Source organism: Schistocerca americana, chromosome 9 (genome assembly GCF_021461395.2).
Source record: "Schistocerca americana isolate TAMUIC-IGC-003095 chromosome 9, iqSchAmer2.1, whole genome shotgun sequence".
NCBI lineage: Eukaryota > Metazoa > Arthropoda > Insecta > Orthoptera > Acrididae > Schistocerca > Schistocerca americana.
In genome coordinates this window covers 101,709,338-101,781,426 of record NC_060127.1, presented here as the reverse complement: position 1 = coordinate 101,781,426, position 72,089 = coordinate 101,709,338, and the positions used below count along the sequence as shown (strand labels likewise).

The following is a 72,089-nucleotide window of genomic DNA, read 5'->3' as shown; positions in this document are numbered from 1 at the left end:
TTCTGCTCAGAAACGGAGAGGAAAGGAATATGTAGAAAACACTGATAAGGTGAAGGGACAGGATGATAGGACATCTGTTAAAGACATCAGGGAATGACTTCCATGGTACTAGAGGGAGCTGTAGAGGGAAAAAAACTGTAGAGAAAGACAGAGATTGGAATACGTCCAGCAACTAATTGAGGACGTTGGTTGCAAGTACTGCTCTGAGACGAAGAGGTTAGCACAGGAGAGGAATTCGTGGCGGGCCGCATCAAAGAAGTCAGAAGACTTACGACTAAAAGAAAAAAAGATACACCTGTTTAAAATGTTCTGCGAATGATGAGACATCTGTAGTGCATTTCCATGCCCTGGCGTGCTCTTCATAGCTTGTGTCAGAAGCTGTACCACTTTCAGCTCTTTACGTTGCGTAAGATGTTTCTCTCTTTCCGTTCTCATTGCGCCAGTTATTTTTAAAAAGATTTAGCATGACTCCTGCTGTTGATACCGCAGAAAGTTGGACTCGATTTATGTCCAGAGCCGCTGCAACATGCTTGGCGCGGTTTCTCCAGCTGCGGCTCGCAGTCTTGTTTTGAGCCAACAGGTCCATCCGGTCAGGGCAGGGCAAGAAATCTGTATTTGTAAATCGCCAGCCATGCAAATCAGGAGGTGTCAGGGAATGTGTGTTTCGCTATCTTGTGGCGTCCGCGCTGTTCTGCGAAATAGCGGCGGATTAAAATGTTGGCAGGGTCGCCACTCGAACCCCGCACCTTGGTCTCTACAGGCAACGCGCTTACCGATTGCGCTGTCCACGCGCGACTCGCTGTCATAGGCGTCCGTAAAGCCGTCGGCACACCGTGCAGTGGAACGTCAGCGTTGAGCGTGCTAAGTTGAAAAAAATGGTTCAAATAGCTCTGAGCACTATGGGACTTAACATCTGAGGTCATCAGTCCCCTAGAACTTAGAACTACTTAAACCTAACTAAGCTAAGGACATCACACACATCCACATTCGAACCTGCTACCGTAGCGCTCATGCGGCTCCAGACTGAAGCGCCTAGAACCGCTCGACCACACCGGCCGCCTGCTAAGTTCAACGTGATGCTGAACGATCAGGAACGATGCGACTCGTGCACACGGTACGTCGGCCCCAGCGTGGTATACGCGATCACAACGCACTCCAGCGGCAGTTGAGGGATGTTTCTAGTTCGTAAATCACACTGTTTACTAAACGGGAGCGCGTAAAATTCCCACGTTAACTCTATTAAAACGCACATTTCCTCCATCGTCCACGAAAAGGAAAGTACCATGTCCAATCGATAAGGAAACAGGCGTATAAAAGTTCCATTACAAACAGTGCGTTACAAATTTGGAATACTTCTCTGCATAAGATAAACATTATTTCATCATTACAAGATTTTAGTAAAACCCCACGGTCAGCCTTACTTGATTACTGTTTCTACCCAGTAGCAGAATCTTTGCAACATGTGAATTACGAAGCGCAACAGAAAAAGGAGCAAATTATCTTTATACAAGTAGCGCAAGGTGTCCTATAGATTAAGCCAATCGAACAAAGTAACCCATCAAAAAAAGGTGAACTTATATTTACATAACATCACATATTATAGTCTATACTTATATTAAACTAATAATAATGTATCAGAACCTAATAAAAACGCAAATGTTAGGAAAAAAATTTGGAATTGTCCTTTCGCGAACCACCGCCCAAATATGCTACTTCATACGGATCAGTTGTAAGTAGGCTGTTTAGGTTTTTTTATTGGTAACGCCACCTCTGTATGAAAATCACTGGCTGTGCTGTGTGCAGTCTGTGGCTGCTTTGCATTGTTGTAATACTCGCCATTGTAGTGTTAGGCAGCTGGCTGTAAACAGCGCGTAGCGTTGCGCAGTTGGAGGTGAGCCGCCAGCAGTGGTGGATGTGGGGAGAGAGATGGCGGAGTTTTGTAATTTGTCATGAACTGCTATATATATTATGACTATAAAGGTAAATACATTGTTTGTTCTCTATTAATATCTTTAATTTGCTAACTATCCCTATCAGTAGTTAGTGCCTTCCGTAGTTTGAATCTTTTATTTAGCTGGCAGTAGTGGCGCTCGCTGTACTGCAGTAGTTCGAGCAGGCGCGGCTCGTAATTAAAGGCTCTGAGGCGGAGCCGCCCCAAAATATATGTTAAAGTAAATTTCGCAAGAACGTATTACATAATTTAAATTATCAGGGCGAATTTCGCATATTTCCCGTTCCGATTAAAATAACGACGGTCAACATTTTTGGAACTGTTTGTATCGATAGATGTTTTCCGAATGGTTAGTAGTGTTTAGGCTGCGCCTTGAAACGTCCGTAAGCTGCATGTAGTAGCGGTTTGGGGGCGTGGCTTCTACAAAGTACTGCTCTTTATGGGCGACCCGAAGGCTCAGAGCTTGCAGCCTAAGGGTGTCGTACCAACCACCACATATTTTTCAGGTTCCACTATCTATGTAATAAAGGAATGCAGAGTGGCCGAAACTTCGCTATCCAATCTCTGTCTCTGCATATCTCTACTACGCTTCGATGCGTCATTAATCGACATTTAGTATTATTGTTTTGATAATGTTTTACATAGTTGTTTTGTTTCTGCTATTGGCTATTTTATCCACATTTAGAATAAGTTTGCAAATATCCCGCCAGAGTGCACTACACTACAGTAACGTACCAGTACTGCCATCTAGCGAGAGTTTCATAAGTGGTTAGAGGACAAAACGCGCGAAATTTGTCCCGTTACTTTACCTTCCTTGCTTGCTGATGCTGACTGCTTTTGTTGATACCGTGTGATATTAGCAAGTTTCTTTTTCGGAGTATATTTTGCAGGATTTTAGTGAGTTTTACTTGCTGGTGAATACCTGCAACATACCGCGAGTGTGAAACAAGCGCAATATGAATTCAGTGTGCAAATTAATAGGTAAAAACTTGGAACACGGCCATAGGATGAAAGTGAAAGAACTTGGTGCTTCCAGACCCGCATTAAAGATCTCTCCGAAACGCGTCTTTTCATATGATTTGCTGCAAAGTGTCAGAAAATGCAATAATGACGTATAAAAACACTAACCAAAGATTTTAACACGAAGTTAGCTTCTAATGATATTTAATACCTGATTATAGAAGATACAGTACGTAAAATTATGGGTAGAGCGTGATCTGCCCACCCCCTCCCCCTGAATTCTTAGTTGTTTACGTCAGACTAATCTGTAGCGTAACCCGAGGTCTATGTTGGCTCTGATCAATAAATGCCACAGCCTTCCCCCGTATAGAAACCACGAGCCGCGCCTGAGTTCGAGTAATGAAGATTTTTGTGAGGTAAGTGATTTCTGAAAGGTATAGGTTAATGTTAGTCAGGGCCATTCTTTTGTAGGGATTTTTTTGAAAGTCAGATTGCGTTGCGCTAAAAATATTGTATGTCAGGTTAAGCACAGTCATGTATAAATTTTTCTAAGGGGACGTTTCACAGTGACACTACTCACTTCGCTAAACCAACAACACGCTATTCACACTCAATCATAGTATGTTAGCATTTGCTGAAAATCTTAATCGTAGATATGTTACTAACTGAAATTTAGTTATTTAGTTATTTGTACCAAGAACAATGCGTTTTAGGTGGATCTTCAGTGTGTCGCTGCCTCCAAATAGCATACTCTCATAATATGCAAGTTACAATAATTCTTTTGCCACGAATATGATGTTTCTCATTATTTTATTGGAACGAATCACACAGTTAATCAAGGGGTTTTCCAGTGATTCTCAATTTTCTGGTGCCCAGAAACGGCGTATTTACGTATAGGCTTGAAACGAATGCCAATATGGCGCCTCACAACTCTGTACTGAAGGGAGACGGCGTGTGTGTGACGTAGGTGGCGTTATGCCATCTCATTGGTCAACGCTCAGACTCACGCTCGGAATATTTGACATGCTAGACATTGCTCTGCACGTTCGGAAAGACTCCCGAACGTGCTGTTCCACGGTATGACGGCAGAAGCTCGGCACGCTTACTGCTCAACGTTCGGTTGCACCCGAACGTTGAGCGTGCCGAGTTTCTGACGTCATACCGTGGAACAGCACGTTCGGGAGTCTTTCCGAACGTGCAGAGCAATGTCTAGCATGTCAAATATTCTGAGCGTGAGTCTGAGCGTTGACTAATGAGATGGCACAACGCCACCTACGTCACACACACGCCGTCTCCCGTCAGTACAGAGTTGTGAGGCGCCATATTGGCTAACAGGTGAAGCCCGTATGTATGCCGTTTCTGAGCACCGGCAAACTGGGGAGTTCTCCAAAACCCTCCGTTAATTGCATGATTCATTGTAATAAAATGACAAGAAACGTCATATTTGTGGTAAAAGAATTATTGTAACTTGCGTATTATGAGAGCCAGCCATTTTAAATCAGCGGCAGGCTGAGGATCCCTTAAAAAAGCGTTGTTCTTGATACAATTTGTTGCAATTAAATTTAAATTAGTAATATAGCTACAATTAAAGCATTCAGGATATGGTAACAAGCTGGATATGGTCTCCAACCCCTAGTGGTCCCGGTAGTGCAGTGGGTAGCGTTGTAGTTTCGTGGCGAAATTTTCAAGTGTTGGTAATTTGCAACTAAATATTTTTTCTTCTAATCTTCGCTTTTTTAATAGGTTCTGATACTTTCTTATTAGTTTAATATAAGTATATACTATAATATTCGATGTTATGTAAATATAAGGGTGCTCATTTTGAAGGGGGAGTGTGTTTGATTGGCTTAATCTATAGGGCAACTTGCACTACTTGCTGTACCGAGCGAGGTGGCACAATGGTTAGCACACTAGACTCGCATGCGGGAGGACAACGGTTCAATTCCGCGTACGGCCATCTTGATTTAGCTTTTCTGTGGTTTCCCTAAATCGCTTCAGGCAAATGCCGGGATGGTTCCTTTGAAAGGGTACGGCCCACTTCCTTCCCCTAATCCGATGAGGCCGATGATCTCGTGTGATAATGGAAAATTGCACTGAAATGCAGGAGGATCTACAACGAATTGACGCATGGTGCAGGGAATGGCAACTGAATCTCAGTGTAGACAAGTGTAATGTGCTGCGAATACATAGAAAGAAAGATCCTTTTTCATTCAGCTACAATATAGAAGGTCAGCAACTGGAAGAAGTTAATTCCATAAATTATCTGGGAGTAGGCATTAGGAGTGATCTAAAATGGAATGACCATATAAAATTAATCATCGGTAAAGCAGATGCCAGACTGAGATTCATTGGAAGAATCCTAAGGAAATACAGTCCGAAAACAAAGGAAGTAGGTTACAGTACACTTGTTCGCCCACTGCTTGAATACTGCTCACCGGTATGGGATCCGTACCAGATAGGTTTGATAGAAGAGACAGAGAAGCACCCTTCGTTACAGGATCATTTAGTAATCGTGAAAGTGTTACAGAGATTTAGTTGAGTGACTTATACTCGGTCATGGTGCCACATGCAGGATGTAAGAATGCAACTTCGTAAACTGTATTTAAAGTTCGCTCTTTTCCTACAAGTATTTTAACTCTACATTAATTTGGTATCACTGTATTTAATTTTCAGTCTATACCTAGTTACTACATCCTTACTGAAATTCTTTTGCACGCGAAGCCATCTCCCGTCTGCTAATCGAAGATGATTCTCGTATGATCGGATTATCCGTGTTCCTTCTCCATCACATTTTAATGATTTGGAGACATTAACCAAGTCTGTAGAACTACTTTTGCCTCACTGCTTTCTCAGTTCTGAACTTTTTCACTCTCTTGAGGTAATGGAATGGAATCTGCAGCTTTGTTGTATACATTCTTCAACAAAGTGATGCAGGTAGATACTTCCCTTGTTTTCTCTCGTGCCGTCGGTACACATTTAATTGTGACAGAGTCAAAGATTTCCCATAGTGTATACAGGGTGGTGAAAAATGCAGCTCTTGGCGGACGGAATGCGATTCTTCACCCCAATTCAAAACAAAAGTGTATTTAGCAAAACCTAGTTGCACTAGTAAGTTTAATAGAAACGCAATTTTAAAATAACCAGACTCTGGTAGCGCTGTAACTGCGTGCAGCGTGGCCAGGAACAGCTGGCATAAACTCTGCGCCCTGTCCCATTAGCGCGAGAGACAGACGGAAAGGCTGATTATACAATGTAGGCTATCACGGTCGGTATTGTCTTCACTTAAAACTTCTGGGCTGATAGGCCGTGGTCGAAGTATAAAACTGTCTCCTGACGTTTCGTCTCCGACTGCGGGAGACATCGTCGGAGGTACAGCGGCGAACTGCGAAGAGAACTCGAGGAAGCGCTGATTATATAGGCAGTACAGAGGGCGCCACTGTCGATAAAAATGTAGTTGATTAAGATGAGCTTGGAGGCCAGAACATTGGACCTCCACGACTAATCTGTTTCCCTGGAAACGTGTCATTAAATAGTTACATTCATTCCAAAGTGTGACGGTGCGCGGTCATGCTGAAACCGCAGCCACAGCTGTACACCTTGTCGGACGTCTTTTAATGCGTCAGGAAAAGTATTGCAGCCCGCATACGTGGTCGTGCGGTAGCGTTCTCGCTTCCCACGCCCGGGTTCGATTCCCGGCGGGGTCAGGGATTTTCTCTGCCTCGTGATGGCTGGGTGTTGTGTGCTGTCCTTAGGTTAGTTAGGTTTAAGTAGTTCTAAGTTCTAGGGGACTGATGACCATAGATGTTAAGTCCCATAGTGCTCAGAGCCATTTGAACCATTTGAAAAGTATTGCAAAGAAATATACAGCAGAGGGGCGCGTTTGGCAAGTCCTGCAATAGGTAAGGGCCAAAGAGCACTCCTCCAATGACTCCATCTCACAGGCTGATGCCGTGCTCGAGAGAACAGACACCACACGTAAGGCGAGAACGGCCAAAGATCTCCTCAGTGCAGACGCGCTCCTATGCGAATCGTCAAAATGAGACGAATAATGAGGATAGTACGCAAGGAGCAGTATATTACTATCGCGTGGATAAATTGAGAATTCGTGTCTGGCAGGAGACATGCTGGCCTAGTCCCGTGTAGTTGCGATGACCACTGTGTCTAGATGGCGCATTTCTTGTGGACGGAGATTACCGGTTGCCCCAGGCGACGAAAAACATTCTCGTTGGGATGGCGCCTTTGACGTGACCACGAGCAGCAGCAGCTTGGTTATCGGATGCATCCAGTACCAGGAGTATGCCGACGTATTCGTCGTTTGTGTCGTCCATCGGGAAGCAGTCATGCATGAACCTAGCAGGACCGGTTATGACTGTGCACCACGCGGTTCGTAAACACGTGCGTGCACTTTACCGGATCCCACTATCGTCATGTGACAAAATGAAGTACTCCAGAATGAGATTTTCGCTCTGCAGCGGAGTGTGCGCTGATATGAAACTTCCTGGCAGATTAAAACTGTGTGCCCGACCGAGACTCGAACTCGGGACCTTTGCCTTTCGCGGGCAAGTGCTCTACCGTCTGAGCTACCGAAGCACGACTCACGCCCGGTACTCACAGCTTTACTTCTGCCAGTATATCGTCTCCTACCTTCCAAACTTTACAGAAGCTCTCCTGCGAACCTTGCAGAGCTAGCACTCCTGAAAGAAAGGATACTGCGGAGACATGGCTTAGCCACAGCCTGGGGGATGTTTCCAGAATGAGATTTTCACTCTGCAGCGGAGTGTGCGTTGATAGGAAACTTCCTGGCAGATTAAAACTGTATGCCAGGCCGAGACTCGAACATGGGACCTTTGCCTTTCGCGGGCAAGTGCTCTACCGTCTGAGCTACCGAAGCACGACTCACGCCCGGTCCTCACAGCTTCTGCCAGTATCTCGTCTCCTACCTTCCAAACTTTACAGAAGCTCTCCTGCGAGCCTTGCAGAACTAGCACTCCTGAAAGAAAGGATACTGCGGAGACATGGCTTAGCCACAGCCTGGGGGATGTTTCCAGAATGAGATTTTCACTCTGCAGCGCAAATGAAGTACTGCTTATAAACGACGAGAACTAGGGAACGGGTACCCAAAAAATAAAAGAAAAGAAACACGACGAGGATTCTACACATAAGACCACGGTGGATGTGTGTTTGATATCCGAAACGTCTTCGCAGTGGGCTACGGTGGCTGGTATTGTAAGACAGCGTAGGACACTTTCCTCTGTTAATCCGATGCATTGCACAATGTAACAGTGTTGCAAGATCCTCGTTTTCATACATGTGTTTTCAGAACGCACCCGATCTGAATTTGCTAGATAAGCTATACGCCTTGAAAAAATGTTCAAATGTGTGTGAATTCCTAAGGTACCAAACTGTTGAGGTCATGGGTCCCTAGACTTACACACTACGTAAACTAACTTATGCTAAGGACAACACACACACACACACATGCCAGAGGGAGGACTCGAACCTCCGGCGGGAGGGGCCACGCAGTCCATGACATGGCACCTAGAACCAGGCGGTCACTTCACGTGGCTATTCGTCTTGAATCTGGATGAGGAAATGGATGCCGACCGCCAGGTCTGGCATTTTTTCTTATCCCTGTGTAATTGCCTTTACAAAATGGTTACTAATATTTGTAACTTGTTTCTTTAGCTTCTTTGACAACCACGTATTCTTCTTCCTTTGACAGATTAGGCGTATCCTCCTGTTATGCCTTCACTTCCATCGTTGAACTGGCTGTACTACATCTCTGTTCCTTCTGGATTTGTATCATAAGGCCATCGTTGGAATCCTAGTTTTTTCCAGTCGTTCCGGATGTTCATTCAAGTTTTGTTTGTGTTCTTGTGTTCTGTCATTTACTGCGAAAATATTCAGTTCTTCTGTAATCTACATCTACATCTACATGGGTACTCTGCAAATCCCAGTCAAGTGCCTGGCAGAGGGTACATCGAACCACCTTCACAATTCTCTATTATTCCAATGTCGTATAGCGCGCGGAAAGAATGAACACCTGTATCTTTCCGTACGAGCTCTCATTTCCCTTATTTTATCGTGGTGATCGTTCCTCCTTATGTAGGTCGGTGTCAATAAAATATTTTCGCATTCGGAGGAGAAAGTTGGTGATTGGAGTTTCGTGACAAGATCCCGTCGCAACGAAAATCGATTTTCTTGTAATGATTTCCATCCGAAATCCTGGATCATTTCTGTGACACTCTCTCCCATATTTCGCCATAATACAAAACGTGGTGCCCGTCTTTGAACTTTTTCGATGTACTCCGTCAGTCCTATCTGGTAAGGATCCGACACAGCGCAGCAGTATTCTAAAAGAGGACGGACAAGCGTAGTGTAGGCAGTCTCCTTAGTAGGTCTGTTACATTTTCTAAGTTTCCTGCCAATAAAATGCAGTCTTTGGTTAGCCTTCTCCACAACATTTTCTATGTATTCTTTCCAATTTAAGTTGTTTGCAATTGTAATACCTAGGTATTTAGTTGAATTTAGATTAGACTGATTTATTGTGTAACCGAAGTTTAACGAGTTCGTTTTAGCACTCATGTGGATGACCTCACACTTTTCGTTATTTAGGGTCAACTGCCACTTTTCGCACCATTCCGATATTTCTTCTAAATGGTTTTGCAATTTGTTTTGTTCTTCTGATGACTTTATTAGTCGACAAGCGACAGCCTCTTCTGCAGACGACCTAGACGGCTGCTCAGATTGTCTCCCAAATCGTTTATAAAGATAAGGAACAGCAAAGGGCGTATGGGAACGCCAGAAATAATTTGTTTTACTCGATGACTTTACGTCAGTTACTACGGATTGTGACCTCTCTGTCAGGAAATCGCAAATCCAGTCACATAACTGAGACGATATTACATAAGCACGCAATTTCACTACGAGCCGATTGTGTGGTACACTGTCATAAGCCTTCCGGAAATCCAGAAATCGGATTCCTGTCCAACGCACTGCAACATTTGGCTATTCCAGAAGTTGATTTAAGCCGATTGGCCATGGGTAGAATCTTTTCTCCACATAATCCACGAATCTCCACCGCACAGTATACAGATACGGCTATCTCTCTACAGAATTCCATTTTTTAATATTCTGCATACAGTGTCACGTTTCTGTAACTGTAAAAATCTTCTGAAACTTATTTTGAGAGGAAATAGCTCTCCTTGTACACATCTTTAATTAACTGAAAGCTGCTCTGAGTTTGTTAACCTCGCTGCCAGAGCCGTATTTCTATATCCCCACCAAGATATTTAAATTAAATACTTAAAATATTTGTTTGATTGTTGGAAGAGATGTTGATACGAAACCACTGGCTAGCTGGTCCTACCGTGGAGCTTTGCGAGATTATATTGTTTGGCACTAGATGGTCAGTGCCTGAGCCGCATTTCATCACGTCAGTATGGTTTAAGGTTTACCCGCCAATACTTGGGTGGCTGATTGCAGAGGTAACATGCTTCAGATAACTAGAAAGTATGCTGACCAGGAAAGGAAACATCAAGGACGAACTTTCGGAGAACACAAAAAATTGCTAAAAATTTTATTATTGTGTATACATGGGAAAATCCTGGAGATACTAGAAGGTATCAGATAGATTATATAATGATAAGACAGAGATTTAGGAACCAGGTTTTAAATTGTAAGACGTTTCCAGGGGCAGATGTGGAATCTGACCACAATCTATTGGTTATGAACTGTAAATTAAAACTGAAGAAACTGCAAAAAGGTGGGAATTTAAGGAGATAGGACCTGGATAAACTGACTAAACCAGAGGTTGTACAGAGTTTCAGGGAGAGCTTAAGGGAACAATTGACGGGAATAGGATGGATGAAGTAGTGAAGGCAGCAGAGGATCAAGTAGGTAAAAGGACGAGGGCTAGTAGAAATCCATGGGAAACAGAAGAAATATTGAATTTAATTGATGAAAGGAAAAATATAAAAATGCAGTAAATGAAGCAGGCAAAAAGGAATACAAACGTCTCAAAACAGGAAGTGCAAAATGGCTAAGGATGGCTAGAGGACAAATGTAAGGCTGTAGAGGCTTATCTCACTAGGGGTAAGTTAGATACTGCCTGCATAAAAATTAAAGAGACGTTTGGAGAAAAGAGAACCACTTGTATGAATACCAAGAGCTCAGATGGAAACCCAATTCTAAGCAAAGAAGGGGAAGCAGAAAGGTGGAAGGAGTATATAGAGGGTCTATATACAGGGGCGATGTTCTTGAGGACAATATTACGGAAATGGAAGAGGATATAGATGAAGATGAAATGGGAGATGCGATACTGCATGAAGAGTTTGACAGAGCACTGAAAGACCTAAGTCGAAACGAGGCCTCGGGAGTAGACAACATTCCATTAGAACTACTGACAGCCTTGGGAGAGCCAGTCCTGACAAAGCTCTACCATCTGGTGAGCAAGATGTATGAGACAGGCGAAATTCCCTCAGACTTCAAGAAGAATATAATAATTCCAATCCCAAAGAAAGCAGGTGCTGACAGATGTGAAAATTACCGAACAATCAGTTTAATAAGTCAGGGATGCAAAATACTAACGCAAATTCTCTACAGACGAATGGAAAAACTAGTAGAGGCCGACCTTGGGGAAGATCAGTTTGGATTCGGTAGAAATATTGAAACACGTGAGGTAATACAGACCTTACGACTTATCTTAGAAGAAAGATTAAGGACAGGCAAACCTACGTTTCTAGTATTTGTAGACTTAGAGAAAGCTTTTTACAATGTTGACTGGAATACTCTCTTTCACATTCTAAAGTATTTGTATGGAGTGTAGCCATGTATGGAAGTGAAACATGGACGATAAATAGTCTGGACAAGAAGAGAATAGAAGCTTTCGAATGTGGTACTACAGAAGAATGCTGAAAAAAAATGGTTCAAATGGGTCTGAGCACTATGGGACTTACCTTCTGAGCTCATCAGTCCCCTAGAACTTTCTTTTTTTTTCTTGGTCATCAGTCTACTGACTCGTTTGATGCGGCCCGCCACGAATTCCTTTCCTGTGCTAACCTCTTCATCTCAGAGTAGCACTTGCAACCTACGTCCTCAATTATTTGCTTGACGTATTACAATCTCTGTCTTCCTCTACAATTTTTGCCCTCTACAGCTCCCTCTAGTACCATGGAAGTCATTCCCTCATGTCTTAGCAGATGTCCTATCATCCTGTCCCTTCTCCTTATCAGTGTTTTCCACATATTCCTTTCTTCTCCGATTCTGCGTAGAACACCCTCATTCCTTACCTTATCAGTCCACCTAATTCTCAACATTCGTCCATAGCACCACATCTCAAATGCTTCGATTCTCTTCTGTTCCGGTTTTCCCACAGTCCATGTTTCACTACCATACAATGCTGTACTCCAGACGTACATCCTCAGAAATTTCTTCCTCGAATTAAGGCGGTTTTTGATATGAGTAGACGTCTCTTGGCCAGAAATGCCTTTTTTGCCATAGCGAGTCTGCTTTTGATGTCCTCCTTGCTCCGTCCGTCATTGCTTATTTTACTGCCTAGGTAGCAGAATTCCTTAACTTCATTGACTTCGTGACCATCAATTCTGATGTTAAGTTTTTCGCTGTTCTCATTTCTACTACTTCTCATTACCTTCGTCTTTCTCCGATTTACTCTCAAACCATACTGTGTACTCATAGACTGTTCAGTCCGTTCAGCAGATCATTTACTTCTTCTTCACTTTCACTCAGGATAGCAATGTCATCTGCGAATCGTATCATTCATATCCTTTCACCTTGTATTTTAATTCCACTCCTGAACCTTTCTTTTATTTCCATCATTGCTTCCTCGATGTACAGATTGAAGAGTAGGGGCGAAAGGCTACAGCCTTGTCTTACACCCTTCTTAATACGAGCACTTCGTTCTTGATCGTCCACTCTTATTATTCCCTCTTGGTTGTTGTACATATTGTATATGACCCGTCTCTCCCTATAGCTTACCCCTACTTTTTTCAGAATCTCGAACAGCTTGCACCATTTTATATTGTCGAACGCTTTTTCCAGGTCGACAAATCCTATGAAAGTGTCTTGATTTTTCTTTAGCTTTGCTTCAATTATTAGCCGTAACGTCAGAATTGCCTCTCTCGTCCCTTTACTTTTCCTAAAGCCAAACTGATCGTCACCTAGCGCATTCTCAATTTTCTTTTCCATTCTTCTGTATATTATTCTTGTAAGCAGCTTCGATGCATGAGCTGTTAAGCTGATTGTGCGATAATTCTCGCACTTGTCAGCTCTTGCCGTCTTCGGAAGTGTGTGGATGATGCTTTTCCGAAAGTCAGATGGTATGTCGCCAGACTCATGTATTCTACACACCAACGTGAATAGTCGTTTTGTTGCCACTTCCCCCAATGATTTTAGAAATTCTGATGGAATGTTATCTATCCCTTCTGCCTTATTTGACCGTAAGTCCTCCAAAGCTCTTTTAAATTCCGATTCTAATACTGGATCCCCTATCTCTTCTAAATCGACTCCAGTTTCTTCTTCTATCACATCAGACAAATCTTCACCCTCATAGAGGCTTTCTATGTATTCTTTCCACCTATCTGCTCTCTCCTCTGCATTTAACAGTGGAATCCCCGTTGCACTCTTAATGTTACGACCGTTGCTTTTAATGACACCAAAGGTTGTTTTGACTTTCCTGTATGCTGAGTCTGTCCTTCCGACAATCATATCTTTTTCGATGTCTTCACATTTATCCTGCAGCCATTTCGTCTTAGCTTCCCTGCACTTCCTATTTATTTCATTCCTCAGCGACTTGTATTTCTGTATTCCTGATTTTCCCGGAACATGTTTGTACTTCCTCCTTTCATCAATCAACTGAAGTATTTCTTCTGTTACCCATGATTTCTTCGCAGCTACCTTCTTTGTACCTATGTTTTCCTTCCCAACTTCTGTGATGGCCCGTTTTGGGGATGTCCATTCCTCTTCAACTGTACTGCCTACTGCGCTATTCCTCATTGCTGTATCTATAGCGTTAGAGAACTTCAAACGTATCTCGTCATTCCTTAGTACTTCCGTATCCCACTTCCTTGCGTATTGTTTCTTCCTGACTAATGTCTTCAGCCTACTCTTCATCACTACTGTATTGTGATCTGAGTCTATATCTGCTCCTGGGTACGCCTTACAGTCCAGTATCTGATTTCGGAATCTCTGTCTGACCATGATGTAATCTAATTGAAATCTTCCCGTATCTCCCGGCCTTTTCCAAGTATACCTCCTCCTCTTGTGATTCTTGAACAGGGTATTCGCTATTACTAGCTGAAACTTGTTACAGAACTCAATTAGTCTTTCTCCTCTTTCATTCGTTGTCCCAAGCCCATATTCTCCTGTACCCTTTTCTTCTATTCCTTCCCCTACAACCGTATTCCAGTCGCCCATGACTACTAGATTTTCGTCCCCATTTACATACTGCATTACCCTTTCAATATCCTCATACACTTTCTCTATCTGTTCATCTTCAGCTTGCGACGTCGGTATGTATACCTGAACTATCGTTGTCGGTGTTGGTCTGCTGTCGATTCTGATTAGAACAACCCGGTCACTGAACTGTTCACAGTAACACACCCTCTGCCCTACCTTCCTATCCATAACGAATCCTACACCTGTTATACCATTTTCTGCTGCTGTTGATATTACCCGATACTCATCTGACCAGAAATCCTTGTCTTCCTTCCACTTCACTTCACTGACCCCTACTATATCTAGATTGAGCCTTTGCATTTCCCTTTTCGTATTTTATAGTTTCCCTACCAGGTTCAAGCTTCTGACATTCCACGCCCCGACTCGTAGAACGTTATCCTTTCGTTGATTATTCAATCTTTTTCTCATGGTAACCTCCCCCTTGGCAGTCCCCTCCCGGAGATCCGAATGGGGGACTATTCCGGAATCTTTTGCCAATGGAGAGATCATCATGACACTTCTTCAATTACAGGCCACATGTCCTGTGGATACGCGTTATGTGTCTTTAATGCAGTGGTTTCCAGTGCCTTCTGCATCCGCATGTCGTTGATCATTGCTGATTCTTCCGCCTTTAGGGGCAATTTCCCACCCATAGGACAACAGAGTGCCCTGAACCTCTATCCGCTCCTCCGCCCTCTTTGACAAGGCCGTTGGCAGAATGAGGCTGACTTCTTATGCCGGAAGTCTTCGGCCGCCAATGCTGATTATTTATCAAAGTTTAGGCAGTGGCGGGGATCGAACCCGGGACCGAAGACGTTTTGATTATGAATCAAACACGCTACCCCTAGACCACGGGTAAACCTAGAACTAAGAACTACTTAAACCTAACTAATCTAAGGACATCACACACATCCATGCCCGAGGCAGGATTCAAACCTGCGACCGCAGCGGTCGCGCGGTTCCAGACTGAAGCGCCTAGAGCCGCATGGCCACTGCGGCCGGCAAGAATGCTGAAGATTAGATGGGTAGATCACATGACTAACGAGGAGGTATCGAATAGAATTGGGGAGAAGAGGAGCTTGTGGCACAACTTGACTAGAAGAAGGGATCGGTTGGTAGGACATCTTCTGAGGCATCAACGGATCACCAATTTAGTACTGGAGGGCAGCGTGGAGGGTAAAAATCGTAGAGGGAGACCAAGAGATGAAAACACTAAGCAGTTCCATGAAGGATGTAGGCTGCAGTACGTACTGGGAGATGAAGCAGCTTGCACAGGATAGGAGATCTGCATCAAACCAGTCTCAGGTCTGAAGACCGCAACAACAACAACAACAACAACAATACTCTGAGCTTACAAATGTTATGGGACAGCGATATCCACAGACACAGATGGCTGTAGTATCGGGTGTGCTGGGTATAAAAGGGCAGTGCTTTGGCGGAGCCGTGACTTGTACTCAGCTGATTCGTGTGAAACGGTTCCCGAAGTGATTATGGCCAGACGATGTGAGTTAAAAGACTTTGAACGCGGAACGGTAGTCGGAGCTAGACGCATGGAACATTCCATTTAGGAAATTGTTAGCGAATTCAAAGTTCCGAGATCCACAGTGTGAAGAGGGTGCCGAGAATGCCACATTTCGGGCATAACCTCTCACAATGGCCGGCGGCCTTCATTTAACGAGCGATAGAAGCGGCGTTTGCGTAGGGTTGTCAGTGCTAGTAGACAAGCAACACTGCGCGAAATAACCGCAGAAATCAATGTGGGACATACGAACGTATCCGTTCAGACAGTGCAGTGAAACTTGGCGTTATTTATTTACTGTATGGCATCACATATCAACAGCGACTAGCAATTGTGGATTACATGGTTTTACAAAATTTTACAAAAATGTCTTAATTTCATAATTTATAATTTAAAAAATTAAGTCGAAACAAGGCCCCGGGAGTAGACAACATTCCATTAGAACTACTGATGGCCTTGGGAGAGCCAGTCATGACAAAACTCTACCATCTGGTGAGCAAGATGTATGAGACAAGCGAAATACCCTCAGACTTTAAGAAGAATATAATAATTCCAATCCCAAAGAAAGCAGGTGTTGACAGATGTGAAAATTACCGTTTTATCAGTTTAACAAGTCACAGTTGCAAAATACTAACGCGAATTCTTTACAGACGAATGGAAAAACTGGTAGAAGCGGACCTCGGGGAAGATCAGTTTGGATTCCGTAGAAATGTTGGAACACTCGAGGCAATACTAACTTTACGACTATCTTAGAAGAAAGATTAAGAAAAGGCAAACCTACTTTTCTAGCATTTGTGGACTTACAGAAAGCTTTTGACAATGTTAACTGGAATACTCTCTTTCAAATTCTGAAGGTGGCAGGGGTAAAGTACAGGGAGCGGAAGGCTATTTACAATTTGTACAGAAACCAGATGGCAGTTATAAGAGTCGAGGGGCATGAAAGGGAAGCAGTGGTTGGGAAAGGAGTGAGACAGGGTTGTAGCCTCTCCCCGATGTTATTCAATCTGTATATTGAGCAAGCAGTAAAGGAAACAAAAGAAAAATTCGGAGTAGGTATTAAAATTCATGGAGAAGAAGTAAAAATTTTGAGGTTTGCCGATGACATTGTAATTCTATCAGAGACAGCAAAGGACTTGGAAGAGCAGTTGAACGGAATGGACAGTGTCTTGAAAGGAGGATATAAGATGAACATCAACAAAAGCAAAACGAGGATAATGGAATGTAGTCAAATTAAATCTGGTGATGCTGAGGGAATTAGATTAGGAAATGAGACACTTAAAGTAGTAAAGGAGTTTTGCTATTTAGGGAGTAAAATAACTGATGATGGTCGAAGTAGAGAGGATATAAAATGTAGACTGGCAATGGCCAGGAAATCGTTTCTGAAGAAGAGAAATTTGTTAACATCGAATATAGATTTTGGTGTCAGGAAGTCGTTTCTGAAAGTATTTGTATGGAGTGTAGCCATGTATGGAAGTGAAACATGGACGATAACTAGTTTGGACAAGAAGAGAATAGAAGCTTTCGAAATGTGGTGCTACAGAAGAATGCTGAAGATAAGGTGGGTAGATCACGTAACTAATGAGGAGGTACTGAATAGGATTGGGGAGAAGAGAAGTTTGTGGCACAACTTGACTACAAGAAGGGATCGGTTGGTACGACATGTTTTGAGGCATCAAGGGATCACAACTTTAGCATTGGAGGGCAGCGTGGAGGGTAAAAATCGTAGAGGGAGACCAAGAGATGAATACACTAAGCAGATTCAGAAGGATGTAGGTTGCAGTAGGTACTGGGGGATGAAGAAGCTTGCACAGGATAGAGTAGCATGGAGAGCTGCATCAAACCAGTCTCAGGACTGAAGACCACAACAACAACAACAACAATTTAAAAAATAAGTCTGTAGATTAATATCTAATTTGTCGATCCATTCAAGGGGTGCCTCTGTCACTTCAAAGAAATCTTTCAAGTTCCCATGGTGGGCTCTTCTGCTACAGCTTGTTGCAATGTGATGGACCGTCTGGTGTTCATTTCCACAGTGACACTGAGGAGATGAAGCCCTTCCCCATCGGTAGAGGTTTTCAGCACAGATGCCGTGGCCTCCGCGTCGCGATAATTCCGTGCCGGCTGGTCTTGTGTCAGGTCTTTGGAGGGTCTGATGTACCTCATGGGCCATAGTGTTCCACATTTCTGTCCACTTTTTGTTGATACTGAAAGCAGCTGCCTGTAGCGATTCTGCCAGATGGCTGCCTGGAAATAATCGGTTCATTCGGAGTGCAGGAACGTCAAAGTGCATTGGAAGCTCGGGGATTTTAAGTAATTTTTGGTATTCCTTGCGGAGGGCATTCTGTCTTCGGAGGTCTGGTGTCGCATTGTTGCTTAGAGGTGGTAACCAGTATAGAGGAGTAGATTTGATGCAGTGTGTTATTTCCCTCATTGCTGCGTTTAGCTCCACGTCAGTTTTTCTCACATGTGTGCTGTTGAGCCACGCTGGGACACAGTATTCGGCAACAGAATAGACCAGCCCTAAGGCTGTGCATCGCAGTGTCGTAGCTCCTGCGGCCCATGAGGTACCACTCAGCTCCTGTATGATGTTATTGCGTGATCTCAGCTTTGCTGCGGTGTTTTCTATGTGCTTCCTGTAAGAGAGGGTTCTTCTTCTTCTTCTTCTGCTTTTACGGCCTCATTGGACCACGTCAGTCAATCATTTCGGGTCCTCTTCTTTGGTATTTTCCGCTTCCGAGTGGCCCAGTATCTCTTCATTCGTTCCGATGCTTTTCGTCGTTCCTTATCTGTAAATACCCTTTTCATTGTATGTCGTTTGTCAATTTTTGGTTTAAATCTTATTTCTGTGTCCCTCAACTTCTTTAAATTTGGCGTTTTGTTCTGCAAATCATCCAGAGTTATTTCCAGTTCTTCCATATCCTCTCTTATTTCCTTAAGCCATCCTCCTTGTTGTTTCAAATTCCAGAGTTTCTCAATAATTTTCCTTGATAATCTGGTTTCTGGTGTCCTCAGAATGTGACCACAAAAGGAGATCCTTTTCTTTCGTATAGTATAACAGTGATGGGCTCCAGTTCTCTGTATACCACTTCATTTGGAACTATCCACCATTGCCCAGCTTTTTGATATTTCTTATTTATGCATGTTCTAGCAGTTCTTCTCTCTACTTTTAAAATTTTGTCAATTCTGTTTTTCTGGGTGACTTTAAAAAGAGTTTCACTTCCGTATGTAACCTCTGGTTGAACCACCGTCTTGTAATGTTTTAATTTTGTTTTAATTGATAGACATTTTTTATTGTACGTAGACCATGTTAGTTTTTGAGCTTTTATCATTTTATTAGTTCTTGCTCGCCATGCAGGTTTCTCGTCCAATTTATGTGTTATAATTTCACCCAGGTATTTAAATTGTTTCGCTATTTTAATTTCCCTATTGTTCACTGTGATGTGATCTATTACAAGTGGATCCGTTACCATTATTTCAGTCTTTTCAAATGATATCTGGAGTCCTAATTTTTGTGCTATATTTTGTAAGCTTGTTATTTGTTTCGTGGCTTCCTGAATATTATTAGCTAGTGATGCTAGGTCATCAGCAAATCCCAAGCAATTTAGGTTTATTTTATCTTTCTTAGTTCCAATTTTAATATTCATAGGATTTTCCTTGTGCCATTCTCTCATTACATATTCAAGAGCACAATTGAATAGCAGTGGTGATAAACAATCTCCCTGTCTCAACCCTGTTTTAATCGTAAATGGTTCAGATATTTCTCCTCTAAATTTTACTTTGGATTTGGTGTTTGTTAAGGTTAACTGTATCATTTTTATTAATTTAGGATGAAGTCCAAAATTCCTTAATATTTTCATCATTGAAGATCTATGGATGCAATCATACGCCTTTTTGAAATCTACAAAGAGAGGGTTCTATCAAGAGTCACTCCTTGATATTTTCGAGAGTCTTGGTGGGGAGGGCACTGACCATTAAAGGTGACATTCAACTTCGCATAGGTCATTCTGTTGTTAAGGTACCGTGACAGCAGACGACCGACGCGAGTGCCTTTACTAACAGCACGATATCGCCTGCAGCACCTCTCCAGAGCTCGTGACCGTATCGGTTCGATCCTAGACGGCTGAAAAACTGTGATCTACTCCGATGACTCCCGATTTCGGTTGGTAAATGCTGATAGTAGGGTTCAAGTGTGGTACAGCCCCCACGAAGCCGTGGACCCAAGTTGTCAACAAGGCTCTGTGCAAGCAGGTGGTGGATGTGTTTAAATGAAATGAACTGGGTTCTCTGGTCCAACTGAACCGATCATTGTCTGGAAGTGGTTAGGTTCGGCTACCTACAGGCCATTTGCAGCCATTCATGAACGGAACTTTTATGGATCACAACGGTCCATGTCACGAGACCTCAGTTGTTCGCGTCTGGACAATTCGACTGAATAAGTTCGCCAAACAGATCGCCAGACATGAATCCAATGGAACATCATGAATCCAATGCAACATTTATGAGACATAATAGGGAGGTCCGTTCGTCCAGAAAATCTTGTACAGACGACACTTTCTATTTATGGAAGGCTGTAAAGGCAACATGGCTACATTTTTCTGCAGTGGACTTCCAACGACTTGAGTTCATTCCACGCCCAGTTGGTGCTCTACGCCGGGTAACGGGAGCTCCAACACGATATAAGGAGGAATGGCAGGGCTTTTGTGACCTCAGTGTAAGAGGTCCCGCACTTCAGCAATAAAAGGGAGACATGTTTTTTAGGTTGTAGAAAAATTTCCGCTACCAGTCACAATGAAAGGTTATTTATTTGTCACACGACCGGTTTCGGGCTTTGGCCCATCCTCAGTTGAGAATCATAATAAGTGTGTAACTAAGTGGAAGGACTGTCACCACAGCGTAACTACACAACTGGCTATTAAAATTGCTACACCACGAAGATGACGTGCTACAGATGCGAAATTTAACCGACTGGAAGAAGATGCTGTGATATGCAAATGATTAGCTTTTCAGAGCATTCACACAAGGATGGCGCCGGTGGCGACACCTACAACGTACTGGCATGAGGAAAGTTTCCAACCGACTTCTCATACACAAACAGCAGTTGACCGGAGCTGCCTGGTGAAACGTTGTTGTGATGCCTCGTGTAAGGAGAAGAAATGCGTACCATCACGTTTCCGACTTTGATAAAGGTCGCATTGTAGCCTATCGCGATTGCGGTTTATCGTATCGCGACATTGCTGCTCGCGTTGGTCGATACCCAATGACTGTTAGCAGAATATAGAATCGGTGGCTTCAGGAGGGTAATACGGAACGCCGTGCTGGATCCCAACGGCCTCGTATCACTAGCAGTCGAGATGACAGGCATCTTATCCGCATGGCTATAACGGATCCTGCAGCCACGTCTCGATCCCTGAGTCAACAGATAGAGACGTTTGCAAGACAACAACCATCTGCACGAACAGTTCGACGACGTTTGTAGCAGCATGGAGTATCAGCTCGGAGATCGTGCCTGCGGTTACCCTTGATGCTGCATCACAGACCGGAGCGCCTGCGATGGTGTACTCAACGACGAACCTGGCAGCACGAATGGCAAAACGTCATTTTTTCGGATGAATCCAGGTCCTGTCTACAGCATCATGATGGTCGCATCCGTGTTTGGCGACATCGCGGTGAACGCACGTTGGAAACGTGTATTCGTCATCGCCATACTGGCGTATCACCCGACGTGATGGTATGGGGTGCCATTGGTTACACGTCTCAGTCACCCCTTGTTCGGATTGACGGCACTCTGAACAGAGGACGTTACATTTCAGATGTGTTACGACCGGGGCTCTACCCTTCATTCGATCCCTGCGAAACCCTACATTTCAGCAGGATAATGCACGACCGCATGTTGCAGGTCCTGTACAGGCCTTTCTGGAAACAGAAAATGTTCGACTGCTGCCCTGGCCAGCACATTCTTCAGATCTCTCACTAATTGAAAACGTCTGGTCAATGGTGGCCGAGCAACTGGCTCATCACAATACGCCAGTCACTACTCTTGATGAACTGTGGTATCGTGTTGAAGCTGCATGGGCAGCTGTACCTGTACACGCCATTCAAGCTCTGTTTGACTCAATGCCCAGGAGTAACGAGGTCGTTATTACGGCCAGAGGTACTGATTTCTCAGGATCTATGCACCCAAATTGCGTGAAAATTTAATCACATGCCAGTTGTAGTATAATATTTTTGTCCATGAATACTCGTTTATCATCTCCATTTCTTCTTTGTGTAGCAATTTCAATGGCCAGTAGAGTATAATAATGATGTTTCATCTTTATGTAAGTACAGATATACGAGGCGTGTTTTTTAAGTAAGTACCGTTTTGAAATTAAAAAAACGTGCTAAGATATCTCAATAATTTTATTTTTACATGAAAGCCTGTACCTTAATCTACGCACTGATGCCATTACAGTCTGATTCTTCCTTGTTTACGTTGTTTACTGAGTGTTTAAGATGCCCCCGATAACCTGAGTTCTGCCGACTGTGAATTACGGGCTGTTATAAGATTTCTTAGTGCTGAAGGCCTAAAAGCGATCGATGTCATCGTGAGATCTGTGCACTTTACGGAGAAAACATTATGAGTGATGGAATGGTAAGAAAGTGGGTGAGAGCATTTATAGATGGCAGCACAAATGTGCATGATGAATAACGGAGTGGGCGTCCTTCGGTCGTTAATGAAAGTTTGATGCAGGAAGTGGACAATAAGATGATAAGAGAAAACAGACGCTTTACGATTTCCTCCTTGCGGGATGACTTTCCTAATGTTTCTCGTAGTGTTTTGTATGGCACTGTGACCGAGCACTTGAATTACCGAAAATTTTACACACGTTGGGTACCGAGAATATTGACGGATGTGCACAAAACCAAAGGTTCAGACAGAGCATTGACTTTCCTTGAGCGGTACCACAACGACGGTGATGATTTCTTCAGCCAAATTGTTACCGGCGATAAAACATGGTTGGTCTTCGTCACACCAGAATCAAAGCAACAGTCGACGGAAGTTGAGCAAGGGCATCTTTTTGCTGCAAGACAATGCCTGTCCGCATGTGGCGCATCAGACCAAAGATCTCATCACATCTTTTCGATGGGAAACTCTAGATCATCCTCCGTACAGCCCCGATCTTGCGCCCAGTGACTACCATCTGTTCCTGCACTTGAAGAAACACCTGGGCGGTCAGCGTCTTCAAGACGATGAAGTCAAAACAGTGGTTAAATGGCTCTGAGCACTATGCGACTTAACTTCTGAGGTCATCAGTCGCCTAGAACTTAGAACTAATTAAACCTAACTAACCTAAGGACATCACACACATCCATGCCCGAGGCAGGATTCGAACCTGTGACCGTAGCGTCACGCGGTTCCAGACTGAAGCGCCTTTAACCGCACGGCCACACCGGCCGGCCAAAACAGTGGTGAAGCAGTGGTTAACAAGTCAGGTGGCAGACCTCTATGAGGAGGGTATTCTAAAACTGGTACAACGTTATGACAAGTGCCTCAATATTGACGGAAATTATGTAGAAATGTTGATTAAGGTACAGGCTTTCATGTAAAATTAAAATTATTGAGATACCTTAGCACGCGTTTTTTTTAGTTTCAAAACGGTACGTACTTAAAAAACACGCCTCGTATTTTCGACAAATGCTGCCTTGTTACTTACAATTGTCCCACTTGTATCTCTTTAGTCACCAGCAAATAATTTTTTGTATTTATGCAGTGATCTCCAGCAATATAATCTTGTACATGAATGTAAAAACACCTGAAGACGGGTGCAAGTCCGAAACCGGTCGTGTGACAAATAAATAACCTTTCATTTTCTACAACCTAAAGAGGAACAGTCACGGAGGTCAACAGTATCCATTATGGATAAAATTCATGTTTTTTTTTATTATAGATTTTTACGTTGCGAGGTCCCTAGATAGCCCTCAGCCTAGATAGCGGCCTTGCTCGTTAGTGGAGATGACGGGGACTTTCCCGCCGTTCGCCGCCTCTCGCAGATTCGTCGCACGCGCAGTCGCGCCGCTCTGCTGTACCCCGTGCTGCCAGGGTAGGCGCAGTCAGAGCGCATAGCTCGCGCGCCGGCGCGTTGGGCAACAGCCCGCTGCTCCAGTTGGACGCTGCGGACTGCCCGTACCGAGTCTGTCGCCAGCGAGAGGAAAAGGGAAGGGCGAGGAATGCGACCGGCCGGACCGCGGCGCTGCACGGCCGCTGTTTTGTCGCGCGGAATACCTGCCTGGTCACTCCTAAAGGCGAGCGGCGGCTGCCCGGCTCGCGAGCGGCAAGGCAGCGCCTGTCCAAGCCGTCGCCAGTGCGTCTGCAGTCTACAGTCAAATCAGCTTCCTACTCTCGGCTTCGTCGGCGTATGCTTGATTGATTGATTGATTGATTTCCACAGGAGATCTAAAACAGCTTAGGTCTAACCCGCCACTGCCTGCACCGAAACTAGGTTTATTGTGCGGTATCGTTTCCTGTATTTGTAGTAAAGCCAAGCATTGGCAGCTCCTGCAACAAGATCTAAGATTGTTGCAGGTTGCCACAGGGCTCTGGGGGAGCTAGGGGGAAGCAATAGGGTGTACCTAGTGTGGGTCCCTGCCCACTCAGGGATCTGTGGCAATGAACAAGCTGATAGATTGGCTAGGATGGCGGCAACAACTCCATTTATTGGACCGGAACCTGTCTTGACAATCACCAAAGGCTACGATCAAATTAGCACTACGGAAATGGCTTAGGAAACAGCACGTAGGATATTGGACCAAGGTCCTTAAACAAAAACAAGTGCAAGTAGTCCCTTTACCAGTTTTTTGTTAGACACAATTTCTTCAGGTCTAGTCGCCCCGAAGATTCTGTATCTTTTACTCTCCAATGCCATGCATTCAAAGATGATGTGTGATGCAGTTTCTTCACCCTCATCACAGATCCTACACTTAGGATCCTCTTCCATTATATCCGTTGTGTGTAGGTGTTTTTTGAAGTTCCCATGGCCGGTCATCAGTCCAGTCATGAGTTTGATCTCCTTCCCGTTCAATCCCAGGATTACAGAGCTTCTTCTAAAACATGGTTTGGGCATCATTACCTTACCATGTTTTCGTTTATAGATCTTGCTCCAATATCCTACGTACTGTTTCCTAAGCCAGTTCCGTTGTGCTAATTTGATCGTAGCCTTGGTGATTGTCAAGACAGGTTCCGGTCCAATAAATGGAGTTGTTGCCGCCATCCTAGCCAATCTATCAGCTTGTTCATTGCCACAGATCCCTGAGTGGGCAGGGACCCACACTAGGTACTCCCTATTGCTTCCCCCTAGCTCCCCCAGAGCCCTGTGGCAATCTGCAACAATCTCGGATCTGGAAGGAGAATCAGCATTGGTCGTATTTTTTTGTTTTATTATCCGCAAAATCGATTTTCGGTCACTTAGTGACCATCCTCAGTGCTGTAATATACAATTACAATTGGTAGTCTCTGGTATCAACAAGCTTAGAGCGATCACATAAACAGTTTATGTGATCGCTCTAAGTTTGTTGATACCAGTGCCTACCAATTTTAATTGTATATTACAGCATTGAGGATGGTCACTAAGTGACCTAAAATCGATTTTGCGGATAATAAAACAAAAAAATACGACCAATGCTGATTCTCCTTCCAATTCTATCCAATATTTGGTCGTGGTGCGCAGAACACTCCATGGAGTCGCCAATCAATAATCTTAGTTCTTGTTGCAGGAGCTGCCAATGATTTCAGAGCTGCCTGGCTGTCTGAATAGATGTAGACGCTACAGTCATTGTAGCACCTACTCATATTCTCCTCCACACATGCCCTGAGTGCAGTAATTTCGGCTTGGAATACAGAGGCCAGTTTCCCTAGAGAGATATTGCTCTCCAGTCTTGGATGAACCCCGTACAACCCTGCCCCACCGCCTTGATCTGTTTTCGACCCATCGGTGAATCAAATGATGTCCCCCATATGGTGTGGAACTGTTTTCTCCCACTGCTCCCTACATTCAATTATTATGTTGTAAGGCTTGTCGAAGCAGTTGGGATTTATTATATAGTCGGCGAGCATTTCCCCAGCCACATCTATATTTACCTCACTCACTATGTTAGTGTGTGATTCTGGATATCCGAATGAGACCCAGTTTTGGCCAGTTTTAAGTCTGTATGCCCCAACTGCTGCCTCCATCTTAACCCAAAGGTGGAGGCGTATCCAGCATGGCTTCCATTCCAGCGGTTGGTGTGCTGCTAATTCCGCCCGTTGTAGCTAAGCAGGCCAATCTCTGCACCTTAGCAAGCTCTTTAGCAGCAACCCGCTGTTCTACCTTCTTCCATCACACTACGGCCCCATAGGAAATCCTAGATCTAACCACTGTCATATATATCCAGTGCATACCCCTGGGGGGAGTCCGCAGCTCGTGGTCGTGCGGTAGCGTTCTCGCTTCCCGCGCCCGGGTTCCCGGGTTCGATTCTCGGCGGGGTCAGGGATTTTCTCTGCCTCGTGATGACTGGCTGTTGTTTGATATCCTTAGGTTAGTTAGGATTAACTAGTTCTAAGTTCTAGGGGACTGATGACCATAGATGTTAAGTCCCATAGTACTCAGAGCCATTTGAACCCCTGGGGGCTGGAGTATGCTTACGTCACATATGTTTCTGTTGCAGTACAATGAATTCCCTTCTACATCTACATCTACATGCTTACTCTGCAATTCACACTTAAGTGCCTGGCAGAGGGTTCATCAAACCACTTTCATACAACTTCTCTGCCGTTCCACTCTCCAATGGCGCGTGGGAAAAAGGAACATCTAAATCTTTCCGTTCGAGCTCTGATTTCTCTTATTTTATTATGATGATCATTTCTCCCCACGTAGGTGGGTGTCATTCGGAAGAGAAAGTTGGTGATTGAAATTTCGTAAATAGATCTCGCCGCAAGGAAAACCGCCTTTGTTTGAGTGACTGCCACCCCAACTCGAGTATCATATCAGTGACACTCTCACCCCTATTGCGCGATAACACGAAATGAGCTGCCCTTCTTTGCACTTTTGCGATATCCTCCGTCAGTCCTACCTGGTAAGGATCCCATACCGCGCAGCAATATTCCAGCAGAGGACGGAGAAGTGTATTGTAGGCTCTCTCTTTAGTGGGTTTGTCGCATCTTCTAAGTGTTCTACCAACAAAGCGCAGTCTTTGTTTTACCTTCCCCACAATATTATCTATGTGGTCTTTCCAATTTAAATTGCTCGTAATTGTAATTCTTAGGCATTTAGTCGAATTGACAGCTCTTGGATTTGTGCGCTTTATCGTATACCCAAAATTTATCGGATTCCTTTTAGTGCCCATGTCGATGACCTCGTACTTTTCATGTTTAGCGACAATTGCCACTTTTCGCACCATACAGAAATTCTCTCTAGACGATTTTGTAGTTGGAATTTATCATCTGATGATTTTACCAGACGGTAAATTACATCGTCATCTGCAAACAATCCAAGGGGACTGCTCAGATTATCACCTAGGTCTTTTATGTAAATCAGGAACAGCAGAGGGCCCATGACACTACCTTGAGGAACGGCAGATATCAGTTCTGTTCTACTCGATGATTTACCGTCTATCACTACGAACTGTGACCTCTCTAAGAGGAAATCACGAATCCAGTCACACAGCTGAGACGTTACTCTATATGCACGCATTTTGATTAATACTCGCTTGTGAGGAACGGTATCAAGATTTATAAACATGTGTGTGTAAATGTACATCTACAATGAAGTGACATGTACTAAAACGACGGAGAAAAGAATCTTTACCGGTACCAAAACGTTAAAAATGCTTTCCTTGGATTATGTGGTAAGTTTACACTGTCCATTTTCCACTATTTTGCACATATTTTCCGCAGTCGACTTACGAAATTCATAACCTAACATTAAACCTTTTCTTGACAGGAATATGCATTTCACCTCATTCAGGAGAAGAAATAAAACATGTATTAAGACAAATTATACCTGATGATGGACCAACAGAGTCCGAAATGCATCGTGTAGTTAATAAAACACGTAACAGTTGTGACTGAAGGCGTTGTTTAATACATACCTCCAATGGTATCAAAAACCTTCTGGAAAGCTAGGAATAGGGAATCGATCTGAGATCTCTTGTCGACAGCACTCATTACTTGATGGGAATAGAGTGCTAGATGAGTTGGACAAGAACGATATTTTCTGAACCGTGTTGGTTATGTATCAATAAGTCCTTTTCTTCTAGGTCATTCGTAATGTTCACGTACAGTATAAGCTCCAAAATTCTACTGCAAATTGAGGTCAGTGATATGGATCTGTAATTCAATGGGTTACTCCTATTTCCTTTCTTGAATATTGGTGTGACCTGTGCTGCTTTCTAGGCGCGTCAGTCTGGAACCGCGCGACCGCTACGGTCGCATGTTCGAATCCTGCCTCGGTCATGGATGTGTGTGATGTCCTTAGGTTAGTTAGGTTTAAGTAGTTCTAAGTTTTACGGGACTGATGACCTAAGATGTTGAGTCCCATAGTGTTCAGAGCCATTTGAACCATTTTGGTGCTGCTTTCCAGTCTTTAGGTTCAAATGGCTCTGAGCACTATGGGACTCAAATGCTGAGGTCATAAGTCCCCTAGAACTTAGAACTACTTAAACCTAACTAACCTAAGGACATCGCACACATCCATGCCCGAGGCAGGATTCGAACCTGTGACCATAACGGTCGTGCGCTCCAGATTGTAGCGCCTAGAACTGCTCGGCCACTCTGGCCGGCCCAGTCTTTAGGAACAGAGCTTTCGTCAAGTGAGCGGCTGTGTATGATTGCTAAGAAAGGCGGTGTTATGTCTGCATACTCTGAAATGAACCTGATTGGTATGCCACCTAGACCGGAAGACTTGCCTTTCTCAAGTGATTTGAGTTGTTTTGCAACACCTAAGGTGTCTACTTCTATGTTCCCTTGAAAGGGAACCGGCTTTAGGAGCCATCGCTCGTGCGAAACTCAGCTTGCCATTTTCTCACATGATACCCTGCGAAGCATGTATGATGGGCAACAGGAAGATTCCACATTTCTAGATATCCGGAAAACGTTTTACACGATGCCACACTAGCGACTGTTAGCGAAGGTACAAAAATACGGAATAGGTTCCCAGGGAAGTGAATGGCTGAAAGACTTCCTAAGTAACAGAATCCAGTATGTTGTCCTCGACGGCAAGTGTTCATCAGAGACAAGGGTACGTCAGGAGTGCCCCATGGAAGTGTGACAGGACGATCTTGTCCTCTGTATACATAAATGATTTGGTGGACAGGTTGGGCAGCAATCTGCGATTATTTGCTGCTGATGCCGTGGTGTACCGTAAGGTGTCGAAGTTGAGTGACTGTAGGGAGATACAAGACAGACAAAAATTCCAGTTGGTGGGATGAATGACAGCTAGCATAAATGTGTAAAAATGTAAGTTAATGCGGACGAGTAGGAAGACCAAACCTACAAAGTTCGGATACTGTATTACCAGTGTCCTGCTTGACACAATCAAGTCGTTTAAGTACCTGGGCGTAGCGTTTCAAAGCTATGCGAGGTGGAAAGAGCATGTGAGAACTGTTGTAGGGAAGGCAAATGATCGATTTCGGTTTATTGGGAGAATTTTAGGAAAGGGTCGTTCACCTGTAAATGAGACCGCACACAGGTACGTTGTCCTCGGCTGCGAGCGTTCATCAGAGACAAGGGCATCGTCAGGAGCGTTCCAGGGAAGTGTAATACGACCGCTGTTATTTTCTGTATACATAAACGATCTGGCAGACAGGGTAGGCAGCAATATGCGGTTGTTTCCTGAAGATACTGTGGTGTACTGGAATGTGTAGCCATTTGATGACTGTAGGAGGATAGAAGATGACTTAGACAAAATTTCTAGTTGGTATGATGAACGGCAGCTAGCTCTAAATGCAGAAAAAGGGAAGGTAATTCAGAAGAGTAGGAAAAACAAACAAATAATCTTCGAGTATAGTATTAGTAGTGTGCTGGTTGGCAGTCACGTCGATTAAATGTCTAGGCGTACTTCGCAAAGCAATATGACATGGAATGAGCACTTAAGGGAAGGCCAATGGTTGATTACAGTTTGCTGGCAGAATTTTAGGGAAATGTGGTTCATGTGTAAAGGGTCTGCATACAGGGCACCAGTGCCACCCATTGTTGAGTATTGTTGGGGTTCATGATTTTCTTCATAGTTGCAGAATTTTTCGACAAAGACAGTCATCAGTTGCACAAGAAAACCTTTATTTGATTCACTTTACCGTTTTAGTTAGTTTATACTGTCTTCTTCAGAAGCGAAATGATTGGTAACACAATGTCAAAATATGTATGGGACGGTAGTGTCCTTTGCTACAGAGTCAATAAAACACAGTGCTTTAAAAATATATGATGCATGTGATGAGCAGCAAACAATTAACTGTCAAATTTCATATCGTGCATGGTATGTTCGAGAAAAGCCAACCACCAACTGAATGAATTTTCACAGTTAATTGTTTTCCACTCATCGCACAATCATATATTTTTAGAGATGTCACTGTTTCATTGCCTCTGTAGCAAGGGAGACTACAAACAAATTTTTATTTCGGCGTTGGCTTACCAATGATTTGAGCCCTCTTTCACTTCTGAAGATGACAGCATAAATTATCGAAACCGGTAAAGTGAACCAAATAAAAGTTTTCTTGTGCAACTGAAGACTGACCATTTATTTTATCTTTGTGGAACCGTTGGTGCGTTTCAGTTTCCCACCAGGTCGGATTAAAGGAAGACATTGAAGCAATTCGGAGGCGGGCTGCTAAATATGTTACTGTTGGGTTCGAACAGTGGGCGAGATTTCGGAGATGCTTCGGGGGTAGATGTTAGGGCGAAGCTCATCATCCTGGAGGAATAGGCGCTGGAAGTTGTGTTGGGATTGGAGGTGGAGGGTATGGAGATGGAGAGAGGGCGGGACACCACTGTAAAAGCACGGCAACAGACTGATTGTAGAGGGAATAGAAGACACCAGTGGGTGGGGGGGGGTCGAATCTGCAGACGATGCACAGTGTGTGGAAGTGTTCGAGGAAATGGAGAAGATGTGGGAAGGGGATGAGGTCATAGAGAATCCGTGTGGAGGACGGGAGGCAGATATGGAAGGTGAGGTGGAGTGCATGGCATTCAAGGATTTGGAGGGGTTTATAGAATCTGGTGGGGTAGAAGTCTAGGTGATGCTGGCAGAACAAAGGATGGGACAGATCAAGCATTTGTAGGTGTGAAGGACGGTGGAAGGAAGCAGTCCTCATGTCCAGGCAGACAGGAGTTCCAGGAGGTGGGGTCTATTGTGGGCTTTGGATTGTAAGGAGATGGAGAGTCCAGATGAGGTGATGGCCGATGGTGAGACCAAGGTGTTTCAGGTTAGGAGTGAGGTGTATGTGACGACCATAAATTGTGAGGTAAAGAAGGAGCGAGTGGTATGACCTATGATGATTGCCTGGGTCTCGGAAGGCCTGCTGCGAAGGAGCCAGTTGGTGAACTGGTTGAGTTGGGGTTGACAGGTTATCAGTAAATTGGAGGAGGTGAACAAGTGGAGGAGATTTGGGCATATCTGCAGTATACAGGAGATAGAGGAGAGAGGAAATAACAGAGCCTTGGGGCATGCCGACAGTGGGATAGAATGTACAGGAGTTGGTATTGTGGATAGTGACATCAATCACCGATACACCCCACCTCCTTTTATACTGATGGGTCTGCCTCTCCTGAAATCTAGGGGTCTGGATTCTTTCCAGTAGATAATGTATGTGTGTGAAGTATGTCTACATCTACATCTACATCTACTCTGCAAGTGGAGGGTTTCCTGAACCACTACCGATCATTTCATTTTCTATTCCACTCTTAAGCAGATTGAGGGAAAAAGGACTATCTATATGCATCCACATGAGCCATAATCTTTCAGATATTATCTTCATGGTCCTTAAGCGAAATGTGCGCTGGCGGCAATAGAGTCATTCTCCACTCAGCTTCAAATGCATGTGCTTTAAATTTTCTCAGTAATGCTCCTCGAAAAGAACGTCACCTTGGCTCCAGCTTCGCCCTAACATCTACCCCTCCTACCAACTCTAACCCCACCTTCCCCATTGCCCTCCTCAGGTCTACCTCTGGCGCCTCTTCCCTCCCCCTGAGTGGTTTTTTACTCCCTCCTCTGCCCCCTCCCTTCCCAGTGTACCCCTTCTGCATCTCTGAGCTCCCTCCTGACTTGCCTTCCTGCCCACCTCCTGCCCCTTGGTGCAACCCCTGACCCCCTTTCTTTTCATTTTTCCCTCCACCCCCCTCCCCCGCTGCCCCTTCCTCTCCCATCTTTTTCCCTCCTCTCGGGCCTCCCCTCCCTTGGCAGGTCCCTCCTGGCAATTTTTATTCTTCATCGTGCGTGCTCCGTCTCGTGCAGTGGTTTTAAAGTGTCTTCATTCTGGCGTGTTTCAATACTGTGATCAACTTTTAACTTGTGTGTGTGACTTCGGTGTATTTTATGTGCTCCACAAATCACCAGCTGTGTTTTTTATCTTTATCTGGACTTTTTTAACTCTACCTCATGAACGTCTCCATGTAAATGTATCATTTAACCTCCACTGTCTCCCCTTATCATATTCTTATGTCCCCATTTTTACTGCCTTTTGTATGTATCATCTTTTTATTAAATGTATCATTCGGCTGAAGAGCGTTGGACTCGTTGGACTGTGCTGCTGCCAGCCCTCCCCTGCCCATATGGGGCAGGGGAATGAAATCACAATAAAGGAAAAAAAAAGAAAATTGGGGGTTCAGTAGTGGAATGGGAACAGCAGAATGGCTCCCTCAGGAGAGCTCACAAGGGGGCCGTACAAAATTCCCCTCACTGATATGATTCATACTGGCATGGTATATAAGGCACTGCTAGGACTACAACATATGTAAACAGGAAGACGCAACACAACAGTTTTTTGCCTCCTTACATGCTTTGTGCATTCACAAATATTCATGCAGTCCACAGCTAAACGTAACAGCCATACAGTTTCATAAGGATGAGGTCTTCAGATCTAATCTTGCTGCTGGTACTTTTCTTCTCTCTCACATAATTCTAACAGATTCAAATTACCAGTATCTAATGATTCATTTATTATTTGCATAACACACCTCTGGTTTCATTCCATGCACCTACAGAAGATAAAATATGACAGTGAAAAAGACATTTTCTACGAACACCTAGAATCAGTGTATGAAGATGCACCATCATATGATGTGAAGGTTTTCCTTTGTGATGCCAATGCTAAAGTAGGAAGAGAAGATATTTTGAGACCTTACGCTGGCCTTCACAGACTGCATGATTCCTCTAACAACAATGGAATGAGATTAATCAGTCTGGCAGCTTCAAAAAACGTAAGAATTGTGAGTACCTACTTTCCTGATAAAGACATCCATAATATAACATGGAAGTTACCTGAGCAAGAGACTAGAACCAAATAGACCACATGCTTGTGAATGCCAAACACAGAAGTCAGAAGTACTATCCAGAATGTAAAATCTGAAACAGATGCAGAAATAGGATCAGACCGTTACTGATGTGTTGGCAGAAGAGCCAACACCGTGTAGCTAGAGGAAGCCGAAATGCACGCTTTTAAGCTCACGCAAACTGGCGTGAGGTCTGGAACAGGACAATGTAATTAATATAGCCAATAAGGTACGTTGCTGCTGGAATACTTAACTTTAATCCGTAATTGGTGTACATCGCTCTTGACGGTACATGTTTTACAATCTCAATATAAACTGGTAATGGCGCCTTGCTAGGTCGTAGCAAATGACATAGCTGAAGGCTATGCTAACTATCGTCTCGGCAAATGAGAGCGAATTTGTCAGTGTAGCATCGCTAGTAAAGTCGGCTGTACAACTGGGGTGAGTGCTAGTAAGTCTCTCTAGACCTGCCGTGTGGCGGCGCTCTGTCTGCAATCACTGACAGTGGCGACACGCGGGTCCGACGTATACTACCGGACCGCGGCCGATTTAAAGGCTTCCACCTAGCAAGTGTGGTGTCTGGCGGTGACACCACAGTTACCTTGCGGTGACAACCATACAGGAGAGGACAGAAAGCCACAGCAGCAGGGGAACAGAAGCAGATAAGAAAATAAATGCAGACCTACTGAAAGAGGACCACATTAAGGAAAGACACGCACTTGAAATTGGAAACAGTTTTGCTTCCATAGAAGAAAAAGGCGAAGATGACATTGAAAAATTTTGGTCGAAAATCAAGACAGGTTTTAAAGATGCTCCAAGTGAGGTGCTGAAAGCAATGGAGAAAAGGAGGAAGAGCAGAGGATGGTTTAATGATAGGTGTAGAGATGCAGACTGCAAGAGAAAAAGAAGGGAAACTGTTATGGATGACAAACGAACAGCATGAAAGAACAAGATTGGGATACATGGAAGCAGCTAAGAAGCAAGACAAGTCGTTGGAACAGAAAAGCGAAAGTTCATAAACAGTAAAATAAAACTGGCGGAAATACAAGAGACTTTTACAGGACAGTCAGGTTCTTCATGAAAGGATACAATCCAAGGTTTAACGTGATCAGAGGTGAAGAAGTACAGATAATCACAGATGAAATGAAAGCTATGGAGGAATGAAAAACCTACTTCGGAAACCTCCTAAATATGGACGTAAACACCATGAGTGCTACAACAGAAAAAGAAGAACAAGAATCATATAGAGAAAACAGAGATACTGTACCGTTGGGGAGCTATGAACTACCAAGCATGGAAGAGGTAAGAGCGACCATAAAACTGTTGAAAAGGGGGAAGGCACCAGGAATAGATGGCATACCTGCAGAGATGCTGAAGGAGGAAAGAGCTACTCTACAAGCGAGATTATACCACTTAATCTGCTTAATTTGGAAGAAGGAAAGGATTCCAGAAGAATGGAAGGAGTTTGTCATCTGCCCTATACTAAAGAAAGGAGACTCAATGAGATGTAGCAACTAAGATGTTGAGCATGTTGTTACTGAAGCGACCAACACCACATGTCGAGAAAGTACTGGGATTCCAACAAGCAGTTTCGGAAAGGTAAATCCAACTGTAGACCACTTACATACAATACGGCAAGTGCTAGCAAAGAGCTGGGAATTCCGTAAAAATGTTCACTACCTTTTTGTGGACTTCCAAAAAGCATATGATAGTGTGAATAGACAAGCAATATGACAAGAACTCGAAGTTCCCAGAACTTCAGAGCTCTTTCGCATGTGTCGATATCTTGCTGTTTGAAACCCTCGTCAACCTGGGGCTGGGGTCGAAGGGGATCAGGATTTTTCCCTATGACAGAAGAATGTTGTAGGCATCTTTGAGCCAAATTTCAAATATTTGGGTCGCAATGGGTAACATTTACAGGGTTTCGACAAAGTTATCCTTTAATTCTGTTGCCCAGTGTACCATCACATGGAATGTCAAATGAAACTTGTCACTGGATTGAGGATTTGTGAGTGGGGGGGGGGGCGGAGGTGGGAGTGGGGAGAGTTGCTGAAGTGATGACCGTATACAAATAAGGGTCACAGGTGTTTTTGACCTACGGAAGAGAGAGCTGAAAATTCTGAACTCATAAACGCTTGAAGATAGACGTGCCATTCACGAAGGCACCCTTATGAAGTTTCTAGAGGCGGTATTAACGCGTTGAGCGTGGAGTTGATTTTACTAGGCTTTCCGCTGAGGAGGGAGGCCCGTGATCGGTGAATACTTGCCGTGTGTTGATTTAGGCCGCATCCAGCCGCGTAACAGTGCGCCTGCTGGTCCGCAACCCATCCGACAGCCACGCAGCACTTGTCATCTAGCATAGAGGCGTTCCAGTGCAAAAAATTCGATCGGTTACTGTCACGTAGCTGGGGAAGTGAACTAAACGAGAGTATACAACTTGACTATTGTTGGGCTGAAGTATAAACCGGCTTGATGTGGTACGAAGACCACCTCCAAAGGGCGACGAGGTATACACTGAAGCGCCAAAGAATCTGGTATAGGCATGCGTATTCAAATACAGGAATATGTAAACGGGCAGAATACGGCACTGCGGTCGACAATGCCTATGTAAGACAGCAAATGTCTGGCGCAGTTGTTAGATCGGTTACTGCTGCTATAATGGCAGCTTATCAAGATTTAAGTGAGTTTGAACGTGGTGTTACAGTCGGTGCACGAGCGATGGGGCACAGCATCTCCGAGGTGGCGATGAAGTGGCGATTTTTCATACGACCATTTCACGAGTGTACCTTGAATATAAGGAATCCGGTAAAACATCAAATCTCCGACATCGCTGCGGCCGGAAAACAGTCTTGCAAGAGCGGGACCAACGACGACTGAAGAGACTCGTTCAACGTGATAGAAGTGCAACCCTTCCGCAAATCGCTGCAGGTTTCAATGCTGGGCCATCACCAAGTGTCAGCGTGCGAACCATTCAAAGAAACATCATGGAAATGGGCTTTGGGAGCCGAAAGCCCACTCGTGTATCCTTCATGACTCCTCGACAGAAAGATTTACGCCTCACCTGGGCCCGCCAACACCGACATTGGACTCTTGATGACAGGAAACATGTTGCTTGGTCGAACGAGTCTCGTTTAAAATTGCATCGAACGGATGGACGTTACAGACAAGCTCATGAATCCAAGGACACTGCACGTCAGCAGGGGACTGTTGAAGCTGGTGGAGACTCTGTAATAGTGTGGGGCGTGTGCAGGAGCAGTGATATGGGACCCCTGATCCGTCTAGATATGACTCTGACAGGTGACACGTACATAAGCATCCTGTCTGATCACCTGCATCCGTTCGTGTCCATTGTACATTCCGGCGGACTTGGGCAATTCCAGCAGAACAGTGCGACACCACACACGTCCAGAATTGCTACAGAGTATCACCAGGAACACTCTTCTGAGTTTAAACGCTTCCGCTGGCAAACAAACTCCCCAGACAAGGACATTATTGGCCATATCTGGCCAATAGCTTCATTGACACTTCAGACATTAATGGAGCGCATGCCACGTCGTGTTGCGGCAGTTCTGCGTGCTCGCGGGGGCCCTACACGATATTAGAGGCAGGTGTTCCAGTTTCTTTGGTTCTTCAGTGTATAAAGACACAGAGACACAGATCGTGAGGAGAAGACAGTAATTAATCGAGCGTGTTATTTGTACCACTTAAATGTCGCCGCATAATGCGGCTGTCATCATCCGAAAGTGAAAATTCGTCTGATGCTTCAATAAGAGGTCAAAGTAGGAAGTTTCATCCCCGAGGCAACCAGCATTTTGCGAGTGCCCACGACGCCAAAGTGAGTAGTGAATATGTGCAAACGTGTAAGAAAGTCGAAGATTTTTATAGTCTTTTTGCACCAGAAGAAATGTTTGAACACGGCAATTAACCGGCAAATGTTCAAGGTACACAAGCTACAATGTGTTCTTTTTTCCATTTCCAGGAGTGTAGATACAGACAAAAGAAGTCTACCCATTCATAAAATGCTACGTCACAGGTTCCTCTCACTTTCAGCTCTACAGGGAGACGACAAAGAATACACAGCACGTGGTGCTTTTTATACTACTGCTGACCATTAACATCTCTTTGTAATCTTACAACATTATTTTCCTCTGTGGCTGAATTTTACATTTTTGTTATCGCAGATATTGACACATTTCGCAATTACATTATGAGTATAGAAATATTACAATCATAAATACATCGAGAATACTACTACAGAAAATATTACAATAATAACGAATGTCCTTTACACAAAATTAAATAATATTTTTTGTTGAATAATTACAGTATATACAAATTGCTTCATAGCGGCGTATACAGTGCAATTAAATTTTAGTTTATTAATAGTGTGAGTGTTGCCACGGAACGTTACAATTCCTCGGTCTCTCACTATCCAAATTTCTCGTCGCCTCCACAGTGGACTGTCTACCCCATATCCTAGAGTTTTCAGCACTTGCTATTTACAGATGTTGCCTTGATCGAAAGCAGCAATGTGTGTTACATACTCCAAAGTGTAAAGTGTGTGTGTGTGGCTACAACAACGTTTTCGGATAATAGACTCCAAACGACATAGTTGACACTCTCGTTTGCATTCTGTGTCCTGCCTTGCAAATACTTCAGTCTTTGCCAAGTCTTTTAATACTGGTTTTGCTGCCTCCATAAATCCAATAAGCAAATTTGAAAGAACTCGCAAGCAGAAAAGTTATCATATTGACAGCTAAGACTGCGGCGATATTGACGTTTGGGAGGCAAATTATTGCGCAAACAATTATTTAAAAATTGAGTAGAATACTTCTCGTCAAGCAACAAACAACATTTAAGCACCATTTCAAACATAACAATCCAGAGATTCTGAACAAAAAAGAAAAAAAACAGAAAAGAAATAATAATTTTTTGACTGGTGGAAAGCCTCTCCGTTCCGCCTTAATAGGTAGACAGCGCCGCGTTACACTCCATTGGGGTGCCCCGAAATTCCATCCGTCGATTCTCTTCCGTTAAGAAAGACATATTTCTTTCTCTCCATAACGAAGTCCTAAATCCAGTAACAAATCTTGTCCACTGCTCGATGAGCTCGTATTACGTTCACTAAACAACAGTTCTGAAGAATACTGAATGCCTTCCGGAAGTCTAGGACACTGGTATCAGTCTGGGCGACTTTGACTACTGCGCTCTGAACGACATGAATGAATCTCTTCCTTACATTTACTCCATAATAGTTTTTACTGAAGATTATTTTTTGTCTGTGTCAAAAAGTTTCTGATATCTGCAGTTAAGACCTCTAGGAGCAATTGTATGCTTGCTAGTGAACCTAAAACTTCATGTTTACAGCTCAGAGGAAACTGCTTGAAATCCGTCCTTTTACGAAGTTTCCTCCTCCTGTTGCAGGTGACGGTGCTGCTGACAACTCATCCATCGTCTGCGACGAGACTGCCATTGGGCGACGGCGTGGAGATTGCAGACTCTCATTTATTGCAACGTCAGAATATCATGGAGGGACGTCTTCACACATACTCGACACCGGCTGATGACGCTGAACTTTTGCTGACATTATTTCCTGTTGGGGAGCCTGAACTACCAGATAAGAGGTTCTTACATGAAGTTAGAGAAGGGGACCGTGGTCCACACTTACATGATCGAGCTTCAGGCCTAACTGGTAAGGACGAAGAAGAGCTTCAGCCTTCTCTAAACGAGTACAAAGTCTCAAAGAAACCCTATCGTAAGATACTGGATGGCCATGGTACAATGGTCGAGCAGCTACACACAACAGTGTGGGATTCAAATAAACTTGTGAATGATGGAAACCCAGCTGATGCTGAAGGTGAGGGGAACAGTAACCTCGATTCTCGAGAGTCTGTCCTCTCTGGCGAACACGAGGAGAGTAAGATCAAACGTTCTCTTCGTCTGCCACGTTCCCCAGTTACAAGTCGTGGTTTCCTCGGATTCTTCCCCAGCCCAAACGGATATGGAGTGGATGAAGCACAAGAACAGAGACCCTTTCATGTGTCAACTGGCTATGACAGTTCAGAATCAAGTGTCAACCCGCGCGTGGTAAATAATCATCAGCAGTACCTACAGGAAGGACAGTGGAATATACATACACCCCAAAATACACATGCCAGTGCGTTTACAGAAGCACTGTACCCACTACACCAGAGAAACTTGTTACAAATTCGTAACGGGAGAGAAAACATCCTCCCTCAGACCACACTTGGAGGAAGGGAATCGTTTGGAAATGGAGAATATGCTCATTCAGCTTTAGGCAGCGAATATATTAAAAACAAATTCCCCGCAAATCTTAGGAACTACATTTCCCAGGCAAATGTTTCCCAGAAAAAGACACTGCAGAATAAGAAGAGGGATTTGTCACGACAACATGTCACTCTCGGGGAGAATGTGGAGCCTGGAACATCACAGAAGCCTACATTGTACAGATCTTCTGCATTGGAGGAGTTCAACAGAAATGACCGTCCTATTTTGGAAAACGCTATCACGAGAATGGTTATGGGAGGAGAAGGACAATGGGATAGAATTGTCACAGATCATTTCTCTAAGCTGTTCCAGCCAGTATCACAAAACGAGGCAGTGAGCCTCTCTTCACATCACAGCGTTCCACTAGCTGTGTCTGAACAAGTAGCGTCCATCCTACCGATAGACGACAAGCCGTCTGAATACGACCACACGACAGTATCTGAACCACATGTTGAAGATGTGGGTGGTTCTATAGATGAGGGAGCCCTTGTTCTCGAGACCAGCGACCAACAGAGATTTTGGTTGGAGGGAGAAGGTAGTCTACTGCATGATAACATCTTCAGCAGATCTGATTACCAGAGTGGACTGAATCCAGTTATGGAACCCCATGTGGGGATCAGGATCTTTAAGAGATCAGTGGGCACTGAACGATTAAGGAAAGGTGGTGTTGCTCACTTGGTTAAAATGATGCAAGAAGGAGCTGACAGTCATACCTCAGCAGCACTGTCCAAGAGGTCTCCTCTGTCTACTGGGTATGTTGCTGGCATCACTGCTGACGTGGATCACCACCAGCACCACGAGCACATGGCCGTGGCAGCGACTGGTGCTGCTCATCACCACGACGCTAGTAAGTCCCTCTTTTTTTGGGGGGGGGGCGGGGATTTCACTTTATTGTTGCTTAACTTCGTTCGTTCTACACTGATGGGCGTCTTTTGGCATTGGTAATATGGTTCAAATGGCTCTGAGCACTATGGGACTTAACATCTGAGGTTATCAGTCCCCTAGAACTTAGAAGTACTTAAACCTAACTAAGGACATCACACACATCCAAGCCCGAGGCAGGATTCGAACCTGCGACCGTAGCGGTCGCGCAGTTCCAGACTGAAGCGCCTAGAACCGCAGGGGTCACACCGTCGGACCACTGGTAATACACTGCTGGAAATTCACAACAGTAAGGATAGCAAATAATGAAATTTTATGCACTGTGTGCATAGGATACAGATGGGAACAATACTTGATTAAATTTGTTGGTTATTTGCAGTACACTAAGGTGACAAAAGTCAAAGGGTACCTCCTAATATCGTGTCGGACCTCCTTTTGCCAGACACTCGACGTGACATGGGCTCAACAAGCCTTTGGAAGTCGCCTACAGAAATATCGAGCCATTCTGAATCTGTAGTCATCCATAATTCGGAAACTCTTGTTGGTGCAGGATTTTGATCACGAACTAATCTCCCATGAAATTTCAACCCAATTCATGTCAGGCCATCAAGGTGGCCTATTCATTTGCTTGATTTGTCCAGAATGGTCTTCAAACCAATCGCAAATAATTCTGGCCGATGACGTTCTTGGGAACATCATGAATGGCTGCAAATGGTCTCTATGTAGCCAAACCTGAGCATTTACAGTCATGATCGGTTCATTTGAAGCAGAGGATCCAGTCCATTCCATGTAAACACAGGCCACGCCATTGTGGAGCCATCACCAGCTTGAACAGTGACTTGTTGACCACCTGAGGTACAGCTTCGTGTGGTATGCGCCACATTCGAACCCTGCCATCAGCTATTACCAACTGAAATCGCGACTCATGTGACCAGGCCACGATTTTCCAATCGTCTAGGATACAGCTCAGGAGAGGCGCTGCAGGCGATTTCTTATTGTTAGCAAAGGCACTTGAGTCAGTCGTCTGCTGCCATAAACCATGAATGCCAAATTTTGACACATTGTCCTAACGGATGCGTTCGTCGTACGTCCCATATTAATTACTGCGGTTATTTCACGTAGTGGTGCTTGTCTGTTAACACTGATAACCCTACCCTACGCAAATGACGCTGCTCTAGCTTGTTAAGTGAACGCCGTCGGCCACTGCATTGTTCGTGGTGAGAGGTAATGCCTGAAACTTGGTACTCTCGGCACATTCTTAACACTGTGGATCTCGGAGTATTGAATTCCCTAACGGTTTTGAAAACAGAACGTCCAAGCACTTAGCTCCACCTACCATTCCAGATTAAAGGTGTCTCAATTCTCGTCGTGCCGCCACAATCACGTCGGAAACCTCTTCACAAGAATCACCTGAGTACAAATGACAGCTCCACCAACGCCCTGTCCTTTTAGGCCGCCCCCGGTAGCTGAGTGGTCAGCGCGACAGCATGTCAATCCTAAGGGCGCGGGTTCAATTCCCGGCTGGGTCGGAGATTTTCTCCGCTCAGGGACTGGGTGTTGTGTTGTCCATAATGATCATCATTTCATCCCCATCGACGCGCAAGTCACCGAAGTGGCGTCAAATCGAAAGACTTGCACCAGGCGAACGGTCTACCCGACGGGAGGCCCTCGTTTTTTTTTTTTTTTTTTTTTTTTTCTTTATTGTGATTTTAACACCTTATACAAAGGCGGGCTGGCAGCAGCACAATACGCCGCTCTTCAGCCTTGAGTGTTACAACAAGTAGTACATAAAGGTGGCACAGAGTAGATAGTAAAAACGGTGGGCAAAAAATGAAGACACTAAAAATCGATAAAACATGTAGCCGTTCACGCTAGACGAGAGACATCACTAACACTGGGCGACACGATGCACAGAACATGGATGATGGCGACGGCACGTGAACGGTGGGGGCGTGACGGCGAACAACACTGCACACAAACGAAGGCACACACACGAAACACTGACGGCGATGATCCCTGGCGCGCGAATGTTCACTGAGCGTGTACGAGTCCGGGGACCTGCCAAGAGAGGAGGTGGAGGAGGAGGAATGGGAAGGGGAATGGGAGAGGGGGGAGCAGAGATGCCATGGGCAAAGGAGAGAGGGGGAGGGAGGAAGGGGGAGGGAAGCCCGGTGGAGAGGGGAGGAGGGAGGGGGGAAAGGAAAGAGGAGGGAAGGGAAGGGAGGGAGGGAGGGTGCCTAAAGGAGAGGACATAGGAGGTGGGGGGGAGGATCAAAGTTGATAAGAGGGGTAGATGGAGGGGACGAGGACATCATCAGGGAGGGGGAGCGAGACCCTCGTCACACGACTCCCCTTTTATACCTTGTGTACGCGTTACAGCTGCCATCTGTACATGTGCATATCGCTTTTGTTACCTCAGTGTACATGGAGTACCAAGTTCAGTACACCGAGCTGCTACTTCTGGCAGCAAAAACGAGTCTAACCCAGTAGGACATCGGGTAGAACCGAGCTTGGATGATAAATACAGGTACATGATTCCCTGCTGCTTCAACCGTATGCCACATTTCATCAGTCGTCGTGGCTGGTGAGTGTTGTCGTGCCAGTCTCTCAAGAAACCATGAACAGATGTCTCCAGTTGGTAAGATATCTGTGTAGCGTTCTCACCAGGCCAAACAGTACTACACCATCTGTATTGAGGTACGTCAGGGCAGCAAGGACATCATGTGGTCTTTTGTTATCTTGTTGGAAGATAACGTCACTATGGCCTATAATATACATCTACATCTGCATCTACATGAATACTCTGCAAATCACATTTAAGTGCCTGGCTGAGGGTTCATCGAACCACCTTCACAATTCTCTATTATTCCAATCTCGTATAGCGCGTGGAAAGAACGAACACATATACCTTTCCGTACGAGCTCTGATTTCCGTGATCGTTTCTCCCTGTGTATATCGGTGTCAACAAAATATTTTCGCATTCGGAGGAGAAAGTTGGTCATTGGAATTTCGTGAGAAGATTCCGTCGCAACGAAAAACGCCTTTCTTTTAATGATGTCCAGCCCAAATCTTGTTTCATTTGTGTGACACTCTCTCCCATATTTCGTGATAATACAAAACGTGCTGCCCTTCTTTGAAATTTTTGGTTGTTCTTCGTCAGTCGTATCTGGTAAGGATCCCACACTGCGCAGCAGTATTCTAAAAAAGAACGGCCAACCGTAGTGCAGGCAGTCTCCTTAGTAGATCTGTTACATTTTCTAAGTGTCCTGCCAATGATACGTAGTCTTTGGTTAGCCTTCCCCACAACGTTTTCTATGTGTTCCTACCAATTTCAGATGTGCGTAGTTGTAATACCTAGGTATTTAGTTGAATTTACGGCTTTTAGATTAGACTGATTTATCGTGTAACCGAAGATTAACGAATTCCTTCTAGCACTCATGTGGATGACCTCACACTTTTCGTTATTTAGGGTCAACTGCTAATTTTCGCACCATTCAGATATCTTTTCTAAATTGTTTTGCATTTTTTTTTATCTTCTGGTGACTTAATTAGTCGACACGACATCGTCATCTGCAAACAATCTAAGACGGCTACTCAGATTATCTCCCAAATCGTTTATATGGATAAGGAACAGCAAATCGTCTATAACACTACCTTGGGGAACGCCAGAAATCACTTCTGTTTTACTCTATGACTTTCCGTCAATTACTACGAACTGTGACCTCTCTGACAGGAAATCACAAACCCACTCACATAACTGAGACGATATCCCACAAGCACGCAATTTCACTACAAGCCGCTTGTGTGGTACAGTGTCAAAAGCCATCCGGAAATCCAGGAATACGGAATCGATCTGGAATCCCTTGTCAACTTACTGGCAGGACCGAGACTCGAACTCGGGACCTTTTCCTTTCGCGGGCAAATGCTCTACCATATAAGAGCACACTCCGCTGCAGAGTGCAAATCTCATTCTGGAAACATCCCCCAGGCTCCTTTCTCCCAGGAGTGCTAGTTCTGCAAGGCTCGCAGGAGAGCTTCTGTAAGGTTTGGGAGGTAAGAGACCAGGTACTGGCAGAAGTGGAGCTATGAGGAGGGGACGTGAGTCGTGCTTGGGTAGCTCAGATGGCAGAGCACTTGCGTGCGAAAGGCAAGGGTCCCGAGTTCGAGTCTCGGTCCGGCACACAGGTTTAATCTCCCAGGAAATTTTTATATCGCACACTCCGATGCAGAGTGAAAATCTCATTCTAGTCACCATTACTCTTTACGCACTTTTGCAAACGATGAAGCGCAGCCTGCATGCCGCCCTTGTAAAAATTGGAACCAGCTGAGGCTCAAAACATCCTTACAGCTTCGACAACTGCATCCCAGTCTTGAAAATGTTTGCCATGTTGCCATGTAGGCCCAAGGAGATAGAAGTCTGAAGGCGCTAAATCGGGACTGTATGGTGGATGTGGTAAGACATCCAGCCGAATTTTGCAATGAGATGCGAGGTCGAAAAACTGGTGTGGGGCCTGGCGTTATCATGTTGCAGGCGAAAGCTGGTCTTCCTCCCTTCATTTGTTGCTAGACGATCCAGATCCCGACCTTAGGCCCTGGAAATTCGGGTTTCCTGCTTAGCCAGCGCGCTGAATTGACAATTTCTCCAGGCTCCAGAGCATCCAAAAGAACCACACTCATGCTGTCCCAGAAGACTGTGCACAACACTTTGCAGGCAGATGGCTATTACTTGAATTTTTTCTCTGACAGAGAATTCTCATGCCGCCATTCCATGGATTGTCTTTTGAATTCTGGCTCATAGTGGTGACACTACATCTCATCTCTTGTGACGATACTATACAGAAAATTGTCACCTTCAGCTTCCTATTGGTCCAGCAGGTCCCAACAAATTTCCATTCGATGAGTTTTCTGCTCATCTGTAAGCATCCACGGGACCCATCTCGCACAGACTTTGCGACAACTAAGATGTTCCAACATTGTTTCTAAGGCTTTACAGCCGACATTCAGCTTTGCACACAATTGTCTGGCCGTTATCCGCCGAGCAGCACGGATGAGTTGATCAAGACGCTCTTCATTGCGAGGGATGAGAGCTGTGCAGGATCGACCGGGCCATGACTTGTCACGCACATCCTCTTTACCATCTTGAAAATGGCATACCCATCGCCTCACGTATATTCTGCCATCTCCATACAACTGTATCAAACGTCGATGGATTTCAGCCGGTGCAATTTCTTTGGCAGTGAGGAACTCAGTCACACATCACTGTTTCACACGTGCATCCATATCAGACAGACTCCATTTTGGAACATTCCGCTGCTGGCGCCAACTGCCGCAGAACGTCGAAACCAGCTGCAAATGAAAGAAGAAGGTTCAAGCATCAGCACTACACCAACGACATCTGGCGCGGACATCTAAACTCTCCACAAAAACATAGAAGGCATTACTTCAGGAACGAATCTCGTAGAATGACTAACTGCAGTGTCGGTAGGCTGTAGTCCGGTCACTCTTGGATTTTCACTGCATGCTGCTTTCATGACTTTGCAGTTTTAACGACCAGTAGTGTGTATTGCATCTCCATACGTCTCGGGCTTCAAAATACGTAATTTAAAGCAGATGTCATGCAGATGAAGGGAAACAAGACCCCCAACTTTCTTGTGCTTTAGTTTCAAACCAAGTAAACATGCATATAAACATTAGATGCATATAACTCATAGGGAGGAGATTAGCATTTAACGTCCCGTCGACAACGAGGTCATTAGAGACGAAGCACAAGCTCGGATTAAGGAAGGATGGGGAAGGAAATCGGTTGTGCCCTTTCAAAGGAACCATCCCGGCATTTGCCTGAAGCGATTTAGGGAAATCATGGAAAACCTAAATCTGGATGGTCAGACGCGGGTTTGAACCGTCGTCCTCCAGAATGCGAGCCCAGTGTGCTAACCATTGCGCCACCTCGCTCCGCAACTCATAGGGACTTATGGTTGGATTTATGTTTGGTTGTTTCAGATCTGCTGAGTAAGCCAAACCGACTTGACTAATAAGACAGAGTTTGTTCAGGAGAAACGATGTTAATTTTTATTTTGGCTTGAGCCAAAGTCATGACAGACTTCTTGAATGATGCTGGCTCCACTTGATTGTAACAATTCTTATTTTGTTGCTATATGATCCAGATCCCGACCTTAGGCCATTTTCAAGTAGAAAAACGTATTTTTATGTCAAAAGTCATCAGTCTTAGGTCTTTTGACATATAAATGGCCTATGGGCGAAATCTGGGTCTTATAATAATAAAATAAGTACTATTACAGTCAAATAGCGGTATCATCATTCAAAAAACAAGAGAAAAACAAACAAATAAACAGATGATGTTTTATTATGTTGAGATTGCTTCTGTTAAGACGGTGCATAGACAGTTTCATTTTGTATATTGCGTATCTATATCAGATGCGAAAGTGATCAAAGGTCGGCATAAACACAATTTTGGACACTGGTAATATTTATAAAATGCATGGAAGAGGATGTTTATAACGAGCTACTAGATTCTGCAAAAAGATCCATTGCAGGCAAAGACAGTTAACTCATTAGACTGCACAAGAGCGCCAGGTGCACAATATCCCAAAGAAAGAGCTGAGACTTACAAAGTGTAGATCCTGCAGCCGTTGCAGTTAATGAACTGAGTTTATGAAAAGCATAAAATCTGGGTATGGAGTCCATAGCAGATGGGGAGGTAGGGAAGCCACGAAATGAGAAAAGATTAGGGAGGAGTGAGTTCAGTCTGACAGGAGGAATAAACGTCAGAGCTAATGTCGTTGTTAAGGAGTGGCAGTTTGCTAAAACTGAGATCACAGAAGATATCGAGGGTGTGTAAGCGTAGAATGGATGGGATGTTTTGATGCAGATGGGGCAGCACACTGGGATTGGTAATTTAATAGATCTGCTGGAGACAAACTTAAGAGAAGTATAGGATATAGGGACGTGTTCCAATGTGAACAAGGGTGTTGAGAAAAGTGATGAGCTGGTAAAGGTGTCTTGTAGGCTAGGGTAAGCAGATTTGGAAGCCAGGCAAAGTGCATGGCATTTAAGGATTTCGGGGGATTGATAGAATGTTGGTGGGACAGACACCAGACGTTTACATAGGAGTGGGTAGCTTCGGGAAAAGATTTTGTAGGTGTGGAAGATAGTGGAGGGATGCAATTCTTTCTTCAACAGGTTGGTAGTTTTAAAGTTAGTCTATCGAGGGTTTTCTGAGGATGGTTAGTACGTGAAGTTGCTATGTCAGTTCATAGTCAGGGGTTAGTTCAAGGTATTTCAAAGCACTGTATTATTATTATTATTAGTATAATTTACATGGTCATTTTAAATGTTTTGGTTAATTGGATAAGAGAGTTATAAATGGCAAGGTAAAAAGCATGGAAGCAGAAACTACAGGTACTGCTTCTTAAATTACACTAGTTAACAAATTTAAACTTTTTTTTGCATCTGGTTTGCAAATGGGTGGATTTACCTAATTTTGGGGCGCTGATTACACTGGTGAAATCATTTTTCTCTCTATGACCTCACATTTCCTAGATACACAGCAGAATAGAAAATGTTAATAACGAAGATTGACACAATTAAGTCAAACAAAAATTCACATTCAGAACGTTGGAAATCAATACTATTTTGTATGTATACAGGGTAGTCCCTTGATAGTGACCGGGCCAAATATCTCACGAAATAAGCATCAAACGAAAAAACTACAAAGAACGAAACTCGTCTAGCTTGAAGGGGGAAACCAGATGGCGCTATGGTTGGGCCGCTCGGTGGCGCTGCCATAGGTCAAACGGATATCAACTGCGTTTTCTTAAATAGGAACCCCCATTTTTATTACATATTCGTGTAGTACGTAAAGAAATGTGAATGTTTTTGTTGGACCACTTTTTTCGCTTTTTGATAGATGGCGCTGTAATAGTCACAAACGTATAAGTGCGTGGTATCACGTTACATTCCGCCAGTGCGGACAGTATTTGCTTCGTAATACATTACCCGTGTTGAAATGGACAGTTTACCAATTGCGGAAAACGTCAATATCGTGTTGATGTATGGCTATTGTGATCAAAATGCCCAACGGCGTGTGCTATGTATGCTGCTCGGTATCCTGGTTGACATCATCCAAGGGTCCGGACCGTTCGCTGGATAGTTACGTTGTTTAAGGAAACAGAAAGTGTGCAGCGACATGTGAAACGTCAACCACGACCTGCAACATATGATGATGCCCAAGTAGGTGTTTTAGCTGCTGTCGCGGCTAATCGGTACATCAGTAGCAGACAAACTGCGCTATAATCGGGAATCTCAGAAACGTCGGTGTTGAGAATGCTACATCAACATCGATTGCACCCGTACCATATTTCTATGCACCACGAATTGTATAGCGACGACTTTGAACATCGTATACCGTTCTGCCACTGGGCACAAGAGAAATAACGGGACGATGACAAATTTTTTTGCACAAGTTCTATTTAGCGAAGAAACGTCATTCACCAACAGCGTTAACGTAAACCGGCATAATATGCACTATTGGGCAATGAAAAATGCACAATGGCTGCGGCAAGCGGAACATCAGCGACGTTGGCGGGATAATGTATGGTGCGGCATTATGGGAGGAAGGATAATTGGCCCCCATTTTATCGATGGCAATCTAAGTGGCGCATTGCATGCCTATTTCCTACGTAACGTTCTACTGATGTTAATACAAGATGTTTCACTGCATGACAGAATGGCGATTTACTTCCAACATGATGGATGTCCGGCACATAGCTCTCGTGCGTTTCAAGCGGTATTGAATAGCATATTTCAGGACAGGTGGATTGGTCGTTCACCCGATCTGACGTCCCCGGATTTCTTTCTGTGGGGAACGTTGAAGGATATTTGCTATCGTGATCCACCGACAACGCCTGACAACATGCGTCAGCGTATTGTCAGTGCATGTGCAAACATTACGCAAGGCGAACTACTCGATGCTGAATGTCGTTACACGTATTGCCAAATACATTGGGGTTAACGGACATCATTTTGAGCATTTATTGTATTAATGTGGTATTTACAGGTAATCACGCTGTTACAGCATGCGTTCTCAGAAAGGATAAGTTCACAAAGGTACATGTATCACATTGGAACAACCGATTGCCGGCCGCGGTGGCTGAGCGGTTCTAGGCGCTTCAGTCCAGAACAGCGCTGCTGCTACGGTCGCAGGTTCGAATCCTGCCTCGGGCATGGATGTGTGTGATGCCCTTAGGTTAGTTAGGTTCAAGTAGTTCTAAGTTTTAGGGGACTGATGACCTCAGCAGTTAAGTCCCGTAGTGCTCAGAGCCATTTGAACCATTTGATTTGGAACAACCGAGATAAAATGTTCAAACGTACCTAAGTTCTGTATTTTAATTTAAAAAACCTACCTGTTACCAACTGTTCGTCTAAAATTGTAAGCCATATGTTTGAGACTATTACAGCGCCATCTATCACAAAGCGAAAAAAGTGGTCCAACTAAATCATTCATGTTTCTTTACGTACTACACGAATATGTAATAAAAGATGGGGGTCCTATTTAAAAAAACGCAATTGATATCCGTTTGACCTATGGCAGCTCCATCTAGCAGGCCAACATAAGCGCCATCTGGTTCCCCTTTCAAGCTAGACGAGTTTCGTTCTTTGTAGTTTTTTCGTTTGACGCTTATTTCGTGAGATATTTGGCCCGGTCACGATCAATGGACCACCCTGTATATGGGCATGATGCCAATAAAAGGTCCAAATAAGTTCAGACGATATTTTCACCTTTAATCATCTTTGGCTTCTGAAAAATGAGGCGACGGATCTCTTATTTTGTTTGCCGTTTCGTCACTCTCCGTAACAAGACCCCGCCAGTAGTCACCCATCATCGAAGGGTTCCAACGGCCTTGGTAACGATGTTCCATAGTAAGAATGTCTTGGTGAAAGCGTTCACCATGCTCATCGCTTACGGCTCCCAAAATTCTGTGTAGAAATCAAGGTGGGAATGTAAGAAGTGAATTTTAAGTGGCATTCTACACCCCATGTTCTTATAGTTGTTTAAGTAATCATTCACAATGGTAATATAGTTTTAGTCCATTTTGTTACCCAAAAAGCCCTTCACAATTTCTTTAAAAGAAGACCAAGCAGCTAATTGGATATCTGTGAGTTTGGCCTCAAAAGTTGGATCTTTCAGCAATTTTCTTATTTCTGGTCCAACAAATATACCCTCTTTCAGCTTTGCCTCAATTTGGGAAACTTTTCTTTTAAGTGATTCAAGGCCTTACCTTCTTTATCCAGAGCTTTTACAAAGGCCCAACTTGATATGATGGGGAGGCAAAATGATTTTATTGGGCTCAACCAATGGGGTATTGTTGACATTTACGTTTCCATGAACATATGACTTCCTTATTGGCCATTCCTTGACTGTTCTTCGTGTCATGGCTGTATCAAAGGCACAAAAGCAGCAGTATTTCGTGTATACAGCCTGTAAACCTGCAAGGAGCGCAACAGCTTTTAAACCACAGCAAAGCTGCCATTCATTATCCTTATGATTGCCTCTAGCAGCAAAGCCATGGTTTCATAATTTTCTTGCATGTCTACTGCGTAAGCCCGAGGTACCGATAGAAATGCATTGCCATTATGCAGTAGTACTGCTTTCACGCTGGTTTTACTGGAGTCAATAAATAGTCGCCACTCCTGTGGATTATGTTGACACCTAGCTGCAATATTAGACCATTGACATCTATACATACACACACTGAATTCTGCATATTGAAATACTGAGGGAAGGAAGCACCTGTCGATCTTGTTGTTGTTGTGGTTTTCAGTCCTGAGACTGGTTTGATGCACCTCTCCATGCTAACCTATCCTGTGCAAGCTTCTTCATCTCCCAGTACCTACTGCAGCCTACATCCTTCTGAATCTGCTTAGTGTATTCATCTCTTGGTCTCCCTCTACGAGTTTTACCGTCTACGCTGCCCTCCAGTACTAAATTGGTGATCCCTTGATGCCTCAGAACATGTCCTACCAATCGATCCCTTCTTCTAGTCAAGTTGTGCGCCAAACTCCTCTTCACCCCAATTCTGTTCAATATCTCCTCATTAGTTATGTGATCTACCCATCTAATCTTCAGCATTCTTCTGTAGCACCGCATTTCGAAAGCTTATATTCTCTTCTTGTCCAAACTATTAATCGTCCTCGTTTCACTTCCATACATGGCCACACTCCATACAAATACCTTCAGAAACGACTTCCTGACACTTGAATCAATACTCGATGTTAACAAATTTCTCTTCTTCAGAAATGCTTTCCTTGCCATTGCCAGTCTACATTTTATATCCTCTCTACTTCGACCATCATCAGTTATTTTGCTCCCCAAATAGCAAAACTCCTTTACTACTTTAAGTGTATCATTTCCTAATCCAATTCCCTCAGCATCACCCGACTTAATTCGACTACATTCCATTATCCTCATTTTGCTTTTGTTGATGTTCATCTTATACCCTCCTTTCAAGACACTGTCTATTCCGTTCAACTGCTCTTGCAAGTTCTTTGCTGTCTCTGACAGAATTACAATGTCATCGGCGAACCTCAAAGTTTTTATTTCTTCTCCATGGATTTTAATGCCTACTCCGAACTTTTCTTTTGTTTCCTTTACTGCTTGCTCAATATACAGATTGAATAGCATCGGGGAGAGGCTACAACCCTGTCTCACTCCCTTCCCAACCACTGCTTCCCTTTCATGTCCCTCGACTTATAACTGCCGTCTGGTTTCTGCCTCTCGATCTGGAACAGGATATTTTTGTCCCTGGAGGTAGAAGGTTCCATTGTTGCAGTCTCGACCCCAAGACTCCAGCTTGCTGTTTCGAAAGCTTTAGGTCACGAACCAAATCGTTCAGTTCCTTTTGATTAAAGAGCTTCAGCTTGCTGTTTCGAAAGTTTAGGATCGCGAACCAAATCGTTCAGTTCCTTTTGATTAAAGAGCTGAGGCGATGTGTCATGATATTGAAGGCAGTAATCTTCTATATGTTCAATACTTCCTGATTCACTTGAGATGGTGTCTGATTCCGTGGCTTTAAATTACAGACAGGAACAGGTAACCCCTCATCATGGGTCACAGGCAAATGCAGTGAAGATACATTTGGATGCTTTATTTTATGTCTAGTTTTGCTTGAATGTTCCGAAATATTTGTAAGACAGAAGTAACAGTTGAATAATGGTCTTTAGGCTCACACCACACCATCGGAACGGCGAATGGCATGGCTCGGCATTTTCATTTCAACCACAGGGTTAAGGTTGTAGTAAAGGTTATGCAGGCAATATGAGGTGCAAAATTTTTATCTTGGCCACCAACAGGACAATCAAAATACATTTTATGTGCCTTCTTAACCAAATCAGCGACTGGTTTTCTGTGGGCGATTGGAGTGAATTTCCCACGCATATAACAAAAGTTGTCAGTTTAGACAGTAACGAGATTTCCTAGTTGCCATTTTTCTTAGTGTAAGTTTTAAATACAAAAAGTTTGCACTATCTTTCACAGGAAACATTCACTGAGGATCTCTTTCACACCACTGAATTACCACACCAACCATTTACTGACGATTTGTATATCTTCTAGCTCTCCTCTGCAAATCAAAAACAAACAATTAAATATAAAAACAGAAGAACAGCAACAAGCAAGATACCGAATACGAAAAATAAAAAATCTTTAAAAACTCAAAAATTGTACGAGCTACAAAATTTTGAAAGGTGTATTCGGATTCTACACACCAAAATACATTCTAGTTGATGTATCACATCCCAGATGCAAAGTAGCTGTTGACTAGTGTTACTGCCTGGATTTTGGAGGGCTATGGGTTACACAACGATGTGAACTGGTTGAGATGAATCTGGAGTGAGTGTTCAGATTTTTGGAGGATACGTTAGAGGGCTAGGAATGCTGTGTAATCAGCATACTGGAGGACATGGTTCCAGTTGAGGCACATCAGCTGTGTAAAGGATATACCAGGCTTCTTGCCAAAGAGTCTTCTGATGGATTTTTCTCTAGTTTTTGGAAGGATATTTGGAATTTCATTTCTGCAATGTGTACCTGGATGCAGCACAAACAAATACTGCTCACCAGGGTGAGTCATACGAAAACCTTAAATTTGTAATAACAAATCGAAATTTCGCGGCATTATCCTGGAAGTTGGTAAGCGCGCTACAAACAGCGTGCAGAATGGCCTGTAGGTGGCAGCATAGTGCAGATGCACACACACCGTCGCAGTATCAGTATAAAGATAGCCGCCCTATTTCCTACTTGCATCAGGGAAGAACAGCGTTCTGTTATTCGGTTTTTGCGTAGTGAAGGTGTGAAACCTATTGAAATTCATCGACGAGTGAAGGTTCAGTATGGTGATGCTTGTTTGTCACAGCAGCAAGTCTACGAATGGAGTAGAAAGTTCGCAAATGGTGTGAGTTCAGTGGAAGATATTCCTCGTCCAGGTCAGGCACAATGAGTTGTGACTCCACAGAACATTGCAGCAGTTGAAGCCATAGTGAAGGAAAACCGCCGAGTGACACTGAATGACATTCCAGCATGTTTACAGATTAGTCATGGGTCAGCACACCACTTTGTGCATGATGTGCTCCAGTTTCACAAATTGTCTGCAAGATGAGTGCCACGGCAGATGACTCCTGAAATGAGAGAACGACGTGTTTGTGCTTGTGAAGAACTTCTTCGGCGCTTTGAATGAGAAGGTGATGGCTTCCTAGCAAGAATCGTTACTGGGGACGAAACCTGAGTTCACTTCCACCAATCGGAAACGAAGAGAGCGAGCAAGGAATGGTGCCATTCCTCATCACCAAAACCAAAGAAGTTTTGAACAGAACCATCAGCACGGAATGGTATGCTGACTCTCTTTTGGGACGAAAAAGGCGTCATTTTGGAGCATTACATGGCTAGAGGGACCACTGTCACCAATGTATCATACACAGATCTCCTAAACATTCATCTGCGGCCTGCAATCAAATCAAAGCGACGTGGATTGCTGTCAGCAGGTGTCCTTTTGCAACACGGCAATGCAAGGCCCCACAATGCCCGTGCAACAGTTGCAACAATCACAGACCTGCATTTTGAGTGTCTTCCTCATCCACCATACTCACCAGACCTTGCTCCAAGTGATTTCCATATGTCTGGACCATTCAAAGATGCAATGGGAGGAAAGAAGTTCCGTGCTGATGAAGAAGTACGCCACGCAGTGCATAAGTGGTTGCGCGGACTACCAAAAGAATTTTTTTCTAAAGGCATTTATGCAGTTTGTAAACGCTGGAGGACTTGCATTGAGCGTGGGGGAGATTATGTTGAAAAGTGATACAGCTTTGTACCACTTCTGCACAATAAATATTTTAAAAAATATTAAGGTTTTCATTTGACTCACCCTCGTATGTGGCGTAGGTCAAGTGTCGGTTTGCTTCCTGTTAGAAACAAAATTATTTTTAAAGGGGGAATTTCTGTGCAGATTCGACAGAGCAGCCTCACATTAGTATAGTGTGATATTCGTTTTATCTGTATGTATTAACAGGGACAGTGAAACAAGAGGAATGACGAGTACTCCAGCAGTGGCTCAGCAGGGCTGCTGCACGGCGTCAGCTGTAGGAACAGGCGAGGGTGCTGCTCAGTCGCAGCTGCAGTTCTGGCTATTCATCGTGTTTTACAGGCCCTGTTAGTATACACTGAGAAACGAATAATGCACTAGTCTAACGTGGAACTGCTCTGTCAAGCGGGCGCATAAAATTCCCCTTTAAAAAGAATTTTTTCTGTAACAGGAAAAAAACTGAAGCTTTCTCGTGATGGGGCACGATGTGAAAGACATGATGAGCAGTATTTATTTGGGCTAACTCCAGCTACTCATTGCAAAAACTAAATTTGGAATATATCCCAAAACACCAGGGAAAATGCCCCCAATGGCCTGTAGGAGAGCCGGCCGCGGTGGCCGAGCGGTTCTAGGCGCTACAGTCTGGAACCGCGCGACCGCTACAGTCGCAGGTTCCAATCCTGCCTCGGGCATGGGTGTGTGTGATGTCCTTAGGTTAGTTAGGTTTAAGTAGTTCTAAGTTCTAGGGGACTGATGACCTCAGATGTTGTCCCATAGTGCTCAGAGCCAGCTGAACCATTTTTGAACCTGTAGGAGAGACAAACTGTGTAGGTGTGTTTCTGTGATTTGTGTTTGTGAATTTCATCTTTATACACTACTGGCCATTAAAATTTCTACACCACGAAGATCGCGTGCTACAGACGCGAAATTTAACCGAAAGGAAGAAGATGCTGTGATATGCAAATGATTAGCTTTTCACAGCATTCACATAAGGTTGGCGCCAGTGGCGACACCTACAACGTGCTGTCATGAGGAAACTTTCCAACCGATTTCTCATACACAAACAGCAGATGACCGGCGTTGCCTGGTGAAACGTTGTTGTGATGCCTCGTGTAAGGAGGAGAAATGCGTATCATCACGTTTCCGATTTTGATAAAGGTCGGGTTGTAGCCTATCGCGATTGCGGTTTATCATATCGCGATATTGCTACTCGCGTTGGTCGAGATCCGACGACTGTAAGCAGAATATGGAATCGGTGGGTTCAGGAGGGTAATACGGAACGCCGTGCTGGATCCCAACGGCCTCGTACCACTAGCAGGCTAGGTGACAGGCATCTTATCCGCATGGCTATAACGGATCGTGTAGCCACGTCTCGATCACTGAGTCAACAGATGGGGACGTTTGCAAGACAACAACCGCCTGCACGAACGGTTCGACGACTTTTGCAGCAGCATGAGCTATCAGCTCGGAGACCATGGCTGCGCTTACCCTTGACGCTGCATCACAGACAGATTCGCCTGCGATGGTGTACTCAACGACGAACCTGGGTGCACGATTGCCAAAACGCAATTTTTCGGATGAGTCCAGGTTCTGTTTACAGCATCATGATGGTCGTATCCGTGTTTGGCGACATCGTGGTGAACGCACATTGGAAGCGTGTATTCGCCATCGCCCTACTGGCGTATCACCCGGCGTGATGGAATGGGGTGCCATTGGTTACACGTCTCGGTCACATTGACCGCACGTTGAACAGTGGACGTTACATTTCAGATGTGTTACGACCCGTGGCTCTACCCTTCATTCTATCCTGCTAAACCCTACATTTCAGCAGGATAATGCACGACCGCATGTTGCAGGTCCTGTACGGGCCTCTCTGGATACAGAAAATGTTCGACTCCTGCCCTGGCCAGCACATTCTCCAGATCTCTCACCAATTGAAAACGTCTGGTCAATGGTGGCCGAACAACTGGCTCATCACAATACACCAGTCACTACTCTTGATGAAGTGTGGTATCGTGTTGAAGCTGCATGGGCAGCTGTACCTGTACACGCCATCCAAGCTCTGTTTGACTCAATGCCCAGGCGTGTCAAGGCCGTTATTATGGCCAGAGATGGTTGTTCTGGGTACTGATTTCTCTGGATCTATGCACCCAAATTGCATGAAAATGTAATCGCATGTCAGTTCTAGTATAAAATTTTTGTCCATTGAATACCCGTTTATCATCTGCATTTCTTCTTGCTGTAGCAATTTTAATGACTAGTAGTGTAGTTCATGTATCACATCCCAGATGCAAAATGGTTGTTGAGTAGTTTTACTGCCTGGATTTTGGAGGGCTATGGATTATACGAAGACGTGAACTGGTTGAGATGAATCTGGAGTAAGTGTTCAGGGCTAGTAATGCTGTGTAATCAGCATACTGGAGGAGATGGTTCTGGTTCAGGCACCTCAGCTGTGAAGATGATATACCGGGCTTCTTCCCTACAGTGTCTTCCACTGGATTTTTCTCTAGTTTTTGGAAGGATATTTGCAATTTCATTTTTGCAACGCGCACCTGGAGGCAGCACAAACAAATAGTGCTCACCACATATTACATATGATGCCTAGATCAAGTGTCCGGTTTGCTTCCCGTTACAAAGAAATTTATTTTTAAAGGGGAATTTTATGTGCAGATTCGACAGAGTAGCCCTACATTAGTCTAATGTGATATTCGTTTTATCCATATGTATTATCAGGGACAGTGAAACAAGAGCAGTGGCTCAGCAGGGCTGCTGCAGTACTGCCTATTCATCGTGTTTCACAGTCCCTGTTACTATAAAAATGGGTTCAAATGGCTCTGAGCACTATGCGACTTAACTTCTATGGTCATCAGTCGCCTTGAACTTAGAACTAATTAAACCTAACTAACCTAAGGACATCACACACATCCATGTCCGAGGCAGGATTCGAACCTGCCACCGTAGCGGTCACTCGGTTCCAGACTGTAGTTCCTAGAACTGCACGGCCACTCCAGCCGGCCTGTTAGTATACACTGATGAAACGAATATTGTAGTGGATTAATGTGGGACTGCTCTGTCGAATCAGCAGCACTCCGTCTTCAGTCCACAAGTGGCCCATCTGGACCATCCGACCGCCGTGTCATCCTCAATTGAGGATGCGGATAGGAGGGGCGTGTGGTCAGCATACCGCTCTCCCGGTCATTACGATGGTTGTCTTTGACCGGAGCCGCTACTATTCGAGCGAGTAGCTCCTCAATTGGCATCACGAGGCTGAGTGCACCCCGAAAACTGGCAACAGCACATGGCAGCCCGGATGGTCACCCATCCAAGTGCCGGCCACGCCCGACAGCGCTTAACTGCGATGATCTGACGGGAACCGGTGTATCCACTGCGGCAAGGCCGTTGCGCTCTGTCGAATGGGCGCATAAAATTCCCCTTTAAAAATAATTTTTTTGGTAATAGGAAACAAACTGAAGTTTTCCCCTGATACTGGGCATGATGTGAAAGACATGATGAGCAGTATTTACTTGTGCTGACTCCAGCTACTCATTGCAAAAATTAAATTGCGAAAATATCCCAAAGTACCAGGGAAAATGCCCCTGACGACCTGTAGGAGAGACACACTGTGTAGGCGTGTTTCTGTGATTTGTGTGTGTGAATTTCATCTACATATCTCGAGTGGTTTTGGTTTTTTTTTCTTTATTGTGATTGCATTCTCCTGCCCCATATGGACAGGGGAGGGCTGTCAGCAGCACAATCCCCCACTCCTCAGCACAGTGACATGACAACTATTACAAGAAGAAAATGTTACATATAAGCTGATAAAAAAAGGGGACCTAAAACAGAATAAGGGGAGATAATGGAGGTAAAAATACACGGACATGGAGACGTTACATTGAGGGACAATTAAAAAAGTCGACAAAGTTAAAAAAACACAGTTGGCGATTTGTAGAACACAAAAAAAAGACACTGAAGGCACACACACAGGTTAAAAGTTGGCCACAGTATTAAAAACACTCCAGAACAACAGACTTAAAACCCACTTGGAACACACACGGTGAAGTATAAAACAGCCAGGTGGGACCTGCCAAGGGAGAGGCCGGGGAGGAAGGAAAAGGACAGGAGAGCAAGGGGCAGCAGGGGAGGGGGCGGGATGAAGAGAGTAGGGGCGTCAGTGGGTACACTAAGAGGCAGGAGACTGGTGGGGCAGGAGATGAAGAGGGAAGACAAGGCAGGAGGGAGTACAGAAACACTGAATGGGAGTGCAAGAGAGGGAGGGGGAGTAGGAGAGGAAAGTCGCTCAGGAGAAGGGAGGCGTAGGAGAGGGAGCCCTGAAGAGAAAGAAGGAAGATGGGGTTAGAGTTGGGTTGGTAGGAAGGGTAGATGTCAGGGCGAAGCTCATCATCCGGGAGGGGTAGATGTTGGAAGTTGCGATGGGAAAGGAGGTGGAGGATGTTGAGATGGAGAGAGGGTGGGACACAATACAGCAATGACTCAGGGTGAAGAGGAAGGGAGACACCAGGGGGTGAGGTGGATCAAGGCGGCAGACAATATATAGGGTGGGATGTGTTCAAGGAAAAAGAGAAGTTGGAGGAAGGTTATGAGGTCATGGGAGGAGCGGAAATTCAAGCAATGCTGGTATAACAAAGGATGAGGCGTATCAAGGATTTGTAGGTGTGAAGGATGGTGGAAGGATGCAGACCCCCTGTCCAGCTGGACAGCAGTTTCACGAGGCAGAGTCTCTTGGGAGCTTTGTGTTGGATGGTAAGGAGATGGGGAGTCAAGGTGAGGTGGTGGTAAAGGGTGAGGTTAAGGTATTTGAAAGTAGGAGTGAGGTGAATAGGACAGCCATAAATGGTGAGGTACAAATCATGGAGACAGAAAGAGCGGGTGGTGCGGCCTATGATGATTGCCTGGAGGGGAGTGGTTTTGGTTCAGGGACACAATGAAATTCGGAAATTACAAAATGGACACTGTGTGTTAACATACAATGTTGGTAAAATACAGCCTTACATATCTGTCCAATAATTTTTAGTCACTCTGTACAATGTTCACAGCCGAATCACTGTTGTATTGCCTTCCATGTCAACAGTTCCTCCGGCTGTCATCCTATCGTCAGGACACCACCACAGCGGCGACACAGCCCACCACCTGGTATCGAAGTCTGAAACCACAGTAGGGGGTAGCGCCGGTGGCGCCAGCAGCGGTCGCGGTCCGAACCAGGAGGACTCTGGGCCTGGTGCTTTGGTGGTGCTGCATCCACCACAGCCGCTGGTCGCAGCGCACGCTGATGACGACACCATACACGTCATCGCCGCAGTGCCGTTCGCCGTCGCCCACCACCACGAACTGCACCACGAGGTTAGTCTCTCTGAAAGACGACGGGTTCCCGGCTATTATGTTCAATCTCTCTGTATGGGCTACGTGGGAAGGTCTTGGCCTGGAGATGAAACACCATTCCTTTTGGTCACACATGTGCTTACTTGTCAGATTTTTACTTATAAATTTCCACCAATGTTAGAAATACCCAATAGACGTCATGTTCCCATACAAATCTTCATGTATAGGAGTTACTTTTCTTATGTACTGAAAAATAAGCTCACATAAGAAGAAATTTTCGTCATCATATTCCACAGGCTTGAAAATACTGGAGTATAACTTTGATAGCATTCGGTTTGTAAAGTGAACCATCAAGTTAGTATTCATTGACGCCCTCGATTAATCATGGTGTGCCACAAGGGTCTGATATATATACAGGGTGGTCCATTGATAGTGACCAGGCCAAATATCTCACGAAATAAGCATCAAAGGAAAAAACTACAAAGAACGAAACTTGTCTAGCTTGAAGGGGGAAACCAGATGGCGCCATGGTTGTCCCACTAGATGGCGCTGCCATAGGTCAAACGGATATCAACTGCGTTTTTTTAAAATAGGAACCCCCACTTTTTATTACATATTCGTGTAGTACGTAAAGAAATATGAATGTTTTAGTTGACCACTTTTTTCGCTTTGTGATAGATGGCGCTGTAATAGTCCCAAACGTATAAGTATGTGGTATCACGTAACATTCCGCCAGTGCGGACGGTATTTGCTTCGTGATACATTACCCGTGTTAAAATGGACTGTTTACACAATTGCGGAAAAGGTCGATATATATATATATATATATATATATATATATATATATATATATATATATATACTCCTGGAAATTGAAATAAGAACACCGTGAATTCATTCTCCCAGGAAGGGGAAACTTTATTGACACATTCCTGGGGTCAGATACATCACATGATCACACTGACAGAACCACAGGCACATAGACACAGGCAACAGAGCATGCACAATGTCGGCACTAGTACAGTGTATATCCACCTTTCGCAGCAATGCACGCTGCTATTCTCCCATGGAGACGATCGTAGAGATGCTGGATGTAGTCCTGTGGAACGGGCTGGCCACGCCATTTCCACCTGGCGCCTCAGTTGGACCAGCGTTCGTGCTGGACGTGCAGACCGCGTGAGACGACGCTTCATCCAGTCCCAAACATGCTCAATGGGGGACAGATCCGGAGATCTTGCTGGCCAGGTTAGTTGACTTACACCTTCTAGAGCACGTTGGGTGGCACGGGATACATGCGGACGTGCATTGTCCTGTTGGAACAGCAAGTTCCCTTGCCGGTCTAGGAATGGTAGAACGATGGGTTCGATGACGGTTTGGATGTACCGTGCAGTATTCAGTGTCCCCTCGACGATCACCAGTGGTGTACGGCCAGTGTAGGAGATCGCTCCCCACACCATGATGCCGGGTGTTGGCCGTGTGTGCCTCGGTCGTATGCAGTCCTGATTGTGGCGCTCACCTGCGCGGCGCCAAACACGCATACGACCATCATTGGCACCAAGGCAGAAGCGACTCTCATCGCTGAAGACGACACGTCTCCATTCGTCCCTCCATTCACGCCTGTCGCGACACCACTGGAGGCGGGCTGCACGATGTTGGGGCGTGAGCGGAAGACGGCCTAACGGTGTGCGGGACCGTAGCCCAGCTTCATGGAGACGGTTGCGAATGGTCCTCGCCGATACCCCAGGAGCAACAGTGTACCTAATTTGCTGGGAAGTGGCGGTGCGGTCCCCTACGGCACTGCGTAGGATCCTACGGTCTTGGCGCGCATCCGTGTGTCGCTGCGGTCCGGTCCCAGGTCGACGGGCACGTGCACCTTCCGCCGACCACTGGCGACAACATCGATGTACTGTGGAGACCTCACGCCCCACGTGTTGAGCAATTCGGCGGTACGTCCACCCGGCCTCCCGCATGCCCACTATACGCCCTCGCTCAAAGTCCGTCAACTGCACATACTGTTCACGTCCACGCTGTCGCGGCATGCTACCAGTGTTAAAGACTGCGATGGAGCTCCGTATGCCACGGCAAACTGGCTGACACTGACGGCGGCGGTGCACAAATGCTGCGCAGCTATCGCCATTCGACGGCCAACACCGCGGTTCCTGGTGTGTCCGCTGTGCCGTGCGTGTGATCATTGCTTGTACAGCCCTCTCGCAGTGTCCGGAGCAAGTATGGTGTGTCTGACACACCGGTGTCAATGTGTTCTTTTTTCCATTTCCAGGAGTGTGTGTGTATATATATATATATATATATATATATATATATATATATATATATAGGAAGTCAACGAAATATTCTGAAACATCAACAAATTGTTCAAGGCAAATGGACTATCTCTTTTATTTCCATCTATGACCTATTTTGGTCCTCCGAAAACCAGTTTCATTCAACAAATGTCCATCTTCAGATCGGCATCAAAGTATGAGAAAACCAAATACAACTAGTAGACAGTTTACATCTTAAAACAATAAATTAGGCAATAATGAAGAACATTTCTTTTATATATCTGCAAAACATGAGTATAAAAGTAATTCTTTACATTATGACATATTTTATTGTTGTAAGATGTAGACTGTCTACAGTTGTGTTTGGTGTTCCTGTGTTTTATTGCTGAAATGAACATGGTCATCGTTGACCGAATTCGTTAGTCTAACGACCAAACGTTTTTGTGATCAAAGACGAAAATAAAGTAAATTTATTGATATTACTGTTTTATTCGCGACTGTGTCACAGCTTGTGAAATGGATTATCATTTAATTTTGGGCAAGATTCAGTACGTAGAGTTAATGACTTCTCATGGAACTCCACAACCTATAAAATATGTTTTTCAAAAAATGAAAAATAATAAAAAGATGTGTTCACTTTCTTGGGCTTCGAGATAGATCATAACATTAATTGAAAAAAAGATTAATGAAGCACCTTGTTTTGACTATGTTTACAGTACATAAGAAAACTGCTATGTGTGATTTAAAATGAAGAAACTTGTTTATCCTGCTTATTTCTACATAGTTTGTCTATGTGAAATTGCATTCGAAATTCGCACTTTCTGTGTGTTGAGATGGGACCCTTCTTACAACTGATACGGATATCAGTAGCCCAGATGCGTGAATTCCGTGAGTTCACATATGCATTGAGAGGACAATCATCACCCTTCACACCAAAGCCAGTCACATCACACAGGCTTTATGAGAATCAAAGAAGATGTAGCTGTCATGCTGATCATATTTTTCAGTGTTGTCACTTTTGGGCGACCACATTTGGTAGCATTTTTCATATTTTCAGTCTTCTCTAACTTAGCACACTCCCTCTTGATGGACTTGCCTGATAAATGCTTACCAAGTTCTTCTGTTACAGCATTCTGTGTCTCAGTATACATATAATGTGCACCGGATGACAATGGACGCTGTCTGCTCTAATGTTTAGCCCTTTCCTTCCTCATTTAAATACGGTGGGTTTGGAGTAAGTGAAGCAACACATTTATTTTCTCAGCCAATTTCGGCTGAAAAAATGCAATATTTGTTGTGGGACATTGTGGGATATTCCCGCTTCAGCCGATATAGTTTCACGAAGTTCCGATAGGTGACAGCGCTATACGTAACATTCAAAATGGCGTCTGTAGCGGAGGTGAGTTCGAAACACAGACCTGTCATTGAATTTGTTCTCGCGGAAAACCAAACCATCGCAGATATTCATAACTGCTTGCATAGTGTCTATGGAGACCTGGCTTTGAACAAAAGCAAGGTGAGTGAGGCATCTTTCATCATCTCGAAAAGGTCGCACAAACCTCTCCGACCTCCCGGATGCAGGCCAGCTCACACAGGTATGACTCCTGCAATGTTGGATCGTGCAGCACTCCCATTCGAGGTGATCTATGGATCGTGATCAAACACGTCACTGGTCAACTACTTCTTATCCGTGACAGTGCCTCACAGAAATCTGCACACCTGAGAGGAGCTCACAAAACTTCATTGGATTATGCTTCCTCATCTTTCCTACAGGCTGGACCTCACACCTTCCAACTTCCATCTGGTTGGCCCAATGAAGGGAGCACTCGGTGGGAACCAGTACGTGGATGGTGGGGAGGTTATTGATGCAGCAAGACGTTGGCTGTGACGTCGACCACTAGAGTGGTACCACGCATGCATACAGGGCCTCCCACTAAGATGGCTTAAGGCCATCACATTGAACGGAGATTAAGTTAAAAATAGGGTTTTATTGCCAAAGGAGTTGGGAATAATATGGTGCATTGTAATCCTGAATAAAACCACTGCTTTCAGGAAGAAAGTGCCGCATTACTTATTGAATGCCCCTCGTATCATATCTGACACTTCCTGACATATCAGAATACTGTGCCAGACTTGGACTCAGAGGTGGAGCCTTCCCATTTTTGCGTGATGTCCATTCTTCCTTGAGTGCTATTCCGGTAACCTTCGTTTCCATTCTTCTGCATATTATTCTTGTCACCAACTTGGATACACAAAGTCTCAAGATGATTGTACGAGGGTCACTCCAAAAGAAATGCACACTTTTTTGTAAAAATACAGTTTTCATTCTGCATGTGTGAAAGTTTTACAGTGTGTAGATAAATCCTTCCCGCTTGTTTTCAAACTTAGTTCAACCTGTTCCCGTGAATGGCGCCGTCACAGCATGTCTTCAAGATGGCTGCTACACTTGACGTTCGTCAGAAGCAACGTGCTGTTATAAAATTCCTGTGCTGTGAAAACGAGACAGTGGGAAACATGCAAAAGAGGTTGAAAAAGGTGTATGGAGATGCTGCTGTCGATCGCAGTACAGTTAGTCAGTGGGCAAGCAGGTTACGTGATGAAAGCGGGCACGGCAATATGGAGGATTGTCCTCGCAGCGGCAGGCCTCGTACTGCACACACTCCAGACAATGTGCAGAGAGTTACGAATTGGTGACTACTGACAGACGCATCAGAGTGAACGAATTGTCACGCTACGTTGGGATAGGGGAAGAAAGTGTTTGCAGAATACTGAAAGTGTTGGCGTTAAAAACGGTTTGTGCTAGGTGGGTTCCCAGGATGTTGTCAGTGGCTCACTAAGAAACAAGAAAAACGGTTTGCAGCGAACTTTTGGAACAGTACGAGAATGGTGGAGATGAATTTCTTGGAAGGATTGTGACAGGTGATGAAATATGGCTCCATCATTTTTCACCAGAGACGAAGAGGCAATCGATGGAGTGGCATCATGCAAATTCACCAAAGAAAAAAAAATTCAAAACCACACCTTCTGCTGGAAAAGTTATGGCTACGGTGTTTTTCGATTCCGAAGGACTATTACTTGTGGACATCGTGCCAAGTGGAACCACCATAAATTATGATGCTCATGTGATGGCACTCAAGAAACTTCAAGCCCGACTGACTCGTGTTCGACCACATCGGCAAAAGCAGGATGTTTTGCTGTTGCAAGACAATGCACGGCCACATGTCAGTCAAAAAACCATGGAAGCGATCAAAAAACTCGGATGGACAAATACTGAAACAACCGCCTTACAGTCCTGTCCTGGCTACATGTGACTGTCATGTCTTTGGGAAACTGAAAGACTCTCTTCGTAGAACAAGATTTGAAGATGATGACTCCCTTGTCACGCTGCCAAACAGTGGCTCCAACAGGTTGGTCCAGAATTTTACCGTGCGAGTATACAGGCGCTGGTTCCAAGATGGCGTAAGGCGGTTGAGAGGGATGGAAATTATGTGGAGAAATGAAAATATTGTTGCTAAAGGATGTATCTACACACTGTAAAACTTTCAAACATGTAGAATCTACTCTGTAGGAATCAGCATGGCTTTCGAAAAACACGGTCGTGTGACACCCAGCTCGCGCTATTCGTCCACGAGACTCAGAGGGCCATAGACACGGGTTCTCAGGTAGATGCCGTGTTTCTTGACTTCCGCAAGGCGTTCGATACAGTTCCCCACAGTAGTTTAATGAACAAAGTAAGAGCATATGGACTATCAGACCAATTGTGTGATTGGTTGAAGAATTCCTAGATAACAGAACGCAGCATGTCATTCTCAATGGAGAGAAGTCTTCCGAAGTAAGAGTGATTTCAGGTGTGCCGCAGGGGAGTGTCATAGGACCGTTGCTATTCACAATATACATAAATGACCTTGTGGATGACATCGGAAGTTCACTGAGGCTTTTTGCAGATGATTCTGTGGTGTATCGAGAGGTTGTAACAATGGAAAATTGTACTAAAATGCAGGAGGATCTGCAGCGAATTGACACATGGTGCAGGGAATGGCAATTGAATCTCAATGTTGACAAGTGTAACGTGCTGCGAATACATAGAAAGATAGATCCCTTATCATTTAGCTACAAAATAGCAGGTCAGCAACTAGAAGCAGTTAATTCCATAAATTATCTGGGAGTACGCATTAGGAGTGATTTAAAATGGAATGATCATATAAAGTTGATTGGTTCAAATGGCTCTGAGCACTATGGGACTTAACATCTATGGTCATCAGTCCCCTAGAACTTAGAACTACTTAAACCTAACTAACCTAAGGACAGCACACAACACCCAGTCATTACGAGGCAGAGAAAATCCCTGACCCGGCCGGGAATCGAACCCGGGAACCCGGGCGTGGGAAGCGAGAACGCTACCGTGCGACCACGAGCTGCGGACTATAAAGTTGATCGTCGGTAAAGCAGATGCCAGACTGAGATTCATTGGAAGAATCCTAAGGAAATGCAATCCGAAAACAAAGGAAGTAGGTTACAGTGCGCTTGTTCGCCCACTGCTTGAATACTGCTCAGCAGTGTGGGATCCGCACCAGACAGGGTTGATAGAAGAGATAGAGAAGATCCAACGGAGAGCAGCGCGCTTCGATACAGGATCATTTAGTAATCACGAAAGCGTTACGGAGATGATACATAAACTCCAGTGGAAGACTCTGCAGGAGAGACGCTCAGTAGCTTGGTACGGGCTTTTGTTGAAGTTTCGAGAACATACCTTCACCGCAGAGTCAAGCAGTATATTGCTCCCTGCTACGCATATCTCGCTAAGAGACCGTGAGGATAAAATCAGAGAGATTAGAGCCCACACAGAAGCATACCGACAATCCTTCTTTCCACGAGCAATACGAGACTGGAATAGAAGGGAGAACCGATAGAGGTACTCAAGGTACCCTCCGCCACACACCGTCAGGTGACTTGCGGAGTATGGCTGTAGATGTAAATGTAGAATAAAATATGGATTTAAAAAAAAGAAAACAGTGTGCATTTCTTTTGGAGTGACCCTCGTATAATGGCTGTCACACTTACCTGCCCTTGCCCTGTTTGTCCACAGGCAGACCACGTGCTGTCGAAGAGCACCACGCTGACCCTAGCCCAACACGACAGTGACCCACACGTGCTGGCCAAGACGACGACGGTCACCACGGTGACGCAGCACGACAACGCGCCACTGCTCGTGGTGCACGCACCAGACGCTCCCGTGGTGCTGCTTCACCACCCAGCTGCATCCCAGTCCTCCACGTCGACCACGACTGTGCACAAGCCGCCAGTCACACACAACCTGCTCCGCGTGCCCCTCGGTGGCTTCGGAGTCGGGGTCACATTCGGCGGCGCCGGGGCGGGACACGGCTTCTATGCAGCAGGGTGACACACTCGCTGCCTCTGACTCCATAAAAAGTGTTCGAGATTACGATTTAATCTGTTTATGTAGAACATCCATCCAATAAACAGCAGATTCTCTGGGGTGATATGTAACCAGACATTAATTTGTTTAGGAAATTCGCACGAAAACTATTTTGAGATTAGTCTTATCAATGTTTTTCACGTCTGTTGTTGTTGTGGTCTTCAGTCCTGAGACTGGTTTGATGCAGCTCTCCATTCTACTCTATCCTGTGCAAGCTTCTTCATCTCCCAGTACCTACTGCAGCCTACATCCTTCTGAATCTGCTTAGTGTATTCATCTATTGGTCTCCCTGTACGATTTTTACCCTCCACGCTGCCCTCCAATACTGAATTGGTGATCCCTCGATGTCTCAGAACATGTCCTAATAACCGATCCCTTCTTCTAGTCAAGTTGTGCCACAAACTGCTCTTCTCCCCAAGTCTATTCAATACCTCCTCATTAGTTATGTGATCTACCCATCTAATCTTCAGCATTCTTCTGTAGCAGCACATTTCGAAAGCTTCTATCCTCTTCTTGTCCAAACTATTTATTGTCCATGCTTCACTTCCATACATGGCTACACTCCATACAAATACTTTCAGAAACGACTTCATGACACTTAAATCTATACTCGATGTTAACAAATTCTTCTTCTTCAGAAACGCTTTCTTTTCCATTGCCACTCTACATTTTATATCCTCTCTACTTCGACCATCATCAATTATTTTGCCCCCCAAATAGCAAAACTCCTTTACTATTTTAAGTGTCTCATTTCCCAATCTAATTCCCTCAGCATCACCCGACTTAATTCGACTACATTCCATTATCCTCGTTTTGCTTTTGTTGATGTTCATCCTATACCCTCCTTTCAAGACACCGTCCATTCCGTTCAACTGCTCTTCCAAGTCCTTTGTTGTCTCTGACAGAATCACAATGTCACCGGCGAACCTCAAAGTTTTTCTTTATTCTCCATGGATTTTAATGCTTACTCCGAAGTAACTATCTAACTATCGACATTTATAGAAATCTGAAGCGAAAAAGTCGTCTCCTACATGCGAAATTCTAATTGAAAGTGAGTGACAACAAACTTGAAGGCCAAAACTAGTTGTGTGTAGTGAAACAAATTTTACATCTGGAACTACTTTCTTACCTAATATCTTAATAAGGCAGTTAGTCCTCTTATAGGAACTGCCTTCAATCTTTGCTGCATGCTATTAAATCACACAGCAAATATAAATGAAGAAGCTCAGGGAGTTCAATCGACAAAGCACAAACACACCCTCTATAACTTGCCATAACTAGAGCTGATCAGAGCCCTACATAGTTCAGAGCTGGTTAGCGCCTGAGGAACGGACTCATCCTACACTTTATATACTTAACTGACACGTCATAGGCAGCCCGCGACACATTTGTGAACAGTAGCTGCATCAAGGCTGCAAAAAATGTGACGCTACTGCTGTATGTGCCAGTTCAATGTGTTACCAGTCCTGCACTCGGAAATATGGTGAATGAGATGGAAATAGTTAACAAAAGTAGAAATTCCCTGGTGTAAGAGATGGAAACTCAGTGAAAAAACACATATGGAAAACTACGGACTTGAATTTTTTATGGTTTGAAGTACTGCTACAGTGTACAACAAGAAAATTGCACAACTGAAAACGCTTCAACTTGAAGCATGTGAGAATGACAAATGTTTTCTTTGATGTTAATTATTGTTATTTCCTTTGAAAAATATATAATTATGAATTTAATTAGTGATACATTCAAATAAAACAAAAATGCTCCAATTAATTTCTCAGCCCAATTTTTTCTAATGAACCATGATGTATTCAGTTTGAAGAGACTTTTTAGCTGAGGGAAACCAAGCTATTTCTGGATCTTATCAGCTCCGTAATCTTGTGTGTTTCTGTGGTGGAGGGCAGACATTTTTTTGTAATAAAACGATTTGGTCCAGGGTCACCCTGAAGAGATTGCAGCCACGTGACATCGGCTCTCTGGATGTGCACATATCAACCCTTCCCCCACAAGACGTTCAGCCATGTTGCGTGCACATTTTCAAGGTGGAGTGTGCGCAGAGTAAGTTGGCCGCACCTCTGCAGACGATTTGTTACGAGAGGGGATAATTATCATGCCGGAGATTCCACTGTGAGCAGCCGCAGCATGGTAGTGAAGGTGCAGTTCGACAGCTGAAGCCTGTACACAAATGTATAACTTGCTTAGATCTCAAGTTTGCTCAGTACCACCAGTAATTCTTTCACAGTCAATAATACTGACAAACAGGGTTGACAGAAGTGTCCGATTCCACCTGTCTGCTTTGGCCATTGACTTAATGGCGGTGTGGTGTGTGACGTCACTACGGCGTGGAGGTTTATAGATGTCGTGTTGTATTTGATGATGCCCTCTGGTGGTGGCTGTGGACGTGCTGGATTTAATGCGTGGCATTCGGTTCCTTGGGTATTGCTTGTCATCGTGGTAACGAAGTTCTGAGTTTAGGTGGTTGGTGGAGCGACGTGGGTTGCAGAAGTATTTTCAACGAGTTATTAAGGTCTTTGTTTGTTTGTGTTTGATGTTTTTGTTAGGTCTGATTAGTTTTTTTTGTGTGTGTGTGTGTGTGTGTGTGTGTGTGTGTGTGTGTGTGTGTGTGCGCGCGCGCGCGCGCGCGCGTGGGGTGGTAGTGCCAGAGGCTTTTGTTGGTAAGTAATATTTGTTTTGGTTTTATTCTATATACTTTGTACATAATAAGAATAAACCTGATACAAACAAACGCAAACACGATGACTGGTCAGCAGCCATAGCTCTCGTACACTGGCATTGTCCCACTCTTGGAAGTAGGTCCAACTTATATACTATATACTAGTACTATACTACTAGTATATAGTACTATAATAATAGTACTATAGTAATAGTACTATACTACTATACTATACTATATACTAGTATTATTACTGTCATTGTACATGAATCTTTAAGACATTCTGATGCATTAACAGCCGTCAAAGTTTTTCTTAATCATACTTTAGCTACGTAATTTTAGTTTCAAAAATCGTGTACAGTCACAGTCTCGATAAACGCTACTAGCGCCCTGATTGTCTCGTTAGTATACATACTGTAGCCGCCCGGTTAGCCGTGCAATGTACGGCGTTCCGGAATGGGAAGGAGCGTCTGGTCCCCCACACGAATCCTCCCGGCGGACTTGTGTCATGGTCCAGTGAGCCGGCCAGTCTGTGGAGGGTTTTTAGGCGGTTTTCCATCTGCCTCGGCGAATGCGGGCTGGTTCCCCTTATTCCGCCTCAGCTACACTATGTCGGAGATGGCTGCGCAAACAAGTTCTCCACGTACGCGTACACCACCATTACTCTACCACACAAAAATAGGAGCTACACTCGTCTTTGGTGAGACGTTCCCTGGGGGAGGGAGGGGGGGGGGGGGTAGGGTCCACTGGGTGCCGAACCGCACAATAACCCTGAAAGAGTGGTTCGGTGTGGAGCAGCGGAGGGGTGAAGTGGACTGCGATAGTCGTTGTGGGGTCTTGGACCACTGCGGCTGCGGCGGGGACGGAGCCTCTCCGTCGTTTCTAGGCCCCTGGTTAGCATACAATACAATACAATGGATGACACTGTTTCCTGCTTCGTAGTGAAATACGCACGCAAAACACTGTTAACGGCGAGAAACTAGTTGTTCTTAATGGTTTTCACAAGCTTACAGAGGAAAAACAGTTCTGATGTTTTTCGAGGAATACTATGTAATAAACAGGAAGTTGTAGTCTGACGATACAGGGGGAGTAACCGCTAGCGTCGTAGAATGATAAGCACGTATGCTGTGGGGCGGCAGTTCGAATCGCCTTCTGCGCTAGAACTTTTTCTTCGATTTCAATATTTAAATCATTTAAACACCAATTTCCTCAAATATATGTTAACTCGTACTTAACAATCATTTTTCAGGAAAAATCCACGTCTTCCATGTTTCTTGTCACTTATCGCAAGCAAAATTCTAGTTTTCATTGCAAATATAAGTTATTAAGTATCGATATTTTATTAAAAAATGTTAAACATTGCTGAAGTTAAGAAAACATTACAGAATCAAACTTTTTTGGAGTAAAACGAAAAATCAAATACTTTTTATTTGAATATGCCAATA

General features: G+C 44.4%; 1 protein-coding gene and 1 pseudogene across 1 annotated transcript; one reads left to right on the top strand and one right to left on the bottom strand.

Moving 5' to 3' along the window:
• The first annotated feature begins 39,269 nt into the window (after positions 1–39,269).
• On the top strand, positions 39,270–68,240 carry LOC124550978. The gene is made up of 3 exons (XM_047125798.1): positions 39,270–40,513; positions 60,007–60,275; positions 67,623–68,240. The coding sequence occupies exons 1-3, from the start codon at positions 39,913–39,915 to the stop codon at positions 67,935–67,937; spliced, it is 1,185 nt and encodes a 394-aa protein (XP_046981754.1). The 5' UTR covers positions 39,270–39,912; the 3' UTR covers positions 67,938–68,240.
• On the bottom strand, positions 58,204–58,321 carry LOC124551665 (annotated as a pseudogene).
• Positions 68,241–72,089: the final 3,849 nt, after the last annotated feature.

What these genes read in the sequence shown, in the direction of transcription:
- LOC124550978 (XM_047125798.1), top strand. Translation starts at nt 39,913, where the DNA reads ATGGTTATGGGAGGAGAAGGACAATGGGATAGAATTGTCACAGATCAT. An exon ending in TGCTCATCACCACGACGCTA is followed by an intron (nt 40,514 to 60,006) that starts GTAAGTCCCTCT and finishes CCATGTCAACAG; the next exon opens with TTCCTCCGGCTGTCATCCTA. An exon ending in ACCACGAACTGCACCACGAG is followed by an intron (nt 60,276 to 67,622) that starts GTTAGTCTCTCT and finishes GTTTGTCCACAG; the next exon opens with GCAGACCACGTGCTGTCGAA.